A 69,564-nucleotide genomic window follows, 5' to 3' on the forward strand; every position below is an offset into this window, starting at 1 on the left:
ATTCTCATAGACGCTATTCATTCCTTGCTTCTCAACTTTCAAAGGTCGTTGGCATCATTTATTTTTCTATTGTTGAAACTTTTTCCACCAGACAAAAGGAAGAGCAGCAGCAAATTGTTTGCAAAAAAATCAATTCGTTGGTTTTTTCATGTTGTGTGCTGAGTCTAAGCGGAGCTGGAGCTCACCACAAGCATATCTTCTTTCAACTACTCTATCTCTGCTTTCAACACACTATTTATCACACATCAGTTTGCATTTCTCTTATGATTTTTTTCTGCGCTGTCTTTTTTCTTTCTCTAATCACTGGAAATCATATTCTCATCCATTTTAGAAATGAAAAAGGAAGAAGGTCCGGGATGGAAGAACTTCATACCCATCACAAAGTGGTTACCAAGTTATGATGTAAAGCAGAATCTGATTAATGACATCATTGGTGGCATCACAGTTGGAATACTTCACGTTCCACAGGGTTGGTGGAGCCAAAGTATTTGAAAAATCTGAATATCGGAATTTTTAGGTATGGCATACGCTTCATTAGTCGGTTTGAAACCAGTCTATGGATTGTATACCTCTCTTTTCCCATCTCTCATCTATATGTTTTTTGGAACGAGCAGACACGTTTCTCTAGGTCAGTCGTTTTTATTAAAGAAGCGAGACGTAAACTAACATCATATTCCAGGTGTATTTGCGGTGGTCAGTTTGATGTGCGGGTCGTGTAATTTACGAGTAACCCAAGAACTCGTGGCAAGCAGCGGGTCGAACTTGACCAAAGCAGAAATTGAAGGAATTTCGGTGGATGTTGTGAAGTCATTGGGGTTGGCCATAGGCATAATTCAAGTGAGTTCTGGAGAAAGTTAAATTTGATCCCTTCATCTTAAATTTTAGATCATCATGGGTCTCGTCAAAGCGGATTATCTCATTTCATATTTATCGGACCAGGTTTGATAATGTGTTGTATGGTCTTATTAGTAGTTTCTTTTTTTCAGATCATTCTGGGTTTTACGACAGGCGCAGCAGTACACGTTTTGACAGCTCAACTGAATAAAATTCTCGGAGTCGCATTGCCACGTCATACTGGAATAGGAAAACTTTTTTATGTGAGAATTCTCAATCTTTTACACTTTACCATTGAAGTTTTTAGATCTATACTGATTTGATAAACGCAATACTGGAAGATAAAGTGAACAAGATCACTTTGACAGCTTCTATTGTGGCCATCCTAATTTTGTATATTGCGAAATATCACCTCACCCCAGCTTTATGTGCCAAGACTCGAATTCCAATACCTTATGATCTTTTCTTAGTGAGTGTCTAGACAATGAGAATGATAACAAAAGACTTTTTGTTCAGATTGTCGTGGGAACAGCTGTCTCGAGTTTCTTTGCGGTCAATACGAATTATCATGTGAAGATTGTTGGACACATTCCTACTGGGTAATTTCTTGATGTAAAAAATGAAAGCAAGCCAATTATTTCTTCTCTAGATTTCCATCACCAGCGGTGCCAGATGTGAAATTATTCTGGAAAGTGATTGGTGACGCTGTGGCTATAGCAATTGTCTCGGTGGTAGTTACAGTATCCATGGGAAAAGTAATAGCCAAGAAGCACAATTACGTTATAGATGTCAGACAAGAATTTTTTGCTCTTGGAATAGTTGCTTCCTTCTGTTCAATGTTTCCTTGTTGGCCTGCTTCCACAGCTTTGGCTAGAACTTTAATCAATGATAATGCAGGAACCAAAACACAGGTGAGAGATTTTTTCTGATTCACAAGGAGTTTTTTTCACAAGGAGTTTTTATTTTAAAAATTCGTTCGGTGCAAAAAATCGTTGGGGTCGTTTTGAAAACCGTGAAAAATATGATGGGAATAGTTCGGAAAAAACAAAGAAAACTTAGGAAACTTGAAATTAGTGGAATGGAGAATGTGACTTAGCCGTAGACATAGAGTGGTCCGACTGGAGCATTGCTGGGGTAGAAGACGTCACGGTGGTTGTTGGATTCAGCTTGATCCTGAATCACAGACTGGTAGACACGACGGACGTTAAAGCAGCAGAAGAGTGATTTTAATGAGGAGAACATCCTGGCGTCAATTGTCTGGAAATGGATTATTATCAGGGTTAAGTAGTTTAGCGCATCCGACTGATGAGTTCAAACTAAAATGAAAATCTAGAGAAGTCGTCAACTTACCAGTTCTTTGTAACGTGGCTCGAATGAGTGTTGCTTCAAACTCGTATAGATCATGATGATTGTGTCGATCGACGGCAGATGAGAACAATGGTGATGCAAATGAGATGACACCTGGAATGATAATGAATCAGTGGGGAAGAGAGGGCTATATGACGAAAACACAAATGAAATCAATGGCTGAAATGACCGAAAGTCGATCGTTGGAGAGTTAGAGAAAAGACCAGCAAATGATAAAAGTCCATTAGAGCGCCCGCATTTCAGTAGCAACAAGGAACTGGAGAGGAAAACTCTGGAATTTGTTTTCTTTTCATGTGGGAGACGGTCTTCTGAGGTGCACTTTGATTATATGAGGGGGAGGAAAGGAGATTAAAAGAACGAATGCATTTTTTGAGGAAGAAGAAACAATAATGGAATGGGGAACTAAATTTATTGGAGAAAACTTGCGGAACTTAGAATTCTCAGAATTTGAGGTATGCGTGACTATAGAGAACTAATATCTTAAAATGTAATAACCAAGTTGGATCGTTTTTGCGACAGCAACTTATAAAAAAAAGGAGATCAGAGTGGGTTGAAAACAGAGCACCTGTTGATGACTATTATTCAATTTCGGTATTTCGCGCGGTTTCCAAAGAAGAGAGAAGCAAGGACGTTTCTTAATGGAGCGCGATTGCATTTGAAACTATGTCAGCCGTCCCTATGAAATGAAATCTCTATTTTTTCCTATTTACTTGAAAACTGATTACTGAAACTATCGTTTTGGTTTATTTTCATGAATTAATAGAACAGTGAGTTTTCGACATTGTTTATATTTAATAGTGTGAAAAACAGTTAAAGTTCAGAAAATTAAAAATAAATCACCTAAATCAAAAAAGATATTATGAATTTTTTTTTAAATGTTGCTATAATTTCTAGTTTTCTGACAGTATTTTGAAATTTTTTTTCCTCAATGATCATTATGATCATAAAAGAAATGTAACTGTTTTTGACAGTGATGAATACTGAAAGATCAGAAAAATGCACATAAGCCTATCAGAATGAGAGGTTGTCATCTCTAGTTCAAGCAGAAGAGAATAATCCGGATTTCTCCACTTTTTTCTCTGCTTTTAGACAAAACATCTCATCCCGATGATCTATGTGTTGATGACATCAAAGCAATCTTCTTTACCAAAAAGTCAAATAATTTTTTGAATAAAGAAAAATTGATCCTTTCGGCTCCTGTCTTTGGCGCAACCATACTAAAAATTAATGATGACATACTGGCACCAGAGGTTTCTGTTTTTTTATTCATAATTATAGGTCATGAAAATATATTTGAGACAAATGAAAGTTGAAATGGGTACAAATCTTTAAAAATGTAAAGTGTCATGTTCATACAATAAAAAAAACGAGGGAAAGGAAGATAAATAAAATAGAAGGTTCAATACAATATGATATGAATTAAGTAGGTAATTTGTTTTTCAGATCTCAGCAATATTTGCAGCATCGGTATTGACATTGGTTCTTTTTTTCATTGGACCACTCTTGGAGCATTTGCCAACGGTAATTGTTTTAAAATATAATATATTAATTAATTATAAATTATTTTCAGTGTTTCCTCTCATGCATTGTTATTGTTGCACTGCGAGGAATGTTCCTACACCTTCAAAACTTTGTGACTCTTTGGAAAGTTTCTAAATATGATTGGGTGAGTTTGAAATAAAAAAAAACTATATGAGAAGTAGACAAATTCAGGCAATATTCTCAATCACGTTCTTCTCAACAGCGTTTCTAGATGTTGTCCCAGGTCTATTAATTGGAACAGTCTCAGCAATATTGTTTTCTATTCTAAGAATACAGAGGTAAGGAGGGATAGAGAATTATGTGAAGAAGAAACAGTAAGTGCTGCGTAAATAAGAAAAACTACCAGTTCATGGAACCAGACCAAGATGGCAACCGAGAAAAAATATAAATATTGATACATATTAGTAGTTCCATTCAAACTTTGCTTTTTGCTTTCTAAGTTGTTGGAAAAGATTCCATTCCTGCCGGAACTTCTCATTCTCTCTTTCCATCTCTTCTCGTCTTCTCGCTTCTTCCTGCTGCCTTAATTCATATTCTCTTTCACGTTGACGGAGAAGCTCCAAGTAGTAATTTAGTGTAGACTGAGTAGTCGTAGTAGGAGCTTCTGTTGTATAGGGAGCCGACCAAGGATCCTGATTTGTGAATTTTTGCCAAATTGCATACGTTTGAACGGATTTGCAGAAAATTGGCTCGACTAGGTTGCGGACAAACCTGAATGTTGAGAATTCAAAGCTTTTTTTGGGTAATTGATACTTACCAGTTAGTGTTTTGGTCCAAACAGTCACAGAACACTCTATCCGCATCTTCCCTAGAAAGTGTGTGATGATAGTAATGTTCATCGTGAGCATGACAGCACTGGTTCACTCCTGAAAATCTTAACTTGAACCGTTTGGCTACTAGGATAACTGGCTTTGAAAATTTCATTGTATAATTTGACTAGACAAGATTCATCATTTCAAATCCGATATCTAAAAACAATTTGAGATTACTCAAATCATAATTTTAGTTCGTTTCGAGTCATGCTCACACTATTAGGCAGCATCCTTCAAATAAATTGAATGACAAATACTCACCGTGATAATCAAATGGTTTTGCCAGCCACTCCGAAATTGTTTCTGTCAACCGATTGATCCCACAATGCCATTTTGCACCATTATAATATCCAGCAGAACAATATATTGGCGATAGGAAAAGTACAAACAGCAAAGCCAAGGTTCTCATTCTGAAAAACTGAGTTGACTGATATTGGAGAAGCTATAGTCTAGATGTCAATTTTTTACAACACACGACATGTATCTTTGTGAAAGAGTACAGCTGTTAGTATTAATCACAGCGTGATAAAACGAAAAACCGAGAATGAATCAACCAGCACCGCCAGACCGATCGTTTTTCTCGTTTTGAGTTCAGAATCTTCTTTCTCTGGAGATTTTAATGCAAATAGTCAGCCACTGAGTTCTATTGACCTTCCTGATTTTCTCACCATCACAAATTTGATGAACACTTTTGCCGGACGGTTTTGCGAATTGGAAGCACTGATGCTCCAAACATGTTTTTTGAATAGGATCTCAGATTAAAATTGACCGTGAAATTGAGACGGGAAAAGTGTGAAAAAACTACGACTGTCTAGATATTGACTCATTTCCTATGAAAGAAAAAATGTTGGAAAGTAGTTCGGAAGAAAACAAAAAAACATTTGTTGTACCTTCAAACACTATTGTTGCAATTTGAGAAATCAAAAGGCCAGAGTGCACTGGGTGGTCATTTCATTGACACACAAAAACACAAAAGTAAACACAAGCAATCTGTTTCAAACAGGGTGGCCCAGTTGTCACCTGATTCAAAGCCAGGGTATCTTTTCTCCAGGAAAATAGAAATTATGTGAACTTAAAAAAGTACCCAAAAAGAGTAATAGTTAGAAAAATTACTAGTCAGGATTTAATCAAAAAGAACGAAAAACATTTTTTTATCATTTTGATCAAGGTTGAGGATTTATCAGCTACCTGATTGAATGTCTTGTGTCAACTGTGTTACTGAGAAATATTGCACAATTAAAGACTTTTTTTTAAAACAAAATATCTACATTTAATAAACATCACAAAGTTGCACTAATCTAAGAAACTTTCTCTCAAAAAGAGCATAGAACAAAACTCAAAAAACGAACACTGTCTTACATGGAAACGAGACAGATCGCGTTTTCAATCACTGCCGTCCAATGGCACAATACAATAGCCCCGATGTGTGTTTGGCATTTGCTCGTAAATCCGGAACAAGATACTCGAATGTTTCTCGCGTGTGTTGTGCACCCCTCTACAGGTTCTCCTGGCACTTGTGTCTGGTTGCGCACGTCGGTCGACTAGCCTCTCGTCCATGCGTTTGTTCAGCGTTGACCATGGTCTTCTGAGTAGTTCAATGAAATTATGTTTGTGATTCAAATTTATGATCTCTTCTTGCAGATCAAGTCCTACACTTCTGGAAAATGATGAGTGCGAGTCTGGGTATACAAAAATGTGTCATATGGAGAGTTCAATTTATTTTTTGCAGAGAAACGAGTGTGCTCTTTTTTGCATCGTCACTTTTCTATTTCAATTGCGAGCGATTTGAAAAGAAAGTTCATAAAATAGTGGCAGACTTGACTGGAGAACAAGCTTTGCAGGAGCAGGCGGAAAATATTCCAATGTTGCCAGAAAAAGTTAGGGAGGTTTGTGATATCTCTCAAGACTTTCTTCCATTTTATTTTCATTCAGAGAGTTCTGATTTTCGACATGCGTGGAGTTTCCAATATTGATCTTTCTGGTGCAAATACATTGATTAAAATTAGTCAGGAACTGAAAGCAAAACACATTATTTTAAAAATAAGAGATCCAAGTGGTAAGTGACGTCACTCCGATACTTTTTCTATTTTCAGCTTTACAGAAAACGTCTCGTCCTTCCTAAGCGGAGTCCCGAATACGGATAATCTTTTCGAATCATGAAGAAAATGGCGTCAGAGTTCTGATCAGCAGTTATTCCTATCTGATTTAAAAGCATATCACTCTGTGGTTGACCAACTTATGCATGATCTCCTCTCATCTTTTTCATGTTGTGCACAACTTTTTCATTCACTATACACTCTCCAAATTTGTTTTTTTTCTTGGAAAATCTATAAATATTATAAGTTCTAGAACTATATACAAAGTTCTAATTACAAAGTAAAAAACCTGTTTGTCAGCGCATGGGAATGTGAGCTTCTATTAGGGAAAACAGTTTATTGAATTTGAATCAAAGAATCAGTTGACTTAGCAGCGCACTACGTTAGGCAAAATTCGTGCTTAAAATTGTGCTCAAATTCGGGCTCAAAATGGTTAAAAATGCCGTGAGAAGAGAAACTGTTGAATTTTAATGTAGGACTCATAGTCTCAGGCTCGAAAATAAAAGATAATATCTCTATTGCAGGCTTTCTGTACTTTGAAAAATACTATAGTAAGGTTGTTTCATTTTCTACATGTTCAAATGCTCTACTACATGTTTAGAACTTTTGTCGGAGTGAACTCCAAACATTTCAATAATGAGTCTGACTTCAGGAGACAGAATCCTGAATCCTGGATTATTTTCTACATTTGACGGGCATTACCAGTACACATGAACTCTTTCGTGTGTCTGATACATTTCTAACAACATGTATTTCAATCTCGTACCAATATAAATGGACTTTCGTGCCAGCTGACTTGGCTCGTTTGTATTTTTTTCTGATTTGATTTTCTGCTCACGAAAATTCCAGAGCGCCCAATACTCCTGCCATATTGCATATTTCACACTCAATTCCAGTAATCCAGTCTTTGAGAGCCGATATGCCGTTTCTGGCTCTTTTATTTTTGTTCAGCCTCTGCCTTCATTGCTAAGCACCCGTTTTCTTTATGGGAGGTCCACACGTTTTTATACGCGCTTTTATTTCAATTCAATTCACAATTCAAAAGAATTCATTTGCTTGATGACGTTTAGAAACTTGAAAGTAAGGTTATGCATATAAAAAGATATCATCGAGTTTACTTCTGTTGAGTTGGGTATCGAACACATTAGTTGTATTACTTTTTTTACATTTCTCCCTTTTTCCGGCACATGCATTGCTTTCTCTATTAGAACACTATTTTCTTTCTTATTGCAGTCAATGAAAATGATGCCTAATTTGAATATTGTCTTTCTTTCTACATATTTGAATTATTCCGTTCAAAAACGCCTTCTCAAATGTGCGAGAAGAAGATTGAGTGAGAAAAGGGCAAAAACGGCCCGTTAGTCACCAAATTGAACGCAACCCGACTCATTCATCACATTTCAAACAAGAGGGGTTTTTTTCTCTGTCGTACCATTTTTTTCTGAGAGCAAGAAATTTGTTTTCATGGTTTGTCAGTTACAAATCGTATCTGGCGATCCACATCACGCCACCCTTCCGTTGTCTTCTAAGGTGGTCAAAACATGGCAAAGTCTAGACCATAAAGCCGATCTAGTTCACTGAGCAGAAAATTGAAACACTATCACCTGAAAAAAAGCAGGTGCTTCCTGACGTCAAATTAATAAACTCTAGATTTCAATTCCAGCAGTTTATTGATGGGATTAACCTTTTTTGTGATCATCTCGAATATTTCAAGCCGTTCACTTTCATACGATTTGTTCAAATACTTTCCACTCATTCTGGATTCCCATCAGTCTCTCTTTCACGGAAATCATTCGATTTCAGCAAACCGCTCTCATCATTTTTCCTGTTAGTCATATTTCTATGTTTTGTTTCTCATTCTGCATCTCTGGTCGGTTTTATCGATCTGATCAATGATCAAAAGTCCCTCCCCCCTTCGAACGTATTCAAATTTCCGCGCCAAGAAACAATGTTCGAAAAACTGACTGTTAAACAAACAGAGAAAAAATGATAGAGAAATTGGGCGAAAACAGTGGGGGTAGACGTCGTGTGGGAGAAGGCAACAATCTCATTGTCCATTTCACTCATAACATCTGCCATCCCCCTTTCCTTAGAAACGCTCTCTTTCTCTCTTTTTCATTCTCTCTTACCAACGAACACTTGTATTTTCGAAGCGCTTGTTTTTATTTCAAGGTAGATTTTTTTACCTTGTCTAATTGTTATGATGATAACTCCACAGCTTCCATATTTTGGGGCTAGAAAAAAAATGTTATCAAGGGACTAAGAATGATTTTCTTTCACAACCAAGTAGAAGAGCTCTCACAACAAACGCGGTTTCCTTCAACTAAATATTTCATTTGATGTTCTGAAATAGAAAAAAAGCAATCAACTATTAGTTAGCTAGGTGCGTCAGGTTATGAACTTTGAGCAGACCGGAACAATCAAAGCCGGCGGGAAATTGTTTCTGATAGAATATTGCGATTAGTCATCACTTTTGATTGAATACCATGGACCGGGGTCTTGCAAAAAGGTTCTGTTTTGCTTCTTGTGTTTCCCAGAAACCAAAAACATTTTTTGACAAATGATTGGTTACAGATGATAAGAGTTGAGTTTACTCCCTCATTCGAAGCAGCTCTGATTTGTCGCTTGCACTTCATACAGAAGTTCCATAAAACGCGCACTGAGTACTTTAAATGGCCTAATGAGTTGCAGTAGTTTTTTTTTCGGCGAAAAATCCAATTTCCGGCACTGGAGCGTCTTTGTCCTTTTCTGAATGGGTGCGAAAAAAAGAACACTCTCTTTTGGGGTTGCATCCTCATTTGGCTTTTCAAGGGATCAGCTGCTCCCCATATTTTCTGCCGAGATTTAATGCGTTTTATGAAATGAAGTGCACATATCTGTGTGCACTATTTTTTTCTGAAGAAGACTCCTATATTCAGATGCACAAATCGATTTTTTCATGATTTTTCCGAAATGAACAGAAGTTCTTTTCTACCGTATAAAAGTGTTCTTCAAACCGTTGAACAGTTTTTCATCTTTTTTTCTCTCCTCCTTCTCTAAATGTTCGTCACTCCGAGTCGAACGAGAGGAGAAGCAGAGGCATCACACAAATAACGGAGATGCAGAGAGCATCGCCCCTCCTATTTTTCCTCTCTAACTGTATGCATCTTTTGTTTCACTTCTCCTCATTTTTCCTCATTTCTCCTCATTCCTCATCGCGGTTTTTTCATTTTACTTTCTTGAGGATGAGATCGGTCGCTCAAGTTCCAATCGTTCTCCGAAAGTACATGATGAACGAGATTCATTACGCTGTCTGCAACATGGTTAACGCCAAAACTGACATTCAGAACAGCATGCGCTCTTTGGCTGAAACGGTAAGTCCAACAGAATGCAACTTGTCAAAATTATAATAACATTGATCTTAATAGCATTTTGTGCAAGACTGTGTCATTTCAGGTCAAAGGCTACGGTATTGAAATCAACAACTTCAGAGAAGTTTTGGGAAAAGCCAACGCATACCTCCGTGGTTCTGAGCAGTTTGAAAACAATGTCAACGAGAACAACGTTTGTGGTGCTAAGGTAGTTCTCGTCTGGTACTCTTTTTAGTCCAATTTCTTTTTCATTTCAGAAGCTCACCGCGCATCTCGAAATTGTGACTGAGGAGATCAAGACCATCGTCAAGACGTTCCCACATCGCCAGAAGCGTCTCATCGACGAAGCAGCTCAGCGTAGAAACGAAGTCGTGACCGAAGAAGATGTTCGCAGATCCATCGCTGCTGGGTAGTAGATGGGAATTATTATTATAGCTTCAATTGTATTCCAATTCCATTTCCATCGTGTACTTTGCCAGTTGAAATCCATCTTGTCTTTTGTCTACAATTGTATCCTTGTGAATAGTTGTGTACTTTCCCATCACTTCTTTCCTGCTTTTCGCCGTGTCCAACTTACAAAGTTCGCAATTTGGAACCAAGTAATGTTAATAAAACTCTAAATCAAAAATATTGATTCCTCGTTTTTTCCTCTTTTCTCGAGTTGTTTACTCAAAGAGTGACCGGTCTGCGGGTGTTCGCGAGTAATGGAATAGAGGTGCCAGGGCCCTTCCCAGTGCCATAAAAATAGTTGTAGACTCATGAATGATCTGTCATCTCTAACCACTCGCCTTTCAATTACCACTCTCGTCATGTGCTCGTTCCTACGCAGTTATTGTACACGAGTCATCAATACCCGATCGTATTCCTTTCGTCTGCACACGAGGCTTAATGAATAAAACGGATAAAATCCAATTAAAGAAGCGTAGAGATTTGTAGTTGTGTACTTGAATAAGCTGAAAATTTATGATACCGCAAACTTTTCTTGTGGATTTTTCGGCATTTTTTTCACACCACTCAAATAAAGTTGTCAATTAAAGAACGGATGTTCTTTTTAAGAAAACCGCCAAAATGTTCAAGTACGAAATGTCAAAACTAAAACCCTTTTTGCCACTCAAACGTTGCGCCGTGGCAACACATTGCGTCACATGGGAAGACCGTTTCTTATTGTTCCTTCCGTTACCATCTGTTCCCTTCTAAAGTAACGGAGAAAGTTTTCCGAGTGTTTCAAAAAATCAAATACCGTAAATTATGTAAAGGAATGGGATGTGAAGACGGAATAAAGCTCAGATAGCGCTACCACGTTAAGAATCTTGGTACCTTCAATTTTATTTTCATTACGTACAATTTTTGAACATTATCATCGATTTGAAATCAGAGATAATTATATTATTTGACAAATGTAGATGTTATCCTGCGGCTCGTTCGGAAAGATGCGTGTTGAGCAGTTGATATTCCGGGTCTCGTGGCAAAGTAAAAGCCATCCAATGCTCAAATTCTCTGTACAATTCGTACAGATGAATTATCGAACACATTTTATTGTGGTATTTCTGAAAATCATACTGATATCCAATAATCAATCAAGAAGTAATATTCCTCACCATTATTTGTCTGATGGAAAGGTCCTCCAGTTCTTTAATAGCCCGAAGATCTGCGATTTGTCTCAAACGAGAACTTATTGTTCTGAGAGCTGCACTTTGAGTGTTTGCGACAATATCAGGATAACGTGCTCCCTAAAAAAGCCAAAAGTAAAAATGGTCTTTTAAATTTTAATTAAATCAATACCCTTCTACGACGAGAAATGATGACTTCTGTTGCCGGAGTTTGCTGAAGAAGTGCGACAAGACGCCGTTCCTTACTCTGAACAGTATGTGTTACTTTTCAAAATGTTTATCATCGATTGAACAACTCACAGTGACAAGTAGTATTATCTCTCGTCGAGACATATCCTGAAGAGGTTCGATTTGTTGAGCCTCTTGTCTTAACTGGTTACCCACCGGCATGTTTGCTCGCTGCTAAAATTTAATGCTCACGCAAAACAAAAATGGGGAGGAAATGATTGTGGGTGGCTCAAGAAAAATACGACATTGTTTGTGGGGCTTTTTAGCGTTCTCTATGACATGAGCTAGAGGCGTGTATACTAGTGTGGAGAAATGTCAAGTTTAGACGGTTCCTAAGTGAGTAGTAGATGGAATCGAATTTTTTTATTCAATTTGCTGTACCGAAAAATTGGTAATAATGTTAGAAGTAATGTTTCTGGATAAATGATGTTTTTCCTGCTTAAATTCAAATAAAAAACAAAAACCTACTTTTCCGAAGTTTTCTTCACAAGTGCTAAACTTTTTTGACACTTAAAAGGTGATTTGAATATTGTGGGCTCTAGCTATACAAAATATTTCGCGAAAATCTGATATACCGTAAGCAGAGCGTTTACTGTGAGTTGAGAGTTTATCAGATCAGCTCTATTTGAGGTTCATGCAGCTTCATTGTTCAGAGGGTCTGTCAGAGGGTCACCTTATCAGAAAGGCACTTAGAGCGGGCATCTCTACTTTTTGCCGACGAATTCGCTTGACCTAGGTACCCAACTAACTCTCGAATTTTTTTGATCTCAATATCTTTTCATGACGAAATCATTGAAAAATTATTCTAAAAATGGAGAATATCCTCAATTTTTCATAGCAAACTACGTTTATAGCAAGAGTAATGCTGAAAGAAAATTGTGAGAGAATAGTTCGGAGTCAGCTAATAATGATATTAACGAAAAGTGTAAATCGCAGGAATGAAACTGTATTAGTGGGGCACCTAAATTAGAAGGGAACCTCTATTATTCGAACAGTTGGGGGGACCTCAAAAGAACCAGAAGGTTTCCATACCTACAACTGTTTATTCAAATAATTCAGCTCACTAGACACATCTCAATGTTTTTAAAGTTACCGTTTCAGATACTCAATATGATCAGATTACATTTCACATAGAGAACACTCAAACAGGAATTATCGATAACAACATTTTTTTAATGAAATGAAGCTGGTCTGGTGGTTGACAGAGATAACACTCGTTTATCTGTGAAAACTCCCAGAAGACTTCATAATATTCGTATATCTTCACCACAAAAATGTGAAGATATTTTTGTTCGCAATGGATTATCCTACAATGAGAGTACGACAAGGAGACCCAACACCATCCATAACAAATTTTGTATGTTTTCAAAGAGCGATGAAAATTGTATTACGGTAGAATTTGTTTTTGAAAACGCAAGATTAAACAATAAGTTTTTTTTTCAATACTGTGAAGAATCTAAGCAGTCCAGAGTTATTTTGACCTAATAAGAAAAAATCGAAATGAAAAGAAAGAAGAAATGAACTTATATGCCATACAAAGGTAGTTTTTATCGATGTAAGAACACACGACCTTGACAGTATCTTCTATATCAATTTGATCTGTCTCATTTTCAAGGTGCAAACAACTGTTATGTCTCCAAGTAGAAATGAGACAAAAACTGAGAAATCTATTACATTTGTCTTTTCTCAGAAAATTGTCAAAAGTTATTATTATCACTATTGTTATCACAGCAGTGAGCATTCAGTTTCTGACTCCGTTCAGAGAGTCTGTCTGGAAAAAATCACCTGTCGTTAAAATACACACAAAACCGTTTTTGGTTTTGTTATTAATTCATGTTGTCAAGTTCATACAGGCTGTGACACATTCTGTCACATCAGTTTCATGGAGATTCAACAAAGATGACTATGTTTCCTTACTTTCCTTTCTTTCTCTAGCTTATGCATCACGTCTATTCATACCCCCACATAAAAGCTTACTCTCTCTTCTGGGCAAGGTAAATGCGTACCTTATCCAAACGAGGCGAGAGATATAATCTCGTTCATTGACGCAGGTATCTCATTAGACTTCCCTGCAGGTTTGCCTTTCTCATAGTGTAACAGAAAACACTAACTGAGACAGAGTTTTTATTTGATAAAAAAGAAAAATAGTTATCATTAAAAAAATTAATCAATTCAGCAACAAATATGATGCTATTCCGGAGGACAAGCTTAATTAATTTTCAACAAAATCTTACTACCTGACAATTTAGACGTTTTGGACCCTCTAGTTGATCGGATTGAAATGTTTTAAATTTTAAATTTGGTTTTCTTGCTTTCTAGGTCTTGCTCAAAACAGAAATTTTCCAGATAGACATTGTTTCTGTGCCTAATCTCTGACCAACGGTTGTCTCTTCACATTAATCTCTCTAAACATCTACGACTAATGGACAAGGTGTATATTAGAAGAGTGCTCAAAGGTGGCCTGCATGTTCTCCAGTAATTGTTCATTCTACATTTTTGACGCATGTAAAAGGAAGTTACTTCATTTCCATTTTTAAATTTATTGTATAATTATTGAAACACTGTTTACAATGGATAAAAAACAAGGAATTAGCTAATTTAGTTTTCAACTCAGAAGATGTCAAATAAATATTTAATAATCAGATAACATAGGTTTTAATGAACCTTAAACACCATTTTATTCAATAATTGAATTTAGGAAAAGTGAAGAGTCGGTGGCTTTAAAATGACCATATGGATATATCTCAAAAGGATAGATGCTCTCATTCCCCACTTCCGCTGTGAACAACGCTTGTTATATTGTGTCGTCTGAGAGAATGTAAAGAATTTTTTGTGAGATAGACTTCTCTCTTTTTCTAAATTTCTAAATTAATTTATATTAGTTGCAAAACAGAATACTAGAACGTAGTAAAGAAAGTAACTGCTAATGATTCAAGATGTTTATGTTGAAAAACACAGTTTGCTAAACAAATTCAGAATTTTCTTAGTTTTTTACGTGAAAGTTCGATGAATTTGGCATAAAAAACTAATGAAATCAAACAAATTCGAGAGATAGTTGGGTATCGAGGTCGGGCTAATTCGTCGACAAAAATAGAAGTGCACCCTTTATTTGAATTGCCCCTCTAATAGAGTTGCACTCCGACGGACCCTTTGAACAATAGAGTTGCATGCACCTCAAATAAAGTTCTCTTATCACTATTATTCAACATGTAAGTCTTTTTTTATAAAGTTTGTTAAATTTTATAGTTTTTCTTCTATAGATCGGGTCAGAAATTGAATATCTTTGACAGTATGCGTCAAGAAATATTTTGAATATAAAGGTTCCAAAAAATGATCTTTTTGTTTTAGGAAATGAAAATGTGATCATTCATTCTGTGTCTCTTTAAACGATACTCTCTCATTCTCTCTGTACGGTAAGAAGGGTGGCCATTTGTCAGCGGGTTGCTTGACTATAGTCGTACATCTCTGAATTCTTATTGTTGGACAACTTTTATTTCTTTCTTCTATTTTATTTGAGTATAAGCATTTAGGTTGCAAACAAATAAACATACGGTATTAGTGATAATTTTAACATTTAGTACTCTGAAAACTTTTGAACCAAAACAGATCTCATGCTCTGCTTTACACATCTGTTCAAATACCTTGAGTTCACTTGTCAAGTGATTCTTAAGCCTACCTATACTGTTGTACTGAAAATTATTCTTCTGCTAACTAGTGGAGGTTTCAGGGGTACCTGAAGTTTTTGAAGTACTTTTTTGAAACTCGAGTCAAAAATTGATCTTGAATTAAAAAAAACCTCTTTTGCACTGGGAATCAAATAAAATGCATTTACCGTAAAACCTGAATCAGATAGGCATGCCCGTTTATTGATCGAGTACCCTATTCTGACACCATTCTATTGCAGGGACCCTTCAAATGCAGGCGATTTTTTATTTTCTGAAGATTCTCAAAGAAATTCTTTTTTTTTTGGTAAAATCGTTCTTGACGAATTAGTGTGAAAAAAAAACTTTTTACGTTTTAAGTTTCATTTCTCAAACGAGTGACGTTTATCCGGTTTTTCTAACAAAGTAAATAGTCTAAAAATGCAGAAAATTACAAAAAACAACAAAGTTATGATTGGTTTTGTTTGATTTCTGCAGCCCTTCTATTTCAAAGGCTATTCTATTAGAGGGGCTCTTCTAATAAAAGGAAACTTCTCATACAGGTTTTACGGTATCTTGATTGCGTGACGCGTTCTGTAAGTACAAATTACATATTCAGTATCAGAGAAGCACTCAATAGGACTTGAGCCAGTTCAAAAGCTCGAGATAGGTCCGGAACATTTCCTAGTTTGAGAGTTTACATGAAAACAAAATTCTAAAAATGACGATTCGGACTATCACGGGGTCGTGGACCGTTCCATAATGTTAACCTGTTGTGCCGTTGAAAAACGGAAATAGAACATTTTTTTGTATGCTATTTATAAGCCGTTTTTTGTCACGTTCATAGAGTTTCAAAAAGATAAACTATGACATTGAAGATTTACTTTTCCTTTTTTTATTCCATTTTCGATAATGTTGTGTATAACCAAGGTTTATTTATGATGCCGACAACTACAGATAATATCATGTACTTGCGGGAAATGATCAAACAGCTCAAAGCTTTGCTACTTGATTCCAAAATAAAATGTCCGATCAAATTGTTTAGAAAATTTTAAGTTTAATTTTCAAATCCGAATTCAATAATTGAATTCCAACCAATGCAATGCATGTCCAGCAAGAAGACTTATCTTCAGACCAGCAGTAGACCACTTGTCTTTCTCTTTTTTCTAGTGTTTTTTAAAATGAAACCAAACAAAAAACATTATCCTTGTTTACTGGATTCTATCAAGGAGAATGTGTTCGACTCTCTCATTGCCTCTTGTTTGCCTATACACGGTTGTGTATGAACGGTGAGATGGCCGAGTGGTCTAAGGCGCTGGTTTTAGGCACCAGTCCCTCCGGGGGCGTGGGTTCGAACCCCACTCTCATCAACTCCTTTTTGCTTTTTTTGTTTCTTTTGCCTGTATAATTCAAAGTTGTCGATGCGACAACTCTTTATTAATTCGTAATTTGAAACGTTTCTGTGAGTATTGAATAGAACATTTCTACACATTTATTCTCATTTTCAGAGTTTTCTCAAACTCTTCTGTCAATTTTTTGCAGTAATCATTCTCGTACACGATGACATCTAGCGAGAAAAAAACATTTCAAAACGTGTCCATAAAATGTTTTCAAACATACATGTGCATACTTCTCACGACTCGATGCAGGTTTTCAAATACGCTGATACTGCTATCGCCGTATCATCTATTTGTTTCATTTCTACTGAATTTACGTATTTGTTTCCCAGCCTTATTGACTCAACGTGAAGAAACCCCACAGAAAAACAACAGAAAGAACAAAACTCTTTTCTGTCCTCCTTTTCCTCTCCTCCTCCACTCCGCTGAGTGTGAGACCTCGAGTCTATTTATTCACAGCTGTTCTTCCCTCAACCCTCTCTGTAGTGAACGGCCTCTTATACGTCTCTCAAATGCGGTGAGATGGCCGAGTGGTCTAAGGCGCTGGTTTTAGGCACCAGTCCCTCCGGGGGCGTGGGTTCGAACCCCACTCTCATCAACTCCTTTTTGCTTTGTTTTTCTTGTTTTTATTTGATTTAAATTATTTTAATATTTATTCTTATTTGTGATTGCTCAAGAAATAATTAGTGTTGCGGTTTTTAATACAAAAAAGTTCAAATCTTGTATTAAGTGTTTTTAGAAAAAAGGTTATTCTGGTCAATCCAATTAGTAATACATACTTGTAATATTTGATCCACGAGTATACCCGTAGATGTCCAGTTTTTCACAGCGATTTCTCGTATTTCAGTGTCACTACATCTCACATTTTTCCGAAACAAAATCAGAACTATTTTAAGCATGATTTTAGAAAAAGTTAGCGAAACATTCTGTGCTCCGAATATTATCGAACTCTACATACGTTGCAGAGTGATGATTATAAATACTTCAATTTTTGAAACTTCCAAGCATATTGGACAATTATGAAAGTGTTCGTTACATAGTTTATTCAACGAGATCTGACAATTATGAGTTAAAAACAGAATGCAATTAGAGCATTTAGGTAGAATTAATGAGATAGGTGACAAAAATTTACATCTTGACATGGAATCCACGGATTCCATGCTCCTGACGAACTCTTCTGGTGACGGCAACGATGTTTCTAGTGAGGATTTGTGCGCCATGAAGTTGATTCTAAAAACACCTGTGTACTTTATGCTGTCTAATTGAATAAATACGCTCTCAGACCGTTTCTCTCGACTTACCATGAGACCGTTGACATTTCCAGTGTTCATTTGCATTGTAATTACATTGACTAAACGAATGAGTTCATGTCTGATGCCTTCGACAAGTGCAGCCGTCGTAAATGAAGGACGAGCTTTCTGCAATGACTTTTTATACGAAAAGTATTGAATCACTTATAAAGATTAAATGGTTTCTCTCTTCTTTTATTCACTCACCACAACACGACTGAACTCCTCAAACGCGTTGTTCATTTCATCAAGAGTTGGGTTGACTCGAGATTGGAGAGCGTCGACGTTCATGTCAACCTGGTGACCAGTGAGCATCTGAAAAATTTAAGTTATGAAATTGCAATTATAATCCACAAAAGATATTCAAGAGTAGAGAAAAAACTGCTGAGTAAATACTGAGATTGAAAATAAGGAAGAAATGAAATAATTTTGAGATGAGATGTGAGAGCAAGAAGAAAAAGAGAAGAAATTGCTTCAAGTTATACACAAGGGTTATACGAAAACATAATGAGACGCGTCATCCGATGAAGGAAAATCTTGGCTAATGGCTTTTCTTTCCTGCAATATTTTTGGTTGCGACCCATTAAATCCCATCGCCCCGAGTGACACTGAGAGCAACAAAAAATTATTGAGAGAAGTGAACACTGAGTGGAAAAATTATTCACGTTCAGATTTTATTTGTTTGAATTGATGATGCTATAAGTTTGTCGATAAATAAAATTTGATAATTCTTTATAGTGCTTTTCATTTTTAGAGAACACTATTTTGAAACTTTATCGAATGAGAACTGAACACGAGTAAGATGGAAACTATTTATATCAGACTTGTCAAAAATCGGGCCGGGCCGGGCCGAAATTTCTCTTGACCCGGCCCGGCCCGGTCGGCCCGGATTAAAAAATAGGTACCAATTTTTACCAATTTTTTTTTTGAAATTTTTCGAAAAAAAGAGTAAAAATGCTTAAATTATCATACATATTCACATTTTGATTCAATTTTAAATGTTTATTCGAAAACTAGACTTTTTCAAAAAAGTTCAAAAAATTTCCAAAAATTTCCAAAAAAACTTCAAAACACAAAATGTTTTGAAAAAATGTTTCAAAACGGGCCAAGATTTTTCCTGATTTTGGCCCGGCCCGGCCCGTGACAAGTCTGATTTATATTCAAAAAGACAAGATTCTCACCTTAGTATCAGGTGAAGCTCGTGACTCCTCCATCTGATATAAGACTTAAAACTACAAAATTGTCTTCTATTTCGTAGTCAAACCACAAAACCACTCTACCAATCCTGCAGTCAGATTACCCGGATTTTCTCCAGAATTCATTTGGAAATTTGAATTCAATTTCTCAGAAAGCTTCTTCGTCTTCCAAAATGTATCCAGAACAATAAAGCTGGAATGACGGGGAGTCAAATAAAAAGGGAATTTGAATTCAGTTGAAGTGAAGGAGAAGTAAGCAAAGTACTGGTTGATTGAATGAAATAAAATGAATTGAATCTAAAAGAGTGTTTGGTTGGATTGACACTCTGAAAAAGAACTCAAATGAGGTGAAATGAGAAAAAACACGAACACATCTCAGTGTGCCTTTGAGACAAGATGAGACTTAAGGAGGTAATGAAATTGAAATTGGAGATGAGAAAGGAGTAAATGTGCCAAGAAGGAATGTAGTTATTTTTTTTTGTCTGGCTGTTCTCGAGTCTAAGAGCCCGCCCAATGAGCAAGTACCAAAAAGGGAAAAAGAATAAAACAGGGTGGTTCGGGCACGGAGAAATATGGCTCCGTATGTTGGCCTATAGAGGAGAGAATGTGCGTGCGGAGATATGTATGCGGGTAATTGGAAGCATGACTTTATTACTACGGCTTATTGCTCTCACGGCGCCAAAAGTGTGAAACAAGATGGCGCCCCGTCTAAGGTTCACGTGAATATTCAATGAAAAGAATGCGAGAAAAAAGGCCAAACGACAACGAGCCAGGGCGGTAGTGAGACAAAAGCAGTCTTTTGGTCTTTTCAACGGACGAGCTCGAGGAATCGTTAATGCGTCTGACTTAATTTTTCTATAAGGACCCAGAAACGAATACTTTTTGGAAAATTAGGAGTTTCCTTTTTTTTGAAATCCAGGATGCATTCCGCTCATTTGGAAAAATACCGTTGTTGAGTTGAGAAGTTGATCTGACAAAGGAAGTTTTGGAGACGCCATTTCCAAATGAGCTATAAATTTGGTTATAGTTATTTTCAACCACAAGCAGTCCATTTTTGCAGTCAAAATCGGCTAAATATCTTTGCTAGCTTTTAATATGGTTGAGCCTGTTCACTTGTAATTCCAAATCTGCGGTATATACGCCACCGCGCGGTTACATATGCTTGTACGTCGCAAAAATGAGAATGTTTTGCGTATACCCTTGTTGGTTTGGAATTCCACGTAAAAAAGCTTGACTATATGAAAAGTTTGAGAGCTCATAACTCGTCTCTCATAGACATTTAACAGGTTTTGACAGTAGAAATGGACTCCGCGTGGTCGAAAATACTATAACAAAATTTATAGGTCGTTTGAAAGTGCCGTCTCCAAAGACTTCACTTGTGAGAGTTATTTCAAATTCCACATTAAAATACATTTGCTGTTATTTCGGTTATTCAACTAATTCCATATTTCATTGAACATGTATTCGAATGATTTCTTGAAACATTCGTTTCTACATTTAGTTTCATTCACTCGACTTTTCTCGTCTACAGGTAATGATTGATGAGATTGTGTTTCATACCAATTTTGCGAGTAAACACTTTCATGCCAAACCTTTTGATACGGTTTCGACGCCAAAGAAGATAGCCTTGACGATAACTGCAAAATGTCAAAACCAGTCACAAAACGGAATTTTCTAGAGACAAATAGATAATCGCAAATTTAGAACAGTATTCCGTTTGAAGGTTGACCTACCTGCAAATTAACAGAAACAGCAAACATCGCTATAAGGATATATAGAATTCATTTCAAATTTTTCAGATGTCATTTACCGAAAAGTCTAAAGAACGCACATGACTTTCTGTTTTCAACACCGCATGTACACACAAGCGTGTATGTCCTCACACTCACTAATTAGTTTTGGATGAAAATTTTCTCATCAAGAAGAAAATATACAAATTCAGATCTCAAAAGGGTTATCATGAAATTACAAATTCTGAACTCACTCAGGAGACACATTTTTTGAAAACAATTTCCATTGACAATATCATTTTCAGGGTTTTCAAAATACCGTTAATCCTTTACGTTTTTATTCCAGTCTAAGAGCTTTCAGATATGTGACATCTTGGTTCCGTCTTCCGAAATACATGCATTCTCATTATTTGGTCTTTCCACGTCATCACAAAGTTCTCCGTTCTAATCGGTCGGGTCAAGCATTCTACTTTTCTCAAAGCCGTTTACATACGAGAGTAATAACCTTGGATGGTATTTCATTTTAACATGATATGGCATAGATCGAAAGCCGATTAAGGCGTAACGGCAGTTGTTGTATTGTTATTTAGAACAGTATTCGTTTTGACGGTCATTTTTTCGTTGAATGTTGCGATGTAGACTTGCAACGGCGGTTCCAAAAATGAGGTCAATGAAACTGCCATCCGTCGTCTTAATGTCTAAAAAGCACGTTCTCAACGTTTTGAAACCAATAAGAATAAGCAACATGAAATAGTTCAAAAATCAAGTTAAACTGCCATTACAGCAGTCCCAAGTTTTTCGTTCCCTCGTTCGAATGACGTGAGAGCCAAAACATGTATCTTTCTGTTAAAACCTACACCAGCTGATTTCAACATTCGTCTGATTTTCGCTTCTATACGATGTTTATACGATGTCGTTTTTTAAAATATTATAACACAAAAACGTTCAGACAGAGAACCGATGAGGATTGATTTCCCTAGAGCTCTTAAAGGTAAAGACAGAAGAACAGATCCAAAAATAAATTTATTACAGAACGGAAAGGATTAAATTATACATCAGACATTCATTATAAGCTTATTCATTATTATTTGAGAACGATAAAGAAGAGGTAGAACTGTTCTTCGTTTTTGTTGTTGTCGTTCCTTATGGTTTTGGCATCAATTCGGTGGATTGGGTGGTGAGGTAGAGAGCGTATCTCTTGACAACAACGGCTCCCTTAAGGACCGCCTCGAAGTTGATTGGCTCGCGGTTGGCACGGACACGGATGGTTTTGGCCTTCGAGTACTCATCCATCCAGAATGTTAGTTCGGTGATCATTTCAGCGGTAAGCATTGTCTTAGTCTGGTTCATCTGTAATTAGGATAATTAGAATCGAATACTAATATTCACAGTTCTTACCGCAATCTCAAAATGCTTGGTCTCTCCATGGAGTTTGCAATCGGAGGAAGCGAAGCAGCTGAGAACTGTCTGAAATGTTTCAATTCATTTTTGTTGTGATATGAAATCCACAAACCTCGCGGTCCTCCAGATTGATGCAATTTTTGGAGTTCAAACGAGCTTCCATGGCGTCGTCGGTGAAAACTGGAATTCCGTCCCACATGGTGTAGTCCTCTGGAGCGAGGGTGCTAGTCAAAGTGGTACGGCGGAAGAAACGAACGATTTTCTTGAAGAAAGGCATTCTGAAGCTGAAAATGAATGTTTCAGTAGAGATATAGGGAGTGATAAATAATAACTTTCAGGGGAGAAAACCTCGTATTACTACTAGTTCGGTAGATAAAGTGAAATCACTTTTCGGGTGATTTATTGATAACGAAAGCACATATATATAGTGAGAGAGGCTATCCAGCGCATCCTAGAAAGGGCAGTGAAAAATGGGAGGAGGCTGCGATGGCGAATGGCAATCAAACTCAACGCTAAAAAGTTAGTTGAAAGATATGATCTATAGGCTATTTGGGTTGAGGAGGAGAACGCCTTGAAGAAAATTGGAGTTACTTTTGACTTAAATTTCAAACATCCAAATTGAAAATGTGAAAGGAAAAATCATAGAAAATAATGACGTATAACGATATAATTGGAAATACCGCGGATTTTATTTGAAAAGTGTCAAAAAGAAAGAAAGAGGCAATGAAGTCATGAGAAAGGATTCTGACCAATCAACTCGTTAACGAATGCTCCCGCCTCTTGGTATTTTCATAGTTATTTATTATATCAAAGAGATTTTAGTCCCGGGAGAAAACAGTGACTGACGTCTGAAAATATAGAGTAGAGCAGAGAAAGAAGAAACCAGGTACCGACTGGCACTGAGCGTCACCGAAAAAACTTAAATTACAGAGAACTATGTCAACAACTGGGAATATTGTTACATGTAAATAATCTATGATTGAGAACAAAAATGTACCGTAGGATGGAGGGAAATTTTGAAACTTTGAAGGCGGAACTTGATGATTATGGTGACTCAGAAATGACAAACCAGAGAATGTTTAATTGTTTTACAAGAAATTTATCAATTTTTTCAAGTTTTAGGGATGTGGTATTGTATTACTAAATCTTTGATTAGTTTGATTCTTTCGCGTGGATACATCTTATACAGATGTCAAAAGAATAATATGGCACTTATATCGTGTTCTCGAAGTGTTTAAAATGTAGTTTTTGTCCCAATAGAAAGAGTTTGAACTTCGGAAGTCAGAAAGCCGTTGAATATGGAAGAAATCAAAATTCAAGAAATGTGTCAACCAGAAAATTTTTTTGTGATTATTCAAAAAATTATGTAGTTTCAATTTGAAAAATGAGGAGATTATTTTGTATTCAAGAAAATAGCTTATTAAAACCTCGGAATCTACTGTGAAAATATAAGAAAAAACCAAAAAATGAGCACTTAAACAATTTATTGCATCAAAAGCTGAAAAAGAGGAGAAGAAACTAACAATGATGACCTCTTTCAGCGAAACATACGAGAAACACTGAATGCGTTTAAAAAAGAAACAACGCGTATGATTCATAGTAACTTTATTCCTAGTAAAAATTGAATTGTGAAATAGAAAATGAAATGAATCGTAGTTCGTAGTAAATTCATCCAACTATGTCGTCTACTAACCCATATTTAACAAAAAAAGTGATGAAAGGTTATTCAACTCTAGATTATAGGTGAGAAAAACAGAGCCCATGTGTATCGAAAACAAGTGATACGCATTCAGTAATCTCCGCTGCTTTCCGGCAATGAAAAAAGACTGTCGATTTCGTGGGAAACTTGATTGAGAGCGGAGGCGTATTTCTGAAAATAAACTATCAAATCAATTTACAATCCCATTTACTATTTTTTCCCACCTCGGCCTTGCTGTCCCGGGGCAAATGAACACACATTTTGATGATGTTTTGGCCTTTGTAAGCCAGTGAAATCAATTTTCGCATCAGAATTCCATCACCAGCTGACTCCGACAACTGAAATTTGAAAATTTTGATGATTCGGATGGAGAGTTTTGGGACAGTTCAATCATCAACTCACTCTCTTTGAAGCACAATCAAGTGCATCCAAGAAAATTGCTTCCGATACCTTCATCTCGCCAAGACCAGTCTGAAAAAAAAGTAAGCTTCACAATTTTTGAACTCAGAGATACTTAAACCGTATAAACCTGAACATCATGTGGTTAAAAAATATATTTTCTCAGTAAGATTGCAACTAATTGTTCGTGTAATTTTAGCTTACAAATGTGCCCAGCTCTTAAAAAAACATAAAAGACAAAATATGTTTTCCTGCCCTAAGCAGTCAGCTATTCTCGACTTTTCTATAGTTTAATGTTTTGAAAAAACCATGATAAATAAACTTTTTCACAAAATTAATCATGTTGGTTTTTGATAGTCAGGAAGCACCCAAGTTTGAAAATACTAATTATTTAATACCCAACGTTCCAGAAATATCATTCGATTGGTAGTTCACTTAAGCCTCAACTTTTGATATTTTCTGACATGTAGCATCATAAAAAGTGCACAATCAGATAAGAACACGCGTGTCACTCACCATCATGTCAAACGTGTCCTCAATAAACTTTTGAATTACTGTCATTTTTTCACTGAAAAACAGTAATAGACGTTTACGTGAAACTATAGGCAAGACAGAGAATATGCAACGTATTGTTGAGAATATGAGTTGTGTGTGTACCACGGGACCATAAAAATTATTGACCCACTGTAAACAGCAGACTGACAAGAGAACGGAAAATGTTCAAGGTTGTTCATGTTTCATAATCAAAAATCTGAACAGAAGAGGGAAAAACGAGAGAGAAAGTGAAAGACTACTCAATTAAAACTCATGCAGTTTAGTTAAGATGTGTTTCTTTTCTGTCTATGAATTTATTGAAAAGAAAGAAAATTTCAAGGAAAAGCGGAAAAGTGTCTCTGGAATAGAAAACTAGTGAGAATCATCTAAATGTTGTTTTTGATTATTTTCAACATCCGTTATCTCTTTGGAAAAAGGAACTGTCGAATGCAAAAAAAAAGCTCAGAGAAGACAGATGTGTGCAATGATAAAAAGGAATTCCAGAGTTATTGTCGCGTGTATTAAGTTCTACGTCACGATCAATAGGAAAAAAGACTTTTAAGAAAGTAATTAAAATCTCCAATTAGTTCCCGTGATGCAATTCTTGAAAAAGTGGGATAGAAAAAATTACTAAAGTTTGAGATTTTAATTTCAACAAAACGTGTTTATTTTTGCAATTCAAAAATAAACTGCTTAGTTGAAAAATAGTCAATCATGTAGAATTTTTAATTTTCCTTTTTTGCAATTTCTAAAATTTTACAAAACCACTCAAAAAAACTAAAAATGAATTATTCATCATAACTATTTGAAATGCAAACAGTTCAAATAGCTGCATCAGGAATCAGGACAAACAGTGGACAATTTCAGAAAATATAATCCAAAGAAAATGTGTTCCAATCCAGATGTCTTACTTTCTTCCTGGAAATCACCCACGTCTTTGGTTGAAAATAACTTTACTTAGTCAGAATCCACTCTTACCTCGTAAAACAAATTGAGCAATTTTTTCTTACCAGATTCTGACTAAACGCTATCACTCTTCCGAGTTGCCCAAAATAAATGTTGCTACATTTATGACCCGAAGGAGTACGATGGCATGCACTGAAAACATGAATGCTTTTATGTTGACTTTTCTTCTATTATTTGGATTCTCACTCTCGAAATTTTGGTGACAAGTGGAGAAGTGTTATTTCAATTTTAACCCAATTCATTCTTCTTCGAAGAGTTTCATCATGCTCCTGCCCTACGCATGTGTCACTTCTCTTGTTTTTCTGAGCATTATATTTAGTGCTATCTCATTATTTACCTATGGTTTGTCTTCTTGTATCTTCCTTATCTACAAAATAACTTCCAGGTTGGGCATCTATCGTCCCGTTCAATCCTCTCTACCCAATCATCCCCGATGAGGAAATCTTTATTGGATTGGTTCCTTTCGATTCTGTAAGTGATGAAAGATGATTGACAAATTATTGGAGATAATGAATTAGTGAGAGATTCTTGAATTATCACATTATTCCACAAAGGAAGATGAGAATATTTAGTTTCCCATGTAGACAAAAAGCCTGTTGAGACTTCATGTTTTCTGAAGTTTGATGAATCAAGTGGAAACCCGTTCACGTGAACAATATTGGATCATCATTATGGTCTCAATCTCTAGTCAAATTTTTTTCTGATCAAAACACAATGTACATTTCAAAATTTTTGAAGGAATACATGAGATCAGCATTTATAACAAACAATAGCTAGTAAATCAAAGTAACAGTGTTAGCATATGTTAGTTTGGCATTCTTCCAAGACATCCAAAAAAACAGGTTCATGATATCCCGTGATAAATTGTTCCGTTGTTCATAAGATGGACGAATGGAGTCTAGTGACCATATTGAATATGATATTTTGTTTTGAGAAAAAAACGTAATATTATATGTGACGTCAGCAAAAAAACAATACTATTCATAATGATGAATGCATGTTTAGTATAAACGTGATAGATAGTGAAAATTATCTGAAAAATCCAAAAATTTTCAGTCAACTCCATTCGGGTGGTTGGTTGCTACATGTGTGTTTATGTACCTCAATTTTGCATGCTCCCTCATCACTTTTCTTGTTTGCATTATTGGGATAATGTAAGTATTTTTTCAAAGACATTCATCTTGTCTAGATTAGGTTTTTCAGAATTTTCATTCTCCGTGGGGACTCCAGTTATCAAAAGTACATATACGTAATGCTGTGTGGGTGCACTTTTCTCACTGGTCTTTTTGGAGCAGTCGCCTTCGTAATCTTCGTGGCAAGTTATAAGGAAGACCTGGAAGATTATTTCTACGGAGATGTTTCGGTAAAGTCGAGAAGGCGTAGTCTGTAGTCTGATTGATTTAATTTAAAGATCGGATATTCGCCCTTCCTGGATCTAATTGGTTTTGTGATCGCAACTATTGCAACTGGTGTTTCGGCGTTTTTCGCTATCGCACTACTTAATCCGAACAACGAGAATTGACATCTTTCACCTTCTTTGAAAATTCGACTACCCTTTTCAATGTCTCCCCTTTCTTCTTTTTTTTGTAACGCATACACGCGAAATAAAAAGATTCAATGATAAGAAAAACATTCTATTTGCTGCTTCTCATTTCTACTTCGTCAACTTAGATCCTGATCCTAGGCACTTCTTGTCAATGATGAAGCCCCGCCTGCGCACTCTCAAGGATGGTAAGAGAGAAAGGAAAAGAAATAAGAAAATAAGAGAAGAAAAGGATAAAGATTGACATAGAGTGACATCGAATTGAAGCCGCAGCCCGATTCACCTTTTCCTTCCGCTCCACCAACTCCGGTCGCATTCACTATACATGAACACCGTCATTTGCTAATTTTGATCTGGTCAACATACACATGAACTTGCTTTTATTTTTATTAGGCTGTTTTCTTGGCTCACCTTACTATTCCGAGGCTAACAAGATAAAACTGAAAAATGTTGGTGTTTCCACTGACAGGAGGCATCAATCACCGTGTATTTGGAATCAAACTCAATGTAAGTTTTTAGCGATTAGTTATGTTTTTTCCTTTTAGTGTCAAGGATTTCTGTTTCTTTTTCAAATATTCGCTTTCTATAATAGACTGACACTCCTTAATTTCTATTCTCAAAAGTTATATTTGACCAAATATTAATCAAATTAATCGATGATTTGCATGACGATATGATCTCGTTGTGGAAGATCCAAGTCTCCTTTAACATTGCGAGACCAGTGACAACAAAAACCGCAATAAAACAAAATTAATGGATACCGCCTGGGATATATGTCAGAGGCGGCTGGATTTGCTTAGAAACATGAATAGAATGACGATCTAATTGTTATAATAATCTTGATAAGCTTATGCTGCTAGCTGTCCTAACAATGTTAGTAACCTACACGCAGTCTATTCTCATTTATCATCACATCTTGAGATAAAATCAAAAGTCCGGCGCACTGTTTTTTTTGTTTTCCGCGAAAACACCAGAGATAATGATAATGAAAATGAAGACGGATTGCTTGATTGACCTTTTTAACACATCAGGTGCGGAGAGATCGATCATTAAACCACTTTTTCAGCATGGTCGCATCCATATCAGAGTATTACGGTAGAATGTTGCGATGAGGAACTTGGAAAACTTATTCAAAAAACATTAGAGGATGCTGGCAGCAATGCAAAACTGGGAAATCTTGCTAAGGTCAGCTTGAATTAATTGTGAATTTTCTTCAATCTATGAAATATAATGTTCAGTTTTTACAAAGAAGAGCCCAACTATTCTATCACATGAGTTTCGAAACAATCGTCTCAAAGTCAAATTTCGCAATCTCAACTCACTACCATGGAACTCACTCTTGTCGGATTCATGATAACAATCATTACTATTTAATCTATGAAACTCCAGTTCAGGTGAGTCTGGAATTGTGCAGTGTTATGTATTTCGTAGCGTGCCCTCTGATTACGTAATATCACATTTTTCTTGTTTCTTTCTTTCTAGGGTATTTTTAAGGAAAAACTTATTGAGGGTCCAGTTTCTATAATCGGGGACATAATTCATTGTTGGGGAGTGATACATAGATTGAAGACATGATCAATTTATCAATAAAACAAAGAAACATTAAAAAACACAAACTTGAACAGTTGTTATTAAAGTAAGTCTGACTTATGAGAAAAAAAGATTATGAGTAAAAAATAACTCAATAACGCCGTTCAATTTTTACTATTGACAGTTTGCGACTATCTTTCCCAGTTCATCACAATGCTTTAAAATCTGTCAGTTATATATTTTCAGTATGACCCCTTCAATATGCGAACAGAAGATTATTTGTCTTCAATCGACTCAGCCGACCCATTAGGAAGTACTAAGCCAGCCAATGTCCGTGGAGATTTCCCTGATATCCGTGAAGACTCAACAGCTGGGGAAGACTTATCAATCCAGCCACCAATAGACAGTATCCTTCAATACCCAAATAAATTCGCATGGCCAGATCCAGGTATAGTCTAGTTTTCCTCCGATCATGTTTTCCTCCTAATCAGCTGATGGAAATGTTTTCAATGTTTGTTCATTCTCTATTTCAGACGAGGAAATATCAAAAAAGATTATGCTTGCGGAAGAAGAAGCAATAAAATCAATGAATGAACTCATGGAATCTGTTACTCAGATATCTGTAATGAACTCTGGTGCCGTTATTAATTCGACAGATCTCCTCAATATCACCGAGATTGAACTGCCAAATCCGTCTCCGATCCCGCGAAACTTCGCTAATTTACGAGAGAAAGATAGACTTCCTGAGAACACTCACTGTGACAAAGAAAGGAAAGACGGTCAGTTATTATGAATTGTTTTTTTACTTGTCTACAAGCTGACATTCGAGAAAACGTAAAGAAATTATGTAAGATTTGAGTTTCTATGAAATCTTTTCAACTGACTGTCGTTCTAGATCATTCTGATATGATAAGTCTTAGTGATCGGATTGAAATATGTCAAACTACATAAATACACCTGTTTCTGATTCTGGTTCAGGCAATAAATGTTGCGATGGACGATTGGCTTCCACGATGAGAGATGCGATGAGACATATGGCCACGTCGCCAGACTTTGGAAAAGGGAAGGAGGATATCATTGCGGCAGTAAGTACATGCTAACTCTAGATAGATTGTAATCAGATCTTCAGGAATTGCAACAAAAGGTGCAGCAGAGATTCAAAAAATCATATGAAGTAATTGTTTCCCGATCAGATTTTGTAGTATCCACTTATAACGCCGGTGACACTTTCTGTAAATTTGATAACAAAGGATTCTTTATACTGGCGTACGCCACCCCCAAGCAATACGATATTGATGAGAAAGAAGATGAAAAAGAATTGGCTGCAACTTCGAATAAAGAACCACTTGGGTCCAATAAAACAATGTTTGATAATGAAGCACCATGGCATATTCCACTTCAATTGGAAACTTCTGGAGAGCGGGCGGGCTACCCTGTTGGATCACATTGCACTGCCGCTAGAACTGGTAAAATCTTGATTTTATTGGTGATACAAAAACAAGTAAAGTTTTAGGCTCAAAGTGTTGTAGTTTGATTTTGTTCAATGCAATGAAATCCGGATATGACTCCCATGTCGCAACATCTAATTTTGATCCCTATGACATCCGAAATATCTCAAAAGCGGTCCAATGGAACGTGGAAGAAGTTTTACAACACTCCGCAGAAGTAATAGTTTCGTTGGATGACTTCACGTATGCCACTTATAACAATAACAGTTACCTTTGCAAGTATCGAGTTGACAAATACTACGTTTTGGCGTATACCACACCAAATCATGATCTGGATGACTATGACGAGATGGCTCTCGCTAAAATCGAAAACGAACCGGAAGCACAGATTGTGTATCCGAGTGTTGATAAAACAGCCAACCAGTTCAAGGTTCCTTATCAGAACACACCTTCTCCATACTGGACCACTCCTGTTCCTATTCCAACTCAAGTATTCCAACCAATTCAATACACTCAACAACCAATGTACAACCAACAGCCAGTTTACAACCAGCAACAACAAATAATGTTCAATCAACAGCCATTGTACCTGCAACCTTCGTTTAATCAGGCACCATTGCCATATCAGTATCCAGCCCAACCATCCCAATACAATCCATATTTGGGAAACAATTTCCATCGGTCTAAAAGACAAATTGGCGCTACCCCGGTGAGATATATGACAACAAAACCTGTGTAATCAATAAACTGTTTCAGTATCCAATTCATCAAAACGTTTACAATGATATTGGAAGTGCAAAGCCTTTCAATTGTCCTGCAGATCTGAGCGGGCTGGCGGGTATGGCCTGCTGCGATGGAGGACTTCAGTTCGAAGCAAATAAAGTTATTGACCAAGCAAAACAGGCGCCTGATTTCGATAAGCATAATACCAGAAACTTGGCAAAGTTGATGACTCGAGCAGTGCAGAAACGATTTGGAACAACTTTCGAGTCAATTGTTGCGGAAGCTGATTTTTCTTGGGGAACTAATAAATTCAACGGAAGAACGTGTAAAATTGATAACGACGGGTACACTGCTTTGACCTATCAGTCAAGCTCCAAACCACCCCCGCCAACCGACTTTCTTGATATTGTATGTTTCACTCAAATCATATTTATTTACCAAACAAGGAACTTTTTCAGCCTAATGACCCAACACTTGGTGGCCCAACTGGATCCAGTGGTGGAGGAGGAGGTGGAGGCGCTGGTGGAAACAGTGGAGGAGGAGGAGGTGCTGGTGGATCAGGAAGTGAGTTCATGGAAATGACGTTCTCTATCTCACTCTTACGTTTTAGGTGGAGGAGCCGCAAGTGCTAGTCAGTCGGGAGGAGGTGGTGGTGATGGAGCTGGAGCCGGTAATGGCGGAGGTGGAAATGGAGGCGGTGGGAACGGAAATGGTGGTGGCGGTAATGGTAATGGAGGTGGTGCCGGAGATGGAAACGGAGCAGGTGGTGCTGGCAATGGAAATGGAGCAGGTGCTGGAAACGGTAATGGAGCTGGAGCCGGTAATGGAAATGGAGCTGGAGCTGGAGATGGAGTGAGTTTGATTTTGGAACTTTTTAATTTAATTTTTAATTTTCAGTCTGCTGCTGCCGCTGCTGCTCAAGCCCAAGCCGCTGCAGCAGCACAAGCTCAAGCCGCGGCTGCTGCACAACAAGCTGCCGCTGCTGCAGCTGCTTCTGATGCTCAACAAGCTGCCGCTGCCGCTGCCGCAGCTGCCGCTAACAGTAACGACGCCTTTTCTGCTCTTGCTGCTGCCGCTGGAGGTGCTTGCTTCTCTTTGGATACATGGGTCACCACACCAAAAGGTAAAAAACGAATGGATCAGATTGACATTGGCGATTATGTGTTGACAGCTAGCCTTGAAAAGGTGAAAATGCAGGGTTTTTGCATTTAGTACATCCGATTCTATTTATAGACCTATTTTACTCCGATTACTCTTTGGATTCATCGTGAACCTGAAAGAGTGCAAGAATTCCTGACAATTATGACAGAATACGGAAAAACTCTTCGGATGACCGCACGTCACTTCATGTACCGGAACAAATGTGAAAGTGGGTTTTATTTGGCATTGAGTTCAAAGGGGGTTGAGTTTAAAAAAGTAGATTCTAAGTTTAGAAATAAAGTGTCTACTATAAAATTCAAACAAAATGATCGAGTGGGTGGAGACTTGAATCAACTTTGTTTCTTTTTTAGAATCCTACAAACAGTATATCAAAATTTTACCACACGACGCGGAGGCCATTTTCGCTGAAGATTTGAGAGTGGGTGACTGTGTTGTTGTGATGTACAGAGGGAAGTTCCGACAACAGAAGATTGAGAGCATCACTAAGAACATCAGAACAGGAATTTATTCACCGCTGACCAATAACGGACGGATAATTGTGAACGATATGCTAGCTTCATGTTATAGTGAAATACAACAAAACACACTTCAAACTACATTCTTCTGGGTATTTCCGTTAGAAAATTTTGACATGATTTCATGAAACCTTTCAGGCATATGATCGACTCCGTAACAAAGTTGTAGAGGTCTTCGGGGACCTTTACCATAATAAGGTAGTCTAAACTGAATGAAAACACAGTATGTAATCCCTTGATTTTCAGATTGAACTCCCAACCGGAACATCGCTATCAAAGGAAATAATGAGTCTAGTTCTTCCAATCAGAAAATAATCAAACGACCGTCGTTTCATAAGAATCCATAATAATAATAGTACAATTCTCTTTATGTAGATGATGATCTTTTCAGGGTATGTTATTGAATAACGACTTTGTGTCCAACACTATTCATGTTTCGTGTAGCTTCATCTTCTCATTTTTACCAGCTCGATCAAATTAATAAATGATTTTTAATCCGTTATAACTTTCTCATTTGTTGACAGTTCCGTAATGATCAAAAAACGCTCTTCCAGATGTTTGGGTTTTGTCATGATTTTTCGTTATGGTGTATAGAAAAAAAAATAACAAAAAGAAATTTACTAGTTTCCACTTAGAGCACACGACCAAAAAAAGAAGATGGTGAGAGGAGTAACGTCATGACAAAATTGTGAATCCATTGAAGTTTACTTCCTGGATGAGGGCAACATGCACTGGACAGGCGAGAGGAAACAGTTGGAGAAGTCGTCGTCGATGCTACGACGTTCCAAGTCGGACTTCTTAACAAGACCACGTTTCAGTCCCAATTGGGTCTGCGCACCACGATTTCTGAAATAGCATCATTTTGTTTTCAATCTCATTCTCAAATTCTTTTTTCATGCACATCATTATTCTTACTCAATTACTATTTGACATAACAAAATAGTACGGATGATAATCAGATTTGCATTTTTCTGATAACATACGTTATAAACCTCGGATCAAAAACGCTATCCTGTTCTAGACATAAATCAGGATGCATGAAATGATGGAATGGTGATGAGATCAAGGAAGTAAGTTTGTGAAGCCCAAAAACATTGAATGTACCTCATAAGTAGACGGATCAATGCATCATTTGAGAGTCTCTTCTGAATAATCTGGTCATCCTCGTCGCGTGGCGAGACCATTGGAATTGCTTCAGCCAACAGAAGAATAGCAAGGAAAGCGATGAAGAGTTGGAATAGTTTACCAGAATTCATTTTTCTTTGCAAGACCAGTCCGGTGAGCTGACAAAAAGTATAAAATGAATGTGGGCTTGAGTATAAGAGGACCTCGGTGCCTCGAGGTGGGCGGCGCTTGGATTGTGGCGAGGACCCAGGTAAAAAGGAGGTAGGAAAAGAAATCAGGAGAAATACTGAGTGGGAGCTAAAGAGAATAAGCTATTTTTCACAGTACACTGGACTCGAACAAAGTCAAAAACGTTTAGAGAAATCCCGAGTGATGTGGGAGAGCCCACGCAAGAGTTTTATGTCCTTTGCAAAAGTTAATCCGACCGAAGCAAATTTGTTCTTCTACCTTTGTCTCGGGAAGAAGCATTTCTATTGTTTCGAGATGGTAGTCACATGATTACTAAATAATGAATCAACGTCATCAACAACAAGATTCCAGGAGAAACAATAGAAATGACTAATAGTAATGAAAAAAGTATTAATGAATCAGTCTACTACAAACTCGATGGCTTTCGAGCAGAAACGTATCAAGGCAAATTTAAATTTTACAACCAATTATAACACTCTGAAGAAATAACAAACAGTTTCATGGTTCCTCGATTTACGAATTTGTAGCCAAGGGCAAAGAAACTGTTGAAAAATATTATAGTGGTAATTATTCGAGCTATGATGTCGTTGCTAGATATCAATGTCATTTTGAAAGAGACAACATGATACACACTAAATTACATGCTTTGAAACTCCACAACTTTTTGTAAAAAAGTGATATCATAATGAAATTAACTGTGATACTACATAGTAATTTCCAGTAAGTTCCATGATCACTTCTCAATTTTAGCTCTGGCATTTAGTTTTAGAAAAAACGTCAAATATCTTTAAAAATCCATTCGGTCTGAAAAAATAAACCAAACAACTGTTGAAAGTTAAATCGAATTCAACCTGTTCAATATTCACATCCGTTTCACTGAGTCACGAAAACTTTCAGATTCTGTTTTTTGTCTATTTTTGGTGGAGGAATCGGAAAAACTTTCATCCCCGCGTCAACGAATTGAAAATAAATGGGTGCAAAGAGTAATGAAAGTCTAGCTGTCAAATTTTTGCATTGGCTTTAAAAAATGCATTCATTTCAATCTCTTTCTTTGAACTTTGCGCAATACGTCACTTGTAAATTAAAAAGGTCCGTAGGAAAAGTTTATTTGGGGCATTTCGAACGATTCAGTGAGTTTAGAGGGGAAAAAGAATGAATGAAACCCATAATTTGAATTAAACAAGTTTACAATGTAATATTCGGCAAACAAATACTAAAAACAATATAATTTAAGGCAAGGCACATAAAACTGAGGATGATGTCAAGTTCAGCTGTCTCATCAGAAGTCCGGAACTTTGGTCAGGGTGTCCACATCTGAAAATGTATTTGGAAATGACAAATTTTCAAAAGAAACGTCTAAAAAGTATATTCTCAGGGAAAAAGTTATTATCATAGCCCAGAAATGTACAATTGATGAAGATGCGGTCCCATTTCTACTTTCCTGTTTTCCTTTTCGATAATTATTTTCTTTTTTCAATTTCAGGGTATTGGTCTTTACTATTAATCTGTTACACCGGGGATTTTCAAAAACTTGTCGTCAATACCGACTTCATTCAAAAAAATCCTACAAAAAATACATTTTTCAGGCGTCAAATGACTCACAATCCGCTGTAATGACATTCTCCAAAACCAGACCAATGAAGCTTTTCTTTTCCTCATCAAGTTCCGTTGTCTTCTCTGGCTCGAAATACCTGCAAGACGTTTTCTTTTTACGTTTTTGCATAAAAAAGTGTTTTGGTTGGTAGAGAACAAAAGAAGAAGTCAAGTGAAACTAAGCACTTACCATCCCATATGACGACTGCAAGATCGGCAAAGGCAAATTGTCCATTTGTAGCCAGGATACCAAGTTGCTTGAGATTGGGGCTGAAAATAGCACACAATAAACAATGGATGATGTTTATGATGTTTGATTCCATAACTTTAGCTACTTTTTATTGATGATTGACAGAAGAACCATTGAAATATTTTATTCCAAAGATTTTATTGGCACTTTTCTTTCGAAAAAAAGTATGTGAGTATACTGAACGCTGAGCGCTGAGCGCATTCCCGTTTTAATTTACTTCTAATCTCATCTCACTTTTTATGGTACCTCCATGTACAAAAAAAGCACATGTCCCTACTTTCCTAGTCTAATAGCACACTTCATTTCTACTTGCACAGATAAAATTCACATCCGATTTATAGCCGTGTGATCAGAACCACTATTCCTATCCGCTTAGCCAATGATTTTCCAGACTGCCAAACAAACGAAAAGGACAAGAAAAATCCGTTTTTAACCCGATTTATTCCAGTGATAATATTTATAGATATGATATCATCATTGAAATTCTATTTAAATATATGAATTATTTAAAGTTGACTCAAATTGAACCATTGACGTCAAGCAATATCCACCGAAAGTTGGTAATGAGCCCGGAATGGGCCTGATGTTGTTCAAGTTTTCATATATTTATTGAGTTTTGCAATAGAAATCTTACCGTGCCATGGAAATGCAGGTGAGCGGTCTTGGCACCGAAAACGTGAAATTTGTGGCCTGAATTAATGAAAATAGATCACGAAATTCCAAAAATTTATGAACAAATACCTTCTGGATTTGTCAACACGTGCACTTTTGTAGTTTTTCCAGCCAACGGGAAGTCGTATTCATACTGCAGCTGATTTCGATCGACTCCTGTGATGTTGATGAGTTCTGACTGCCTGGTTAAAGATGCTCCACACTGTCGGCATAGTATTTCACCAACGTGACGGGCATTTACTAAAAAAAAATCTCCAAATATTATTTAAAGTTATAAATTGAAACTCACCATTAAGGAAACACGCTAATAACAATAGGAACCACATTGAACTCAATCGATAATTAACAAAAGGCCCGAGAGTAAAGAGGTGCTACACTTCCACGTACAAACGACACTCCAACATAACGAGTCGCACATTGTTCACCGTAAATCTACACTACTTTAAGGAAGGTTCTAGAACGTTTTCAACTGATAATAAGAGTTTTTAACTGGTTCTCAGTAGAATTTTCGATTCGAAAAGTGTCAGGAAAAGTAGAAAATAAAAGGCGCCGACTGTACCTTTTATTATGGCACTCTAAAGCATATTTGTTTTATTTCTCAATGTTGTGACATTGCGGAATAATTGTATTTGTGTCGTATTTTTGATTTCTGTGAACAGTAAATGAAAAATAAGTATGTTTTTTTTTCTAAATTTATTCAACTCCAATAAAATCTCGATTGAAAAAATCCAACGTAAAATTGACAAAGAAAGAGTGCAAATCATTTGAAGTACAGAATTTGAGGAGGGCTTTGATGAGAGGTTGTTCCAAAAAGAAACAATTCTGGAAGAAGAGTTTACATATTTTTTAGATTAGAACACAAGCGTAAAACGGAGAAGAAGGCAATAGATAAGGCTACAAAAGAACGGAACGATTGCTTACAATCCAAAAGGGAGAAATAATTCAAATGAGGAAAAAAAGAAGAGATCAGAATTCAGTTTGAGTCAAGGAATTCTAACTGTCAAGGTTGAACGGAGGGAAGAGAAGAAGGCGAAGAGCTCACCGGCTGGCTTCGATGAAACGACACTATATAGAATAAAAGCTGGGAGAAATTTAAAGCCGAAACCATGAAAAACCTACAGTCCGAGGTATACAAAAAATTGGCGGTGGTGGGGGGCAACAATCAAGGGAATTGTGAAAAAGGGGATGTTCAAATGACAAAGCAGTGGGTATTGGAATACATGAATCACACATATGAAACGTTATTGCAATAAAATTGAGTTTTCAACCAGGCAATCTACCAAAATTAGAAAAGTATGGAATTTGAAAATGGAAAATTATCTATTATTACATTTGAAGTATATTAAATTCATGGACTCTCTTCCTTCTTAACGTCGGATATCAGACTGTTCATATCGGCGAAGTTTGTTGGACTCGCTGAGTTGGCGGCTGTTCTGGAGCTCTCTGTTGGTGTTGGCGAGGAACTGCCAGCTCGGCTGTTTGATTTCGAATCTTCTGTCTTCAATGGAACAATGTCGGTTACTTCAGCAGTTGCTCCTGATGGTGCATTGGCCATAAGTTGTGATCGGAATGCATCCATTGCTCTGCTGAGTTGTTGAACATACAGAAGTTGTTGAGTGACTGGTGCTACTCCTCCGAAAAACAAGTTGAGTGCATCCGCGTTTGATGCAAATGTGGGTGTGACTGCGTTTTGAGAAACTGGAGAAGCAGAAGTGACGGGTACAGATGGAGATTGCGACCGACGATCTGCATTAGCCATTCGTACTTGTTCACCTGAAATTGATATTTAGATCGTATCAAGTCACCCTTAGAAAAATCGAAAAATACAATGAGAAATGTAACTTACTCAAAAGATGAGCGGCGGCTTGTTGATTGATGGCTGCAAAAATCGCTTCTTGACTCAGCATCATCTGGTATGGATTATCTCCATTTGAATTTGGAATATTTAATGGAGCTTGATAAGGATGATGAGTACTGCTTCGTTCCTGCTTGCGATATTTTGCACGTCTGTTTTGGAACCACACCTGTAATGAAAAGAGATTGAGGAATTGTCGTTTTAAGAAAAATGTGTGGTATTAGACGCCAACTAGGAGGTATTATAGTTTGATATACGTATCGCCTGATAACTACGACTAGATAAATGAAATCTTTGAAGACATGTCTCAGACCCCCTAGTTCAAAATGCTTCAAATTGTAAGAAAAACATGTCTTATGTATAAAATTGGCTTCTCCACTTATAGGATTATAGCTGATGTAATTCCATTATGACTGCAATGTGATCTATGGTAATTACTGTAAAATCAGGTGTTGGTCCCTCCGTTTACCTTAATTGCGAGGTGACGACAACCTATTAGAAAAGAAGATTAGCGAGCAATCGCGTGAAGCAATTTAGATAACATCGCGTGCTTAACTAATTTTTTCATTCATTCACTGGGTATAAGTACTCTTTCGTGATATAACCAATCTGCACAATCTTCGTCATACCAACACCCGCATGATGAAAGGGGGACCAATATCGCTTCCCGACTAGTGGCACATTTATTATTCTCTATGCATTATCAAATGAATTTGTAGAGAGCATTTCTCTTTCTATCTCTTGATAGGAACTTCGCGCTGGAAAATCCTACTGTAACTTACTTGAACTCGTGCCTCTGTCAGTTGGACTCGTGTTGCCAATTCTTCCCTGCAAAAAGATTTTTCGGTGTAATTAAGCACTTGAAAGCGTTTTGGAAGGGGGAAATCAAGGAAAGGGGGTTCTTGAATGGTTGCTTGCCGGAGCAATTGTCATTGCTCAATTAGGTCTGAATTGCGACCGGACCTTGGCACTCCTTTCGGCATTACGACAATTGATCACGCATTGTTTTTGACTAGGGCGAGAGAGACACTGCTTGAGCACAAAAAGAGCAGAAGTCAGTGTTCACGGTAATTAATCCGCAAACGGAAAAGGCTAATTGATGAGCTAACAGGTGGTGGCCATGGTGGTTGTGGATACATGACACCTTAGTGGAGACACACGTTTTGAAGGTTTACGGCTAGATAGGATCTAGATAGCATCTTGGCAGACGTTAGAAACATGGGAAAGGTAGTCATAATGTTATTATAGCTGCTTACTGTAAACTAATTATGGGAACTCGTAATGTGGGAATAGTGAATACACAATGATTTCACATATCGATAAGATTCAGAAATTTCGAGTTGGTTTTATAGATAAAAACAAAACAATTTTTTCTCCCGTCGGTCCCTATTATTTTTCCAGGAATTCTTATTCAATATTACTACTACATAGAATGGACCTCTCTAATATTGAGCAAATGAGTTTGTGCTTCTTCAATTAAAGCTTCTATGCGCAAACACACGCGACGCGACACTTGATATTGTGCATTTTGCATGATTGCTTCATTATGAGTTTCGCCTTCTTTCCTTCCCCCTTCACCACTTCATTTTTCATTTCATTTTCATTTGGTTTTTCGTAGGTGAATTCGAAAATGAATTAGAAAATAAGAGGTGAGAAGGTAGGAGACGGAAGATGGCCTTGCTCATTATCATGTTTGAAATCTCAATTGAGACCATATGGTGTACGCGGAAAGAGGGGATAGAAATGGAAATGCAACCAGAACGTCTAACTGTTTCAAAATTCAGAGAAGTGAAATTTTAATAGTTAATTGAAGGACAGATTCGGTTTCTTACCGCGTGAACACATCTGGATAATGGGTTCTGCCAAACACTTTCTCAAGCTCGTCTAACTGGAAAGCACTGAATGTGGTACGATATCTTCTTTGCTTCCTTTTTCCGTTATCGTCTGGACTGTTAGTACCATCTGATGGAGATCCATTCTCTCTGCAATCCAGTGTTGAAGATCCATCAAGAATATTATCTGAAGACTTAATTTTACAAAAAACAGGGATAATAGGCTGCATTACCTCCAGTTGGTGTTTTCTTCCCGTCTTCGTCCTTGATCTCATGTTGGTTATTTGTTAAAGCAGCAATCGAAAAAGCTGGAGGAAATGATGGAAACTGAAGAGATGGGTTTGCAAACAGCTGCGCCTGCAAATTTATTTGTTTATTCGGAAAGTTTAGAAGTATGGCTTCTCACCTGCAATTGTTCCATAAGACTTTTTGAGTACTGATTCAAATCGGCTCCATTTGATCTTAGAAGTGGTGGGCAGTTCATTTCTGGATCTTCCTGATCTTTCGTTTCGTCTTTCTTCTTCAACTCGGGCATACACAGTGTGTTCCGAGTTGGAAATAAAACGGTGTGAATGACAAAATGATCTTAGAAGTTAGAACTGAAAATGTTAAAAAATCGTATAAAGTATTAGAGAAGAGACAGGAAAGATGAGGGGAGGAAGTTGAAGAAAAACAAGAAATATGAAGAGTAAAGGTGGTTAATTGAATCAAAGAAAAATTTGCATTTGATTTGGAACTGAGGTAAGAGAAGGGAGGAGGAGATGAGCACAAATTAATAATAATATTATTATGAAGAGAGTAAGATATTATATTTTATAATGCTTGATGTGCTTTCAGTCATTTCATATCAGACATGAGAATCCAACACATTCTTACAAGTAGTTCGATTCTAGTGAAAGTCCACGCCCAGACGTGGTGATTGACACTCGTATTTTTGTCTTCGCTTCTAATAAAAATACATGATGATAAGAAGCACAAGAAGGGGAGCCAGAAGAAAAAAGTGATGCGAAATTCACAGATTTATCTGGTTTATTTCGAGATGATCTACCTGACAAATATAGAATTTTAAGCAGATAATTTGATTGTGGGCGAAAGGATTTGGCAACATGGCTTATCGAATTAAACAAAAATGTGAGTGCTATTTCGAATGGTGAGGCATATTAATTCTTCATTTACGCAAGCGAACAAAGTCTTAAATTTTTTCGAATCTTAAATGCTGTATTATCTTTATCCGCTGGCAGCTTGTCTCAAAAACTGAGAACAGATTAATTAGAACCAATAGAACTACTAGTTGGGAAACGAAATGTAATTTTTTATGTTGAGCTAAATTTAGGTGTTGTGGATATCTGCAGATTACGATGATGGGATATTTATAAATAAACAGGAAGTGAGAGGCAATTGAGATAAGCCGATTTCAGGAACACTGACTTAGCAGAAAAGCAACAAGTAAGTCTGAGAAACCAAAGAAAACAGAGGTACGCTGTTTCACTGATTTGATAAGATATTCTTGAATGTTATCACTTTTATGTTTACCGCCGTGTAGATAAAATGTAGGTAAACCAAACTTCTTATCATTTTATCGAACTAAAAGATCAGAAAACGGAAGGCATGCCAAGACAATGAATTAGACTAATTCGATTTGTCCCATCGGGAAAAAAGAAAGATTGTTCTATCTTCTACCGAGAACGATTGGGATCGCACAATATATTCAATTAGTTAATGTGTTAAAAGATGGCGACTTTTTGGGCCGAAACGGAAAGAGAAATTTGGAAAGAAATGAGGGAGGGTCTCCACATTATTTTCTTGTTTTCCTGCCCTTTCACCTTTGTGGTTGTCTCGGTCCCTCTCCCAGGAGTCACTTTTCCTGTTAGGATCGAATTACCATTTGCCACATTTTCATTAACTAATGAAATTATGAGAATGTGCTCACTCCCCTTCAAAAGGTGTGATGCCAATAGAAAAATGGATCAGTTTACATTATATAAAATATATTGACAGGAGTATAAAAAATGGGAAGCTGGAAAAAATAAGTAGGAAAACTAAAAGACAAGTAAACATAAAATATTAGGCAATCATTAAAGAACATTCAAAACATTATGATTACAAGTTATAATGAAACTGAAGTTTGAGTCCGTCTTAAATTAATTTCATTCTGGAACACTTCAAAATATGTTCTACTACGGGAATATAGTCTCCACCATTCAATAATCGGTGGTTATACCCGGGAGGTATAAATATAGAAAGCCTAACTGGATTGCTAAATAGGTTCATTAATGAATGAGGTATCTAGAGGCAAGCGGTGCATATATTACGCGCCATGTAATGATATAATTATTGTCTTAGATATCTGAATTTTCTGTTTTCGATGTGCCTTCTCCCTCCTCATCTCCTTCCCATCCGGATTATATGTGTGCATAGAAAGCACCGATACCTGAGGATGATGTGAGTCTAAAAGTGAGATTCTAATTGAATTAGGCTCAAGAATTAGGCTCAGATCTCACTGATTCGGATGATTCGGATTAAGACGAGAATGAGGAAAATGACTTTTTCGGAAATTGAATAATTCAACGGAAGTGAAACAACTCACGGAGTTCGTAGACTCACACGTCCTAAGAGATCAGATCACTGATTGCTCATCCAGTCGCAATGCACTTTTAAAAAAATCTTAGAAATTTAAAATTGAATCGGACAGTATCTAATGTAATTGGCTAATTCTTATGAGAAGAGGAAACAGACAATTGAGTTGGGCCAGTGTCAAACGAAGAGAGCAACACCACGCTCTTTTCCGGCTCCGCCCACTTCTCTTCCTCTCTTCCACCGTAGTTTTAGGAAGAAGACGACTACTGCTGGGTCATCCGATACCTAGGAAACCTAACTGAATTGATACCACTTACATTGTTATTACAGTATTTGCAAATACAGTAATCCCCAAGTGTTACTTTACTTCCGGTTGTGATTGTCTATTTAGCAATGATGCAATGACAGGTGGGAGACACGTGGGAAACCAAAGTAAACCCCAGAATGGAAATGCAAATTTTTTGGAGTGTCTGGTGTCTACTACTCTCCGCGAGGATGGTCCATTTCATTAATCGTCAAAAACCGCTCATCAAATATTGAAAAGGTTTGGGTTGCGGAAGACAATTGGAAATTGTTGTCTGCTCATAATTTTGGCTTTTATGAAAAAAGGAATAAGATCTTCAATCAGACGAAAAGTGGCCAAACTAGGATCACCTGGATTTTTAGGCCTCTAGGATTCAATTGTATCAATTTCAAAACTCCCGAACAAGAAAAAAGTAATAAAAATGACAAGATTAGAAAAAAACAATCTTGCATTCGAAAAGAAACCGGAAGTGATCGATCGGCGATTGTTATTAAGAGAGGTGTACACACGGGCTGGGAGAGTGCAGTTTACGACGGACCACGTAATACTGTTGCATCGATACCGGAAGTATCAATGAGCCCCGACGTCAATTGACCTAAGGACCCCACGCTGTGCGGTACGGTCTAATCCTATTGAGTTCGCCAGAAATTAGAACGAGAGGGCAACTGGCAAAGAGACAGCGGGAATTCTGGAGAATCCTACACTTTTGGTATCGTATTTTAGTTAAATCTAAACAGTGATATTAGATTTTATAATCAAATCTTCAAAATGAGACATCCTCCAAAAAAAGATAGGAAGAGTGTGGGACTTTCCCAACGAACGGACGGTGTTTGCTCCTAGGAAAGCTCATACATCCGGTATTGATAGTCCAAGTGGTATCTCATGACTTTTTTATTGCCCTCCACGTCACAAAATTATGACTGTACTGTCTATTAAATAAGAGAGAAGGAAGGCAAACGGAAGGACCAGATTGCGTGGGATAGGAAGTGAGGGGTCGTAAGTAGATTAATTTACTGCTGAAATTTTCTAAATTTGCAAATGATTTACTACTATTTGTGATGTGACAAGTGTTATGATGCAGTTGGCAATTCAATTTGTGCCTTTCGTGTCATCATTTCCAATGAAACTAATTAAATTCATAGCATTTTCATTGCATAAAGCTGTGCAAGGAGGTAAATGAGTCGAATATGATGACTGCTGAAGATAGAAATAAAACATCTGGTGAAAGCCAAGTTTGCCGGTCTGTGAGATATAAAGGAGACGAACATTCGATTTGCATAACAAATCATTTGAGAATGTTGAGGAGAGAGCTTTTCACAGTTCACATTTCATTCTCAATGCATTACAAATCATCATCACCACCAAATTGCGCATCTCTCTTGTCATAGCCACTAAAATTCCAAGAGCTTGTCTATCAAATTCCACAAAACGTATACATATTTGTGAGCTGATCTTCTGAATGACACTTTTTCTGAGAATATACTAGACGAGTCGAAAATAAAGATACCGTGGATGTGTTTAATCGAATTACGGAAGCTAGGCACCTGCTATCGTAGGTGAGAAGGCGTTTAGCACCTGTAGGCACGGGGACGTTCAGTTTCTCATGTTGACTTAAGCGGGTTCAGAAAGGATGAGCACTTGGGAAAAAAGGAAGGAAGTAGAAAGACAATAGGCGTGAACGGATTCTGTTGATTCCAGCACCTTCTTCTATACAATAAGTCATAATTGAATTATGAGAACCTATTGGAGTGAGAAAAAAGAGAATGAGAGAAGGACAAGGTTCTAAGATTACCTTTACAACGTTCTAAGATAAGCATCTAGGGTGGCGCCATCATTTTGCGAACTGTCATCGATCATCCAATTAAGTCAGGTCGGAAATGAGTATGAATATGAAAAACTGAGAAGACAAGATAGGGAAACCAATTTGAATGAGGTATGTGAAGGTTCTCTGTACTCTTTTTGAATGAGGGATCAAAAAAATGAAAATGACAGTGGAGATGGGGAATCTAAACACGATGCCGCTATAAAATTAAGGGATTAGGGGTAAAGAAAGTTGAACTGCGGCTTCGATAGGGGGTGTCCTCGATTCTGTTACGGTCAATTCGTCGTCTATTGTGCATACCAATCCGATTGAGGATAATTAGCAAAAAGAGGGACGCTTACTCATTTAATTGGTTTGAAGCGATGTGGTCTACCGATATCTGGCCGATTTTACTCTTATCTCATGGTCCGAATCTGATGTTCGTTGTACTTCGCAGGCAGGTGTGAGAAAGTTACACTTTTCAGATTCCTCCAACGGTTCGAAACTGAACAATAACGACACTTTTGATCTGAAGAATTGGTTGCGCGTCTCGTGTTACGGAACAATTTAGGGAACAAGCAAAGAGGAGGAGGCGACAAATGGCAACACTTTAGAGAATGGCATGGGCTCTACTATAGAAATGCATAATAATGGTTTATTTGATAGTGTGGTTGTAAGCGCGATGAGCTACCGAGCAGAAACAACTTTACTAGAGCTTGATGCACGCATTTATATTGCATTTGATGACTTGTTTAGCCATTTATGAATGTTTTCCTTCTGGAACTATTTGCTTAGCGGAAAATAAAGTTCAATGTCTTTTTCGGAACAGGAAGATTGAATTTTCGGATTTCGATATAGAAATTCGTTGTTTTCATAAAAACGTAAATGTAGGAGAGGGACCCCTCAATTAATAAAACATTGTGTCAGTGGTGGCGGGTGTCCAATCAAAATTCATGCGCGCTATATAATTTAAATAATATTCGTTTTTGTTCCGAAACCGTAGCAACGTCAACCGGCGATTTCTAGCTACAATATTTGTAGACAGAAGTTGTGTTCTCTTTCCGGAAAACGCTGGGACACCGAGGACCAGGTTTGATTTTCTGCGCAATTGAGCTTTATTGACAAATGGGTGGCCTCTAAATGATTGGAGAGAACGGGAAAATAAAAATGAAAAAAAAATGGAAAAGTGGAAAATAGGTATAACGGATTAGCAGTTTTTCAAAAAAAAAGAAGTTATAATTAAATTGCTCAACAAGGAATTGTCGCACACAGTTTGCTACATTTTATTATAACTGTACTTCGTCTACTGTGGAACTTGAATCTTCAGGATTTTCGAAAATATAATTTATTCGTTGCTTAAAAGATTCTCTATTGGATGAAAAACGCTTTTTGGAAAGTTCTCAAACAAAACTGTCAATATTATTATTGCTATTCAATTCAATATTTGGGGCAAGTGAATCTCATTATGCTTGAGAAAATGTACTAGCAAAGTGACTTAAAAGATTGTAAAACGTGAGAGATGGCTTGTGGCTACAATACCTGTGATGTGACGTCTTTGAATATAAGTATGACTCGTCAAAAGGTGTGGTTTTTGATATCAAATGTTTCCAGAAGATTTGATTTCAACAAGTGCAAGATACAATAAGTTTGTATTTGTTTTTTATGTCTACGGAGGCAAAAAATGAGCAAGAAAACGAAACCAATAAACTAGAATGCAGGAAGAACTTAAAAGACAGACACATTTGAGAAAAGGGGAAAATCGCCAATTTTCCACTCTCCACATAGTAATTCGATTCATTACCGAACCTTCATCTGCTTCATCTCAACACGTCGTCTAAAAAAGGTGAGCAGTGTGGTGTGCACATTGAGTTTTCATTGTTCTGAGATGCCCCAGTGTTCAATGCAAAATTAGTTGAGAAATTGAGAATTGAGAGTGAGAAAAATAATGCATAACACTTGGGGAATTTTAAGTATTCTGATTCATTTCCGTTTTTAACTAAGCTGATTACTGTTCATATTATTATTAATACTAATGGGACAGCCAAAGAATCAATATAAAAAATTGAAAGTGTGAAAACAGTTTTGATGGAAACATTTCTCCCATCACTTCAGCATATCAAAAATTAATATGTCATTATGATATTTTAGCAGCTTTACAATATCCATCGACCTTTATATTTTTCTTTTTCCGAAAATGAAAAAAAAGTTAAACCTAGAAATGATGTCAATTGCAGGAAATGCTTGTCATTTTTGTGACATTTACTTCTATGCTTCCCAAATTTCACAATGTCATGTTTTTGCCCCTCCTCATTCAATTCAGTCCTGGTAAGGTGTGAAAACTCAAGCACCTAAATGTCTTGTTAATTAGGCTTATTACAGATTAGACTATTTGCCGTGACTGTCACTCACTTTCTTGATGCATTTTACGGATTATCTGATAACACACTTTTTGGTTCAAATCACTTCTTCACAATGTAACTGTGTGACTCTATCTTATTTACATTTATACCCCTACTTATGACACTAGCGTGTGTTGAAAACCCGTGTATTGGGACTGTGTGTGCAAGCAAATTTGATTTGATTACACTTGTGGGAGGTGAAAAGAGGATTACGGTAATGTTGATAAGAAATTCCTGGGATGGATGGGCTGGGAGGAGCAGAACAAGGAAAATGGAGAGAACCCAGAAAAAGAACCAAGTTCGGCGTATAGCTATGTATATGGGAGCCATAAACCGTTGTGGAGAAAAAAAGACGGAAAAGAAGGTGTCGAGAATAGGCTCATATTTATTGGAAAAATAAGAGAGAAAAAGTGGACCCTCTCCATCTCGGCTCAAATAAGATTACGTATTTACAATCTCAAGATATATAATGGCCGCAATTGAGGAAATAAATCATTTGAGGTGGTCTATTAGGCGCATTTTCGACATGCGGGAGTGGAGCAGCCCCCGCTTTGGAGTAGACCCTCTTTGTTACTGCATTAGTACCTTAAGGAGACTAGCCACGTTCGAAAATTATATGAATGACTCGGTGTACTATTGAAAGAAGGCCTTGTGAAGTGGTAAAAACCTCGATACTCTAATTTTATTATAGATTGCAAAGTAATTGATTAATTTTGATTAAATAAGTACAACTCTTTCCATTATTTTTCAGATTTTTTCAAAACTTTCTAGTTTCAAAGTTATATCTACCGTTTTGAAATTTTAAAATTTTAATTTTTGTTTTTCCAAACTTTTTTCATTTTTAGAACTAGAAACGCTTGGGATATAATGACTGATGTATTCAGGAAGAACATCAGACATATATGCAATGAACATGATGAGCAGTTTTATGAGGTGCCTGTCTCAATATAAAATACGCGCGGTTTTGAGACAACGGCAAGAAAGAAAAGGCTCCTTCTCCGAATGAGTGACACGACAAGCGTTTGATTGAGAGGTACGCTTTGGCGACCGAATGGGTGGCGATGATGATGAGACCGACATGAAAATGAGCCATTACTAGGACAATACCGTTGTTTGAGAAATTGAAGATTGAAGCCAAGGTAAGGAGGACACATGTACACAAGTCACCCCTCCCAAATGAATGGGTTGGGACAGGTGATTATTCTCGACCGAGTGGCGCCCGCCATTTGGTCTAGGTCTTCCAGAACTCGATTAGGAAAAAGGCCAAGTGTTGAGAAAAAGTCAGAATGGACACTTTTCTGTTCAATAATTAGTCTGAGCCGTCTTATCAAAGGTGTCGAAAGCTCAGAACAGCTAAGAACGAAACCCTAAAAAGCAATATGTTCCACAATTTTTGATAAGTCTAATCTTTTGATAAACATGGGTGGTCATCAATGTCCGCCTAAACATATACACACATCTTAAGTTCTTCGTTTCTCTTTTTCCTTAATAATGAATCACTTTTTACACAAACTTTGTTAGACCATATTAAAAAGCTTATAGGAATGAGTTATAATTGAATTGGTTGAAAATAAAGAGAACTAATACATTTTTTCTAATTGAAAACAATAGAAGAAGAAGAAGCTGACCAAAACTTTTTGTGATGAGGTTGCCGCCCTCCTCGGCACACCGACCACCATTCAAAGGGGCTTAAATCAACTGGAAAATATGCGCGGATAATTCTCTTCTAATTACTCATATTTGCAAACAATTGACGACTTGCACGGAAATAGTCAGAAGACGATTGAGAATTGAGCGGGGGGATAAGAAAAGAGTAGAACGTCAATACTACGGTATTTCGGTATTGCTTTCTTTTCTAACTAATTATAGAGTGTTCCGTGAAAGTGGAGGTATCTGAAAGACTATGATGTTGGAAATGGAAATCAATTCGGTTCAATGCCTCCTATTCAATTTATAATAGAAATGTATACCATAATTATAGTCTTCGAATACCGTTGAATGTATTGAAATTCTGGAACGTTGCCAAAGATCAAATAGATAACCCGACTAAATCTACAGTATGCTAAAAAATATTTTATGAATATGAAATTCATTTTCATCTTATATGTAAACTTCTTATGATAATAACATCTCTTTTGACCTCGCTCTTGTTTCCGTGCTCCCAAAAGTTGAATCTGGGAAAAAACCTAGAAAAAATAAAAATAAAGGTAAAGTGTGCCGCCGTCGCCAAAAGGTGACGAAATGATGTTTGACACCGGCGACACCTCAAACCGATACAAGTCAACTACTCGCAAAGGATTAACATAATTGTGCCATTTTGAGCCAATAACCAAAAGCATTCTGTCATTTCGGCTTTGTGTACGACATGTTTGAGGAATTACACGGAGTAGGAGGAGAAGACCCGTTTCCTTTAACCCAACCACTTTCTCTTTAAAATGATGATTCCTCCAGTACCACTCTTCACAAAAACTTTTGTCTTCTTTGGCTGACTTCTCTTCTCAAAAGAAGGTATTCATCATCAAAAATTGAATCCTCGGCTCATTTGGGCCGCCCATAAAACTAATCGTAGTTACTCGAAAAATGAAAGACAAGACAAAAACAAAAGATTAAACTTAAAGATTAAAATGATTGCGCAACAAAATGGATTCAGTGAAATAAGAAATAGTTAAAGAAATATTATGAAGAATAAAAAATGGGAAAGATGAGCATATTGGTGCCCAATATGTGCGCTTATGATTAGTGGATGACTATCACTGTCGTCCGCACCTTTCCGCATACATATTGGGTGCTCAAATGCTCATACTTCCCGTGAATGTTTGATGGATACAGCGCCATGGATGGGCAGCTAGAAGGAGAGAAATCAAAGGTGGCGAGAAGGAGAAGGGGACGAACGACTCATAAAAATTTCTTCTCACTCTCACCAAATCTTTCAGAGAATATCGAATTTTTCAGTAGCAGCATCCATGTGAATACATCGAATTTTGCTAGATGAAAAGGAAATTTTATGAATATTCGATGGGAAACAAAAAGAAACTGTACAATTGATGAGAAATAATATTTTTTGATTCGTTTTTGATTCGAATTGAAATAGTATGAATCGATAGAAATGGCAACATTTCGGGATTACTGTAGGAATTGTAATTGGTCAATTGAGTCCATTACATACTGATAAGGCAAGGCAATAGGCGAGAAATTTAGAACAGAATAGAAACGAAGACTGTTTTGAAATAGCAGATGATGAAGATGATTTGTTGTATGACAAAGAAATTTAAGCAGGTGCCAACAGTGCAATGAGGCGTGGCGATGAGAAGATGGGTGAAGGGAAAAATGACGATCAGGTGGACAACGCTCATTAGAACTAACATTATCCTAACATGGTATTTTAAAGGGAATATAACAATTGGGTCAGTTGTTAAGACTGTCCCCTTAAACACATCGTTTTCACACATGAGCTGGTTTATATTCCTTAATGATCCTAGATATCTAAGGAGATATGCATTTATGATAACCTTCGTATGTATTATCCTGATGTCGCCAACTTACGTAGGCACAAATATTACATTCGGTGCGCTTTAAAGAATACGTCTAATCAACGTTCACAATTCATTGGAAATCGTACACTAAATTGCTGGAATGAACTTCCTGAACATGTTTTCCCCGTTAAAATTTCTTCCCGGTGTTTGAAATCTAATATTGCCAAACTAAATCTTACTAAATATCTTACCCTCAATACCCATACCATCTAATTCTGTGACCCGGTCTAATTTGAATCTCACTTAACTCCTCTTCTGAATGTAACGTGTCAGTGACTTGTTCCTTCGTTTCAAATAAAATATAAATAGAGAGTGTTGAATTAGTTTTTCAAAGTAAACTTCTTAAGAAGATAAAAATTAATGATTGATTTAATAAAATAAGAATAATTGTAAGCATTGTTTTGAAATAGGTACTACAAACAGTTTACGTTGTGTTATTGTTGATTCTCCTATAACTATTTTCAGTCTCCTAATGGTCTGTTTCGAACATACTGTAGATAAGAAAATTTCGAAACTAAAAGTAAATGTCAATCAGAATCATCACACTTGTCAAAATTCATTTACGCGGATTACTGACAACTTGTTTAATGACACTTGAAACACATTTGCAAAAACACGACAAAAGTAAACGAAGCGTCACCTAAAATGTTGAGAAAGTGTTCATTCAGTGAGTGGGTCATGCTTTCACAGCCATTTATTCGCGGCTCCCCGAAACTAAAGGAGGAGGTGAGAAGTGCGAAATTGTGCGACCGGATTTGCATAATTTCGAACTCTTTTTTCTCAAATTGAATTGACCCACCATATTAGAACTTGTGAACGGGTGGAACCGGCAAATTGAAAGTTCTTGAGATGGGAAACACTTTATGGCGGTCTGAGAAAAAGAGATGAAAATCGAGTTGGGCACCTTGTCAAGTAAAACGGGAAGCCCAAATAATAAAAGATTTGAGGATACATTGGTATGACAAGCACACAAAAACGTGTGAAATTGTGAATTGTGGGCGGGGTTTTAAGCCTCGACCAATTGAGAAGGAGCGACGACGCCGGTTTTGGTTTGGTGTGTACGCTTTTGTGCCTAAGGGGTTTAACTTAAATGGGATAGTAGGAAAAGTTGCCGTTCGATAGGCAGACGAAGAAAAAAGTGGAAGGAAAAGGAAAAAGAACATATTCTAATAATCCCTGCTCCTTTGACTTTCCGTTTGATGAGAGAACTGAAAAATAAAGTACAAAAAGTAGAGGTAGCAAAAATAAAAGGAAAGTGTCATTGATATAAATAAATGTTTTAAAGGGAGATATTCTCACCGGAGGTGCGTAGAGAGGGTGACATTTTTCGTTTTCTCTCATTCCACCGCTTCACTTCTTCATATCATGTCATACCCTTACCTATCCATCATTTATTTCCCCCTCTTTCCCATTTACTTTATCTTATCTCAATCATTTTCTTTAGTAAAAATAACATGGTCTAGGACCAGCGAACCGGTTCTCACTTCTTGAAACTCCCACGCGGCAGTATCAAATTAGTACAACGTAATCAAAAAGCGAGAAAATTCGACAGATTATCACACGTCCTCTCTTCTCTTTCTTTTCCTTCTTTTTCTCCCTAATATATCATCATTCTAACCCTATTTGGACCTTAATCACGTTATCAATCGTTTTATATACATCGATTCAAATAGCGCTCAATTTATGTAGTATACCGTTAGACGTAAACGCTAACGTCTTATGAGCTGCCAAATAAAATTCATGAGATGAAGTCGATAGATGTTATAGTAGAGTGGAATTATACCTATAGGTAGCAATGAATCTCAAATATAACCCCGTAGTTATGTGCAGTCCCTCATGGCGTGCTTCCTGACAACCTAATATGTGTCAGTTCGACCAAAAACATGTAAATCAATCAAAACCCTTCCAAATATCGTTGTTTTCTTGAGAATGGGCAAAAAGAAGTCCTCGTTGTTGGAATAGTGAAACTCTTTTCCAACGGGACCCGGTTATACCAATGAAAAATGGCCTTCGGAATATGAGACAAATCATTTAGCAAGCAAGCACCCCCCTCTCTTTTCTTCTCTTCTCCAAAATAAAGCCTTGCCTCCAACTAATCACCCCCTAATACCTTTCGGTAAACTCATTTCACGACATGCGTACAGATCCTTATCTCCGTGCAGATTCTCCCACTTCTTTCAAACACAACACTGACATAAACCCCTAGAAAAGGCGAAATGTGGAATAAGAAGAGTCAAGTAATCCTTGATTTAATAATGAGTTTTGTTTCTTTTATGACATGAATTTTTGTGGAGTTTAGAGGAAGTTGAAAACACAAAACAAATGTTAAGGAAGGGACGGAACTGCTACTGAAATTATTTCGAATGAATCAATATTTCAAATTTTCGAATAAGCTTCAAAAGACCAGTCACTTCCAGTTTCCGTCTTCCATCTCTAATAAGTACACGTTTTATTTGTTTCCTCTTAAATTTCCCCTTCTCCTCGTACTACTGTAGAACAGGAAATCGAACGAGGAGGTCTGTCTAATCGGCTCAGCACCCAAAAAAGGACATAATTGGCCCAAAACAGTTCTGTTTGCAATAAGACGGACTAAATTCGTCATCATTCCGCATTGTAAAAGTCGTAAAAAGAATTAAAATTTGCAAACCGAAGACAAACGAAAAGAGGGACGGTAAACGGAGGGACAGCTCAACGATGATCGGTGGGCGACGGTGGCGACGTCAACGCCAATTGTCATACAATTCAACGTGCAAAACAAATCGAATGATTCGACTTGTTTCTGATCCTTTAATGACGTGAATTATTCAAAACTTATGTGTATTATTTCCGAGTTATTTGAATGTTGAGTATTCAAAGATTGACGATTTGCGGAAGATTAGGCAATTTTCTAGAAAAACGGAGGGAGAAAGTAATATGAGACATTGGAAGTAATAGTGAATAGGGGATCAAACACAGAGTGGAATTCAAGAGATTTAACAAATCATGGACAACAAAATAACCTTTAAACCAAAAAATTTTAATTATTTCGCAGAAAAAATACATTTTTTTAATGAAAATATATTTTAAAGGATTACGGTAGTTGCCTAAATCTAACAAGCACAGCTTCATTGTTTCGACAAAACCTGAGAACCCTCTTTTGATATAATTGCTTTTCAAGCAATTCAATGAATTGGTAGACTCAATTCAAAAAGTAAGACAATGACTAAATTCTTTATGTCCTCCAATTTTTCGCTCATTTTCTCCAAACGCGTTAATTGGCCTTCTTCACCCGATTTCTGGCTCCCTATTCTACTCTAAATTCCAATATTGCATTGTAAAATTGTTGCTGTTACAAAAACAAAACGGGGGAGCTTCTACTAGTCGAAATGGATTTTTTCCCCTCTAAATTCTCCAATTCCTCTTTGTATTATGCTATGTTTGCACAGATTTTCCAATAAGACGTAGGATTTGTCTTGTTGTTGGATACTAACAAATTTAATTACTAACACTTTCGGCACCACCGAATTGCGCCATTTAACACATCCTCCTTTGGCGGGTTTTATTAAAATCTTTCACCGGGAAAGAGTGGGGAAGACTAGCGTGTCACCCGAGACAAATTGAGATTTGAACGAGGCCTCTATAAGCACGCAATTTTTGTCAAACGCCTCTCCTTCTCATTTGTGTTACAAATATGAATTAAGGGGCCAAACTAGTAAGATTTCATGAAAATATAGTAAAACTAAATGAACAGTTATTATGAACGGAAGGAAAAAACATGTAGAAAAAATCGAAAATGACCGGGAGGGAAATGGCAACATATAAAATAGGATCGGAGATTTGCAAAATCGTTTTTTAATCCGTTTAACTTGCCTATTACCACGAAACCATAACCAATTTGAAATTGGATTTTGATACATTCATTTCTTGTTTTTTTTTTCAAAAACGAACAAACTTGGGAAAGAGGAAGTTATCGTTTGTCTACTCACGAAATAGGTAGTAAACGATCAGAATATTGTAGATAGGAAACAAAAATAAGGGAATGACCAATTCTACAGTATCACGGTAGAAAACCAAATAAGATTGTGTTAACAGCTAACTGCTATGAAAATCTCCGATTGAATGATGTTTTATGTGTTGGGTTAGTTTATCGATGGTGGTGTATCAGCGGTAATAAAATGAAATAAAACAAATCACGAGAAGTGGTTGCTGAAAAATATAAAGAAACACATCAATTAAATCATACATCTATTGTCACTTTATGAATTATAGGGGTGAGTGATGAGATCTATCTTGGTTCAGCGTGCCCTTCCTGACCTATGAAATAATAACTGTGCAAACGGAAAGAAAAGTTTCAATGAGCCTATTTGGTAGGACATATGAGTCATGCTCTAGCCACTGTCTCATTTACACAAATCGAACAATTGCCCTATTTTGGACATGCATTCTACTAATAAAATCATCGACCTTTTTGTTATTATACAAAAATAAAAGGTAGCACATACCAATGGAGAACAAATAAATATGTTTCCGATTCAAAACTTTTTCTTATTGAAAGAAAGAACGGTTAACCAATATCTGAGGGGGGAGGCGATGACGGATGCATTGAATCAAAGTCAACTACAAACAGATGCTCGTTAGTGGTGTAGAACATACTCGGATTTGATGATGATCGGGAGAGATTTTATGACGAAAAATTGAATGATATTGTTTTCAGATGAGCTTTTTTCTTATGTTAAAATATTGAGATGGAGAAGAAAAAGAGCAAAAAAAACAAGTAATGATTATTATTTTCAATTGGAAAGCTCAGTTCTCAAATTCCTGTTATCACTGACTGAGGTACGGTAACCTGAGACATCTTGTCTGAACATGACAACACATGTCAGGTTGATCTCATCAGATTACACACTTCTCTCTTTCTCCCTAGCCGCACATCTTGTTAATCTTCTCAATTATCACCGAGCTGCTGTCGGACAGGTATCAAATTTCGAGAATAAGACAATTATTGATATGATCAGCCTTTGTTGATGAGCATAATAACAGATAACGGGATAGTTTGAAGAGACAATGTCTCAGAAGGGCGAGCACGTCATATTACACATCAACCAAATTGATCTGATCTTTTTGCCCTTTCACATGGTTGATACCACTGTGGATCTAATTTGAAAATAGTAGGATTCGCCTCTTTCTATTTACTGAAAATGTCGACTTAAGTTGAAATAAATTCCCTTTAGTGTTCGATAAAATATTATTTCCTCTTTAGAAGTGCGTCTTGTTTTGGTATTTTAGTAATTGAATTCAATAATTTTAGTAATTAAACTAAAAATCTCAGCTTCCACGCATAATAGTGAAAAGCTACGATAATTCCCATTTTCAAATAGTTTTTTCTGAATTTAAAGAGTGACAAAGTACTGCGGGCCGGCGAGATATTGATAAAATAAAGATTCTTGACACTCTGACTATTGAAAATTATAGGTGCCTTGATTGAGTCGAATTTTAGATTCATTTTGATCAGGCTATCGTTTAACAAATATGGTGTGATCAAAACCTGAGAACTCCAAATTTTTCACATATTTGGGTAGATCAGGTTTGAAATGGAATATATGCCAATTTTATGTGATTTTGGTTGCAAAAACTAGTGTAAAATCGAAAAAGCGGCGATTTCAGTATGATGCCTTAGAGCTGCAATTTTGAGTTCAACTACTAAAACGCTCGAAAAAACACTAACAACACATTTGGGAAGAAAGAATTATTCTAAAAACAGAAGAAATTTTATTTAAAACTCAGTTAACATTTTCAGTAGATCAAGTATGGCGGAGCCTATTTCAAGATACTATTTTTGAATGAGACCTCCAGGGGTATCGATTCTGTTAAAAAGCAAACAGATCGGATCTGTTTGGCCGATGTCGTACCACTCAAGCATTGCTTCGTAAATATATCTTTGATTATATTCTTCTTTTTTTTCATAGTCTAGCAGTATTTGAAATATCTGGTATAGAAAAAAACCCTAAATTGAATTTTGTGATGCCATCTCAAATCTTAATCTTATATTTGAAATTTGATCCGCTGCTTTTTTCTTTTGCATCCATACCCGATTAAGGAAGCACATTAAAAACAAACAATAAACGCTTGGCAAGGAAAAATATTTATTCATAAAAAACCATTTTCATAAAAGGGTACACCAGACAATTTCGCGAAAATGATTGAATCAAAATGTAATGGGCGGGTTGGGAAAAATACGTCAGATCGAGAATAGGAATCTTAAATATTTGGGCTGAAAGTATAGTTCATGTCAGGTTAACTTAATATTTAATTTCCGTGTTGCTCAATTTTAAATTATGATAATAAAAATAGTTTCAACAATTAAACTATTACCAAGAAAGAATTGAACCGTTAAAACCAAAGGAAGTGATATAGACCACTGGAACAAAAACCGAAATAAAGCACCTACTACTTTCACATAAAATTTTAGTTGTGCTCACAGTCCAAACCAGAAAAACAAGTAAGATTTTGAAAATTAAAAGTTACAATGTGCAAGTAAATTTCAGAATAAAACAGTCAAAAGGAACGTACCAAAAAAGTTCTAACCCAGAAGTCAAAGATTCAGTAAGATTGATAGTCTCAAAAGGTGAATGAAGGCAAGACACGCACAAGTCTTGAATCGAAAAAGTTAAGTGAAAAAATTAGGAAAAAATCGGGGGAATTAAAACAGTGTCATCATCGAAACGGCTCTGGGGCATCTGCCATAAACTGGTTGAATGCTGCATGGTTTCGTGGAAACTGGCGAGGTGGCAAGAGATTCATGTCTGGAGCGGGAAATGGCACGGGATTCATGTTTGGAGCGGGAAATGGCAATGGTTGGTGCCCCAAAAACCTTGGATCGACACCATGGATAAATTGATCTTGATTTTGGGGATTTGGAAAACGAGGTGGTTGTTGGGGATTGAAAAACTGAGGAGCATTGCCATTTGGAAACGGAGCTAATGGGCCATTGAACAACTGACGATGCTCGGCGTTTGGGAACTGAGCAGGGCGGGCATCCGGAAATGGCATCCCTCGAGCACGCTGAAAGTATGTTTAAAGATTTTTAAATCAGATGAAGTAGAAATTTCTCCGAGAAACATCCAACATATTTTTCATGGAATTGTGTTCGAAAAGAAGGCTCCGGGACATTTCGCCACTAGACGTTTCGCCACCGGACATTTCGCCTCCAGACATTTCGCCACCGGACATTTCGCCACCAGACATTTCGCCACCAGACGTTTCGCCACCAAAAAATTTTCCGAAATTCCGAAGCTTTATAGGGAAAAAAAACATACCACTAGTACGCATTGATTATGCTAATTAAAGTGATGTGCTTTTTTCCCTATAAAGCTTCGGAAATTCTCCATTTTTTGGTGGCGAAACGTCCGGTGGCAAAATGTCTGGTGGCGAAATGTCCGGTGGCGAAACGTCCGGTGGCGAAACGTCTAGTGGCGAAATGTCCCGGAGCCGAAAAGAACACTTCAGGTAGTTAACTTTCTGTTCATTCCATTTTTGCACCAAAAATAAGAAAAAGACACTAGGAAAATTGAGATTCAAAGTCGATTTCTGAGTAATAAAAGGAAGATTAAAAACTGCTTACATTAATATCTTCGTTATTCTCAGCTCTGCCAATCTGAGCTGCGTGATCTGCTTCCTCGTGATCAAGAAAATGTGGGTCTAGTTCGTTGCCATCTTCATGCTCATCCAGTAAAAAATCTCTCGCATTTTGAATCCGCAGCCGATCATAGTACCTCCTAATTTCCAGCTCGTCCACTGGATTTAGCTGAAAATTTGTAATTTAATACATTTAAATACGACAAGTAAATATTGTTCTAAAATTACCCCACGTATATCGAGATCATTTTGTTCAAAAGCTTGGCGCCTTCTGTCTCTGTCACGTGCCTGAAAATGTCACGTTCTTTGTTTGATCTTAGAAGTATGATCTGATTGAGTTTTCAGCTAACATTAAGATTTTCTAAGAATATATTATAAGGTGATTTTAAATGGACAAACCAGATCCTGTTGATGTTCCACTTGTTGCCTGATCAGATTTGCTGCATCACGTGAACGCCGTGCCATCTCTACTGAGCGATCAATCATTTGACGCAGTAGTTGAAAATACCCATCGAAAGCAGTTATATCAATCACAAAGTATTGATTGTCCATCATTGGCTGTCCGGGTGGACGTAATATATTGGCAGGCTGAGCATAGCCTTGTCGAAATAGTTCCCTGGCCATACCGATATAACGATTATCTCGTTCAGGGATTCCTGGATTGTGGAGACCTTCGGCCATGGGAACAGGAGGAGCAATTCCATTCCACTGCTGAGCAGGAGGTACATGGTCATTCGCGAATTGCGCAGGAGGAAGATTCCCGTTCCATTGATGAGCAGGAGCTACATGAAAATTCAAATTTGGAACAGGAGCAGCCATTCGGTTTTGTGGTGGAGCTGGAGGGACAAATCCTTGTCGTTGGTGAGCTGGACCATTATGGTTTTGTGGTTGCACAAAAGCAACTTGTCCGTTAACATTTTCAACAGGAGCAGCTCTTTGATTATGTCGCTGGACAGGAGCAACAGGAGGATTTATATGAGGAGCAGGAGCAACAATTCCATTTTGCAGTTGAGCTTGAGGAATGATTTCGTCCCTCGGCAGAGCGGGACCAACAATCTCATTCCGCTGTAGAAATCGACGGATAATTTCGTTTTGTGGCTCGGCAGGAACAACAAAATTGTTTAGTTGTTGAGCTGGAGGAACAGGTGGATTCACTTGTGGAGCAGGACCAATCATCTCATCTTGCATTGGATCTGGCGGAATGACTCCATTTTGCTGCTGAGCATGAGCAGCATCATCATCGTCGTCATCATCATAATCATTATCATCATCATCATCATCGTCATCATCATCATCATCGTCGTCATCAGACTGAAGAACATCAACTTGATTTCCTTCGGCGGGAACATCACCTCCATCCCGTTGATGTACAGGTGGAACACGACCATTTAGAAGTGTGGCAGGAGGGACAACATCGTTTTCTTGCTGGGCATCATCATTGTCAGGATTCTCCGGTTGAAGAATATCGACATGATTTTCTTCGACTGGAACATCACCTCCGTCTTCTTGATTAACAGGTGGAATCCGATTATTTAGTTGCGGTTCACGAAGAGCAGGATCATCATCTTCATTCCGTCGTTGAGCAGGAGAGGCAGGATTGTTGGAGGACCCGGCGGGACTAACAAGTCTACGTCTTTTTGGAGGAGGAGAAGCTGTGGCATCATTTTCTTCGTGGTCACGATCTTCTCCGTCTTCTTGATTTTGCTGAAATGGGTTTGGTGTTATTTTGTCTGAACCAAATTTTTAAAAAAACACTAACATTTTTCCTCCGTTCGTTTTCCTTTCTCACCACACTCCGAGTTCTTATTGTTCTTTCTTTGACATTCTGAAAATACAATTTATCGTATACTACCAGAAAATGATGCCTGTGTTAGAAAAAAATCGGAAACTAAAAATTTCTCCTTTATAGCTCTAAAACTAAATTCGAAATGGTTCTGGAATAACTAGGACAAAAATATCTTTATATTAAGGAACGTTTCGAGACTAAGAATTTACGGGTTTTTGAAGTAATCTAGCAGGTTTTAAGAAGTATCCGTGTTAACAATGTTTAATGAACTAACCATGGGTGGTCCGTTAACGATTCCGTCGCCATCTTCGCCCGACATCTTACCCGATTTTGTAGAAAGCTTTTTCTGGAACACTTTGATTATTAGTTGGGTTTTTTTTCCGGTGATTCAAAATTTTAAGATATTCGGCTGTGTAGTTAACACATTCGAAAAACGTATAGAAATTACAAAATAATAATAACACTTGTATACAGAGGAAAAAAAAATGAAATAGGAAAAAAAGCAAAATTTAACATTAAAAATTAAAAAAGGGGAATGAAGTAGCCTATCAACATTTTCTGTGAAATTAGACAATTGGAACGAAATTTTTTTGTCTGCTAGCAAGAGGTAGCAAATGACTTATTATCATAAAAAACAAAATAACCAAATTATTCACATAAAATTTCGGAAAACAACAATGAGAAAAATAATAATTCGAAATACAAAAAACAATTATGTAAGAACCTGCGATTGAAGGAGAGATCGATGGAAACCCGATTTATGCGGATGGATGGAATCATGAAGCTTGCCGTCGATGGAGCTAAAAAAGAAAATAATTATAATTGCAAAATGAGTTGCGAAGTTTTTCAGGAGAAGCATCTGCGCCCTCGATAAAATGGAGAATTTCAATACACGCTGTCAAACATCGAAAAGTTATCTCAAATTTATTTCAGTCTTGTGTGCTTCATACAAATAGGTTAAAAAAAAGTATAAAATGTTTTTATACTTTTTTGCCATTTTAGATTAAATAAATCTTGCCTATGTATGATTTTTTATGTTTACCTGCTCTGGATTCATGAATCCGTTTAGATGATCATCCATATTTTGAACCATTAGTTGCCATTGCGGATTCATCATTTGTTGATTATGATTTTGATAATGTAAATGCAGTTGAATCGGCGGAAATTGTACACGGCGCTCCCCTATAATCTGAATTTCATCATCATGTTCATGTGTTGCATCTGGACGTTGCGGTTGTTGTTGATTGGCTGGATGTTGCAGCATCCATTGATGAACTTGACTGCTTTGCTGAACTTGTTGCACCGGCGCTCCCACTGGCTCCCTTCGAATTTGTTCCCAATTGCCTTGTTGACGATGTTGTTCCGGATGCAATCTATGATGACAATGACGTATTTGCAACTCTTGTTGCAACTGAAGCTGTTGCTGATGATTCTGATGATTCTGATGATATCTTTGTTGCTGCTCGTCTAGCACCGGTCCTTGAACAACTTCTGCTCTACAAACATGATCGGGATGTACAGGGAGTGTTTGCTGTTGTTGGCCCATTTGATCATGTCGGTATTGCCGGGCCTGTTGCGGAAAATGTGGATTTGTATGTTGTTGCTCAAGCTGAGGATTAACAGGAAGCTGCGCAGTTTGGTTTGATGAACCAGGCTGGAAATGATTTTAGAATTTTGCAATGGCCGATAAAAATATCTTTCAAACGAAAATAATATTATCCGTTACACAAATGTTGTCTAGCAGAAGTATCCGTAAGAAATTTTAAAATCACCTGAGAATCATAGAAAGATCTTTGATGTGCACCCATGTTGTTCTGATCCATAGGAGGAAATCCGTGATGGTTTGGAGCAGAATTATTGAATACGTGGTGTTGTGCAACAATGAGATTGTGAACAAAACCAGGTGCATGTTGTAGAGGTGACGGTCCCTGCAAAATCATTATTGGATATTTTTCAATCTTTTTCGATTAAATCATATTCAACTCAAAATGAACTAAACTGACCAAGGGGTTTTGCGGAATTCCTTGCATGGGCATGACAACCATGTTGTTTTCGAAATTTTGAACAGGGCCGTGTTCAAGTGCTCTAGAGAAAGAATTAACTTGGGAAGGATTTGCTACAGGCGCCGGCCCAGGTACAGCATTCATAGGATGGCAGGGCGGAACTTGTGTTGGTAGTGTCCAAGTCTGCTGAAAGTAGAATTTTTTTTTCCAAATATGTGTTTGATGTCAAGTTTTAACCAAATATTTCAAAATTCAAGAGATACTGTGAGTTGCCTACATATTTTAAGTCTGACCTGTTGGACGGCAGCAGCATTATTCTGGAGAGCTGGACCATCCTGGGTGCTGTTGTGTGGAAGAAATTCCAAGTTTTGTTGAAGGATTTCAGGTGGGGTTACATTCAGCTGAGAACCTCGTGGAAGATGACGATTTAGAACAAGCGGAGTTGGTGTCCAGACATTTTGCTGGAAGCGTACATCATGATTCAACAAGGTTAATCGTTTATATTACCATTTGATTAGAACCTTGGTGAGCAGGCGTATCATTGTCAAATGTAATGAAAGGTTCCTGACTACCAGTGCACGAAAGAAATTCTTGACTTGGTGAAATCGTTGGAACGGAGCTTGATGCAGTTGGAAGCGACGGAGTCGATGTACAAGGATGTGACTGATACATTCAACTATTAGATTTATCAAAACATTCTTATATTCATAATTATTACAAAAAGAGTGTTGAAAAATTATTGTAAACACTTGTTTTGTACATAATGATCGAAGTACATTTTCTCATATTCTTACCTGCGGGCCTGATAACCATCCTGGCATTGAAGTCATATCGTCACTATTTCCATAAAGATTAGGCATTTCACTTGAACCAGTTGATTTCCTATTCTGATCACAATCCAACCAAAATTGATCCAGATCTGCGATTGGAAAATGATCAATTAAATATTGTTGTTGCGACACTCCGTCCAAACACTTGGGCTAGAATGAAACATTGAATTTCTAGTTTTGAATTTAGTTTTCACCTGTGTTACTGTAGAAGTAGATCTTTGAAAGTCATTGTTTGGCAAGACTTGCTGAGATAGACTAGACGGCTCAATAAAAGTACCAGTGGCTTCGTCTTGAACAGATTTGGTTGGTTCTTCTGACAACACTAATGCAAAAGGTATTCCGTTTTGTTCACAGATTTCTTCCATCAGCGTTTTTAAATAAGATTGATTAATTTTCAGCTTTTCATAGATTTCCTCGGTTTGACTGCTGGAATCCAATCCATCTTTATCTCCACTTAGGTAAAAGATTTCGTTGTTATCTGCCGTCATTTTTCCAAAAAGGCCAATAGTTCTAAAATTCCATATAAGACGGACAGTTTCGATTTTTTTACAGCATTTCGAATTCAATTCTTCGATCTTTTTACTATATTCTGTGTTTTTATCCCTGAACGATTTGAGCATAGCGTCACGAACTAGATTCTGTGCTATAATTGCTTCAATATCTTCTTTTAAGTCAAATTCCATTGATTGGTGCACCGACAGATTATAGCTGTACAGATTATTGTAGACTTTCTCCTTTTCCATTACCATTTTAGTATATAACGTTTCGACATCCTTTTTGTTGTAGCCTGAAATTGGAGAAAGATAAAATTGGGTGAAGAAAAATCAATATTAGTTTTGAATATTCTTCAAACAAGTATAAATACGATACAATATCTCTCACGATGCGTAACTCACTTTTCAAATATTCGGTCGTTTCAGTTAGAGGAATTGTTGTATAATGTAGCACATCAGTATCTTTTACAGCTTGTTTCATGAAGTTTTCCACATCTTTTTCCATTTTTTCCATGTAAGCACCGAGAAGATGACATTTCTCCGGATGTTGGTGTTCGAATAGATTTTTGACTGACACTTTGCGAGGTGCAGAAAAATGATCTATCATATTTTGCTTAGCTGAATTTGAAATTCCAGGCAACTGGCCGCTCTGATTTTCTTTGACAGTGAATAAGCTTCCTTTATTCATGTTGTCTAAATTCGGAGCATCACTATCTTTCGCTTCATCTGGACAGCTTTGATCGTGCTCATCGCCTTGATATTTTTCCAAACATCGAGTTGTTTCTCTTCCAAAATTCCACAAACTTGATTCGTCTTCATCAGGTTTTGCTATATTTCTGTGAGATTGCGCCACTTTTTCTGCCTGATTTAATTCATATTCTTCTAGACTCTGATCTTCTCTATTAGTAATTGAATGTTGAACTTGTGTCAGTTCCTCAACCCTTTTTGTTGTTGGGAAATCAGTAGGATCGGATGTTTCAAGATTCTTCTCATCTTGGAAAGAAGATTCTCCCTTTTGGTGCTCGGCAGGAATGTTTGTTTTGTTTCCTTTATATTGGCTTTCAGTAGATCCCTGATTTTCGTTCTCCTCATAATACATCATTTGACTTTCTTCACGTTTCTTGCTCCTTGAAGCTTCAGCATCACTTTCATCTACAATTGTTTCAATGGTTACGGACGGGATCAGAAGCGCAGAAGAATTTCCTGAGGAGATATTTCCTGGAGTTGAACTGAAAACGTTGTCTATTTCCAGGTTGTATTCAGGTTTCGTTTCTTGTTCTTCTGTGTCATCGATAGCCATAGATTCTGGTTCTTCTGGTTCGTTCATTCTTTTTGAATCATCAACCGAGAAAGCAACTGGATTTTCCGCTCGGTATTCTTGACCAGTATTACCTAATTCAACTGGAGGTGAAACAATCGGAGAGTCAAATGATCCTTTGCTTTTGTTTTTGTTTTCATCTGAACTTTCACGATTGTCTTCAGGGGTCTCCGGGGAGAAATCTTCTGTCCTTTCAGCCATTGAGTGTTTCGCTTTAGTTAAGTCACCTAAATAAAGTAAAAATGTGGCATCTTCAATTTCTAATATAATTCTTACCATAAGTGTCTTCCTTAATATTAGTAGTGCACCGTTGAAAAGGTTCATCATAATCTCTAGTCACAATGTGTTCACAAGTATTCACAGGAGTACCACACATTGTGTAGCCGGATGTTGACATGACTTTATTTATTTCAATGATGTCAGCACGGGAAGAATCCTGTTCCAGTTTCAGAGTTCCGTGTACATGGCCTTCCGGAATGTCGCCAGCACATTTGATCGTTTCAATATCATCAACAGGTGATGTTCGGGCGTCAAGATACTCGATGGAAGAGCCAGGAATATAGGAATCATCGAACATTCTTTCTTCACTTTCCTCTTCTCCCTCATCAGCGACTTCTTCAGAGTCAGAAATTGAATCTGATTCATCTCGTTCATCATCGCTACTTTCAGCAATATCTGACTCTTTCTCGTTGCTCTCATCGAACTTTGTGGGCTCAAGATTTTTCTCTTCTTCGTCATCTTCCTCAATGTCGTCGCATTGATTATTAGAAGAATGAGCTGAAATATTTTATAAGCACTATAATTTGGTTTTTTGTCCACTGTGCACTTACAAGAGATATCTTCATTTTTTCCCAAACAGACGGCTGATGAATCCTTGTCGGCTTCGTTCTCAGGAGAAGAAATACCATAAACAGTAGAAGTGCTTTCAACATTTTGTATACTCACGCTTGCTGAATTGTCAATGACATCATTTTCTAGAGATTCTCCGATAAGGTTCTCTTTATCTTCACTATCCACGGGCTCCTTCTCGTCATTTGTGTTTTTTGGACTTTGCATGCTCACGCAATCTGGATTGTTTAGGACATCATCTGGAGATTTTCCGATGAGTATCTTTTCATCACCACTGCCAACAGCATCCTTCTCATCACCTCCGCTCTCAGGAGTTTGTATGTTCACGCTTGGCGCATTGTCCACGACATCATCTGGAGATTCCACAAGTTCATCTTCATCTTTGCGGTTAACAAGCTCGTTCTCATTAACTCTTTTTCCAGGATTTTGAGTGCTCGCACTTGCTGTATTGTCAATTCCATCATCATCTGGGGATTCTTGAATGATGTTTTCTTCATCATCACGGTCAATGGACTCCTTCTCATCACCTTCAGTACCGGGAGTTTGTACGCTCACACTTCCTGCATTATCAATGAAGTCATCATCTCCAAGTTCATCTTCATCAGTAGCAGGCTCGTTCTCATTATCTCTGCTTCCTGAATTTTGTATTCTCACGCTTGGTATACTATCAATTTCATCATCATCTGAAGATTCTTCCATGAGGTTATCTTCATCATCCCTGTCAACGGACTCCTTCTCGTCATATCTGATTTCACGTCCACAGAGAAGTGGTGTTAAACCTTCTCCACTTTGTTTTCCGCTGCTTGCAACTGATTTTAAACTTCTATCATCGCCATCACTATCGTCCTCTCCATCATTGTTATCATCTCCGTCGGCATCATCATCAACATTTTTCTGGGTGCTGCCATGTTCAGAAAACTGCATTTCTTTTGCTATTTCTAAAAATTTTGGAATCGAAACTATCACATTTGAAAACTATTTATTACCTTTCTCCGGCTCCTCTATCAACTTTGTTTCATCAAGTGTATTTTGTTTACCGAACGAACATTTTACATCATCAGTTATTGCTACAGTTAAGCCTTTTGTTGTAGCTGTTTCTGTAGCCATTGGTTCAACATCTCCCATCGGTACATCATCCACATTTGATTTCGTATCAAAGTATGCGTCTTCATTGTCGCTGATTTCTTCCTCATCTTTATTTGAATCAGAATGAGAACTGGTCCTGGGAAAGCTGGAAATGTCATTTTCGCTTCGAACAGCTTTCAAAGCAGTATCATGTGCTCCCGGAATAGTATCATTGAGAGAATATCCTGCAAAGTTTTCAGTTAAAACTGTCACCATCATTTTAATTACCGTCTGCAGACTTTTTTGTGGATACAGAAAATTGATCGGATGGTGTAGAACCTTGTAAAACATTGGGATCCACGCAGGGCGCATCGGCAGCATTCTGGTGGTCGTCTTCATCTCCTAAATACGCTTCATGATCAGAAACAATCTCATTGTGCAAACCTGATAGAGGACCTTGGTCGAACTCAAGGTTTGCGCCACGTTCCACATCCGAGTTACTTTGGGATGTTCCAATAGAAAGAATATAGTTAATAGTAAAACATTTTAGCTTTTTTCCATTTTCTTCGTGCGTAACAAACGTGCGCTGACCACCAAGAAGTGGAGACTCGTGTGGATACACTGGTGATGATTGTGAGGACATGTCATTTAGAGTTGCATGTTCTTTTTTCTCGTTCTCTCCTACTGAATTATCTGGAATTTTTGAAAATAATAGTTAGAAAAAAAAACTGAAACTCCTCACTTTTCAATGTTTTCACTGGGTCCTCAACTTGATTGGCAATGTTGCTGCTATCTTGACTTATTGCATCGTTTGAAGATGCTCCAGTATTAACTGAGAACATTTCATCAGACTTTGATATCGGAACTCGTACTTCCGGGTTGAGAATTTGTGGTAAGAGTAGCTGATGCTCTAGATGTTCGGTCGGTTGGATTCGTAACGCCACATCTGGTGGAGATAAGGAGGTATTTTTCATCAAAGTGTTTCCAACACTTCTCAAAGACTCTGGATTGGAGAAACTGTCAGAAAGCCGATAATGCTCAGGATTCATTTTTTCCTTGACCACAGGGTCCGATTGCACAGAGTCTACAGGATGCTGAAGAGAAGCGGGACTGGCAGTGTTTGGCATATCCGATTTTGTTTCACTTTTGTCTTCAACATCTTCCTCCCTCACTTTTGTTAAATCTCCACCTACAACAGATTCACCATTCGCTGGCTGAGTTCCCACTTTAGTGGGTGGGTCCACACTCGTGATACCTATCAATTTCTTTGGATTGACACCCTCTTTGTTCAAATCTCCTTCATGATCGTCATATTTGACATCTTCGACGGAAGAAGTTAGAGATGACGTTGAACTGCGTTCCATGTTAGGTAAAGGAATAATAGACTTATTTTCCTGCACTTCTTTCTCTTTCTCAATGTCATCCTTTGGTTCTGCAACTTCTTCCTCTTCCTCGTCTGTCGACGTTTTCATGTTTTGAGTTGGCTTCACTTCATCCAAACAATATCCACTATTTGATGATCCAGCCATGGAGCCGTCATCAAAGTTAACAGGCGTTTTGCACAAGACTGGTAACTGATTGCCGGAATCCTTTTCACTTCTAAAAATTCTTTTGCGGCCTTTTGCTTGATGAACTTCACCGGACTTCATCCGCCTGTTCTTATTCTCAATTAGAGAAATGATAGGTTCCGTTTGAGATTCACTGGGTCCACTTGAACATGGACCATCATTCACACTGCTGATTCTGTTATCCTCTATTCTTTTTGATTTTCTCGTTCGTTTGTGTTCTATCGGACTGTAACGGCGACGTTTCGTTGGACCTTTTCTTTTCAAATCTGAACGAGCCGATTTATGTTCCAATGGTGTGGTTATTTTCTCTGATGGCTGTCCAATTTGAGGGTTGTTCCTTTGCGTTTTTTCCGTTGCATTGTCACTGGTACAATCTAAATTTATTGATTTTTACTTCATTTTTCTTATGGTTTCTACCTTCTTCCTGCTGAACAATCTCATTTAGGTTAGAGCTCAAATCCGTAGATGACGAAGCGACATCATTGGTGAGATTAACTTCCATAACTGAATTGTTTTCAACATTCGGCGCAATACCTGAACTAATAGTTATTCATTTTAATTCTGATAATGTGTCTCACCTTCGTTCAATTGCTCCATTAGATATTTTGGTTTCCACGATTCTAAGAAAAAAAAAATAAATGTCAAAGTTGCTGAAAAACTGCAAATACCTGTTCTGAATCCTGTTTTTGAAACATTTTGCATGGGTTTGAAACCTGTGTTCAAAACGTTTTTTATGAGTTTGGCGTTGTACATCTTATCGGAGAAAGAAGAGCAATCCCAGCAGCACGCTTCATTTTCTACATCGATTGACTGGCTTTTGTACAGAACCGGCAGCCAATAGAGAGCAGCATGAATTGCGCCAAACACACCCATTGGTTTTTGACACTGAAATTAT

At 37.2% G+C, this 69,564-nt stretch overlaps 15 protein-coding genes across 15 annotated transcripts in view; 4 read left to right on the forward strand and 11 right to left on the reverse strand.

Annotated features, from left to right (window-relative positions):
• Positions 1-333: 333 nt before the first annotated feature.
• Positions 334-6,716, forward strand: GCK72_023710 (uncharacterized protein; the record flags this gene model as incomplete). The annotated part of the gene is made up of 15 exons (XM_003109481.2): positions 334-469; positions 518-628; positions 680-837; positions 886-939; positions 987-1,097; positions 1,142-1,303; positions 1,351-1,433; positions 1,484-1,745; positions 3,646-3,723; positions 3,773-3,868; positions 3,916-4,022; positions 6,198-6,239; positions 6,286-6,442; positions 6,489-6,612; positions 6,658-6,716. 15 exons carry the CDS (start codon positions 334-336, stop codon positions 6,714-6,716), a joined length of 1,740 nt encoding a protein of 579 aa, XP_003109529.2.
• Positions 1,927-2,238, reverse strand: GCK72_023711 (uncharacterized protein; the record flags this gene model as incomplete). The annotated part of the gene is made up of 2 exons (XM_053735516.1): positions 1,927-2,091; positions 2,185-2,238. 2 exons carry the CDS (start codon positions 2,236-2,238, stop codon positions 1,927-1,929), a joined length of 219 nt encoding a protein of 72 aa, XP_053579082.1.
• Positions 4,146-4,965, reverse strand: GCK72_023712 (uncharacterized protein; the record flags this gene model as incomplete). The annotated part of the gene is made up of 3 exons (XM_003109614.2): positions 4,146-4,455; positions 4,502-4,610; positions 4,818-4,965. The coding sequence occupies 3 exons, from the start codon at positions 4,963-4,965 to the stop codon at positions 4,146-4,148; spliced, it is 567 nt and encodes a 188-aa protein (XP_003109662.1).
• A 3,160-nt stretch (positions 6,717-9,876) lies between the features above and the next one.
• On the forward strand, positions 9,877-10,415 carry GCK72_023713 (uncharacterized protein; the record flags this gene model as incomplete). The annotated part of the gene is made up of 3 exons (XM_003109619.2): positions 9,877-10,005; positions 10,088-10,210; positions 10,260-10,415. 3 exons carry the CDS (start codon positions 9,877-9,879, stop codon positions 10,413-10,415), a joined length of 408 nt encoding a protein of 135 aa, XP_003109667.2.
• A 993-nt stretch (positions 10,416-11,408) lies between these two features.
• GCK72_023714 (uncharacterized protein) lies at positions 11,409-12,002 on the reverse strand (the record flags this gene model as incomplete). Its single annotated transcript, XM_003109748.2, has 4 exons — positions 11,409-11,549; positions 11,601-11,732; positions 11,785-11,859; positions 11,913-12,002. 4 exons carry the CDS (start codon positions 12,000-12,002, stop codon positions 11,409-11,411), a joined length of 438 nt encoding a protein of 145 aa, XP_003109796.2.
• Positions 12,003-18,006: 6,004 nt separating this feature from the next.
• GCK72_023715 (uncharacterized protein) lies at positions 18,007-19,381 on the reverse strand (the record flags this gene model as incomplete). The annotated part of the gene is made up of 4 exons (XM_003109656.2): positions 18,007-18,108; positions 18,180-18,296; positions 18,375-18,482; positions 19,349-19,381. The coding sequence occupies 4 exons, from the start codon at positions 19,379-19,381 to the stop codon at positions 18,007-18,009; spliced, it is 360 nt and encodes a 119-aa protein (XP_003109704.2).
• A 2,855-nt stretch (positions 19,382-22,236) lies between these two features.
• GCK72_023716 (uncharacterized protein) lies at positions 22,237-22,771 on the reverse strand (the record flags this gene model as incomplete). Its single annotated transcript, XM_003109453.2, has 3 exons — positions 22,237-22,443; positions 22,492-22,560; positions 22,607-22,771. The coding sequence occupies 3 exons, from the start codon at positions 22,769-22,771 to the stop codon at positions 22,237-22,239; spliced, it is 441 nt and encodes a 146-aa protein (XP_003109501.2).
• Positions 22,772-24,283: 1,512 nt separating this feature from the next.
• Positions 24,284-25,153, reverse strand: GCK72_023717 (uncharacterized protein; the record flags this gene model as incomplete). The annotated part of the gene is made up of 4 exons (XM_003109691.2): positions 24,284-24,364; positions 24,418-24,531; positions 24,596-24,664; positions 25,109-25,153. The coding sequence occupies 4 exons, from the start codon at positions 25,151-25,153 to the stop codon at positions 24,284-24,286; spliced, it is 309 nt and encodes a 102-aa protein (XP_003109739.2).
• A 1,202-nt stretch (positions 25,154-26,355) lies between these two features.
• GCK72_023718 (uncharacterized protein) lies at positions 26,356-27,614 on the forward strand (the record flags this gene model as incomplete). The annotated part of the gene is made up of 5 exons (XM_003109717.2): positions 26,356-26,434; positions 26,478-26,563; positions 27,149-27,246; positions 27,296-27,455; positions 27,504-27,614. 5 exons carry the CDS (start codon positions 26,356-26,358, stop codon positions 27,612-27,614), a joined length of 534 nt encoding a protein of 177 aa, XP_003109765.1.
• Positions 27,615-27,789: 175 nt separating this feature from the next.
• GCK72_023719 (uncharacterized protein) lies at positions 27,790-33,327 on the forward strand (the record flags this gene model as incomplete). The annotated part of the gene is made up of 16 exons (XM_053735517.1): positions 27,790-27,823; positions 28,702-28,820; positions 28,874-29,029; positions 29,412-29,613; positions 29,699-29,944; positions 30,144-30,250; positions 30,295-30,631; positions 30,679-31,322; positions 31,370-31,744; positions 31,795-31,900; positions 31,947-32,188; positions 32,234-32,521; positions 32,570-32,705; positions 32,848-33,104; positions 33,151-33,210; positions 33,259-33,327. 16 exons carry the CDS (start codon positions 27,790-27,792, stop codon positions 33,325-33,327), a joined length of 3,378 nt encoding a protein of 1,125 aa, XP_053579083.1.
• Positions 33,328-33,716: 389 nt separating this feature from the next.
• On the reverse strand, positions 33,717-34,268 carry GCK72_023720 (uncharacterized protein; the record flags this gene model as incomplete). Its single annotated transcript, XM_003109720.1, has 2 exons — positions 33,717-33,858; positions 34,117-34,268. The coding sequence occupies 2 exons, from the start codon at positions 34,266-34,268 to the stop codon at positions 33,717-33,719; spliced, it is 294 nt and encodes a 97-aa protein (XP_003109768.1).
• Positions 34,269-35,605: 1,337 nt separating this feature from the next.
• GCK72_023721 (uncharacterized protein) lies at positions 35,606-37,167 on the reverse strand (the record flags this gene model as incomplete). The annotated part of the gene is made up of 6 exons (XM_003109640.1): positions 35,606-35,640; positions 35,929-36,017; positions 36,110-36,189; positions 36,804-36,859; positions 36,911-37,081; positions 37,131-37,167. 6 exons carry the CDS (start codon positions 37,165-37,167, stop codon positions 35,606-35,608), a joined length of 468 nt encoding a protein of 155 aa, XP_003109688.1.
• Positions 37,168-38,189: 1,022 nt separating this feature from the next.
• On the reverse strand, positions 38,190-41,063 carry GCK72_023722 (uncharacterized protein; the record flags this gene model as incomplete). The annotated part of the gene is made up of 6 exons (XM_003109549.2): positions 38,190-38,614; positions 38,688-38,865; positions 39,479-39,524; positions 40,529-40,715; positions 40,762-40,885; positions 40,935-41,063. 6 exons carry the CDS (start codon positions 41,061-41,063, stop codon positions 38,190-38,192), a joined length of 1,089 nt encoding a protein of 362 aa, XP_003109597.2.
• A 16,772-nt stretch (positions 41,064-57,835) lies between these two features.
• On the reverse strand, positions 57,836-60,861 carry GCK72_023723 (uncharacterized protein; the record flags this gene model as incomplete). The annotated part of the gene is made up of 5 exons (XM_053735518.1): positions 57,836-58,183; positions 58,743-58,925; positions 59,156-60,460; positions 60,516-60,581; positions 60,817-60,861. 5 exons carry the CDS (start codon positions 60,859-60,861, stop codon positions 57,836-57,838), a joined length of 1,947 nt encoding a protein of 648 aa, XP_053579084.1.
• A 699-nt stretch (positions 60,862-61,560) lies between these two features.
• Positions 61,561-69,564, reverse strand: part of GCK72_023724 (uncharacterized protein) — a gene marked incomplete at both ends in the record, with an annotated part of 10,974 nt that continues 2,970 nt past the window's right edge. The window contains 15 exons of the mRNA XM_053735519.1: positions 61,561-62,196; positions 62,315-62,470; positions 62,546-62,731; positions 62,839-63,006; positions 63,340-63,525; positions 63,570-64,162; positions 64,272-65,414; positions 65,464-65,964; positions 66,018-66,974; positions 67,023-67,346; positions 67,390-67,794; positions 67,844-69,043; positions 69,087-69,203; positions 69,248-69,289; positions 69,383-69,554. Coding sequence (XP_053579085.1) covers positions 61,561-62,196; positions 62,315-62,470; positions 62,546-62,731; positions 62,839-63,006; positions 63,340-63,525; positions 63,570-64,162; positions 64,272-65,414; positions 65,464-65,964; positions 66,018-66,974; positions 67,023-67,346; positions 67,390-67,794; positions 67,844-69,043; positions 69,087-69,203; positions 69,248-69,289; positions 69,383-69,554 — 6,786 coding nt within the window. The remainder of the gene's footprint in view (positions 62,197-62,314; positions 62,471-62,545; positions 62,732-62,838; positions 63,007-63,339; positions 63,526-63,569; positions 64,163-64,271; positions 65,415-65,463; positions 65,965-66,017; positions 66,975-67,022; positions 67,347-67,389; positions 67,795-67,843; positions 69,044-69,086; positions 69,204-69,247; positions 69,290-69,382; positions 69,555-69,564) is intronic.

The sequence above is a fragment of the Caenorhabditis remanei genome, chromosome X (genome assembly GCF_010183535.1).
Source record: "Caenorhabditis remanei strain PX506 chromosome X, whole genome shotgun sequence".
Lineage (NCBI taxonomy): Eukaryota > Metazoa > Nematoda > Chromadorea > Rhabditida > Rhabditidae > Caenorhabditis > Caenorhabditis remanei.